Source organism: Coptis chinensis, chromosome 9 (genome assembly GCF_015680905.1).
Source record: "Coptis chinensis isolate HL-2020 chromosome 9, ASM1568090v1, whole genome shotgun sequence".
Lineage (NCBI taxonomy): Eukaryota > Viridiplantae > Streptophyta > Magnoliopsida > Ranunculales > Ranunculaceae > Coptis > Coptis chinensis.
In genome coordinates, this window is record NC_141464.1 from 17,042,922 (window position 1) to 17,115,010 (window position 72,089).

Consider the following 72,089-nt stretch of genomic DNA (forward strand, 5'->3'; position numbering starts at 1 on the left):
CTGAAGAATGTTGTACTATTTTTCCTTAGCTATGGTTTTGTCCTATGTTGCATGGACACGGATGCGGACACTGACGCGGACATGGATGTAGACATGGCGACTTGGGTCAGAACTCAAAAAATAGGACGCTGACACAAATCGGGCGCTGAATTAAATAATATATGTAATTTTATTTTATTTTAATAATTAAACATTACAATTTATAAATTAATTCATATGTATCATAAAATTTATGATTACTCAAAATAAACATCCACAAAATTAAACAAACATATTAATATAGTATTTAATCAAATTTCTCGTAAGTCTTAACGCTTAAGTCTTAACAAAACAAGAACCAAAATAAAACCCAGAAGGCCACAAGAAACATAGTAATTAGTAAAGAAAGAGCCCTAGAATTCCACAAGACAACATGATCAATTTTCTTCTCCCTCTTTCGCTTCTTCTCCAATTTGATTGAGCTCATCCTCAATACTAGTTGTCTCGTTTGTAAAAAGCATTGCCTCCATTTCCGGTTCATCAAGTGAAAGGTCGGCTATTTCAAGTATGCCAACACCCTCCAAGCTATCAAATGTATCTCCCCCATTGTCCCACATGGTAGTCACCCCTTCTTTGTATTCCTTGGATTTTCTTGATAAGAGGCGAAGATTAGAATGAACAAATACCAAGTATTCACCTCTTTGTGGTGTTATCTTGTTCCTCTTCAAAGAGTTTATGAAAGAGTAAGTACTCCAATTCCTCTCACAACATGAAGAGGAACATGGTTGTCCAACTAGCTTTAAGGCTAAACTTTGGAGCAAGGGCGTAGTAGAGCCATAACTAACCCACCACACATTCGGTTCCATACATCCTCTATTCTCAATAGATTCACCATTTCCAAACTCCTTCAAAGCCGCAGAAAAATAAGCAAACTCCATATTCACTGTTCTTCGCTCGTCTTCATTAGGGAAGTATCTTGCAAAACACTTTAATCTCTCGGCAGAAATCTCGTCGTCTTTGTGTGGTGCAACATGAGTAGGACACTCATTGAGCCATTTTGCACTATAGTACCTATATGAGTATAGTGTTTTTTATTAGTAAAAAGAACATATATTAAATAACAAAGATTGAAATGAGAAGAAGCTATTATACAGTACTTGGGATTCAATGAGTGAGCCAAACAGTGAAGCGGTATGTTGCTTTTAGTCTATTGAGCCACTAGTATCCAGTGGACAACTACATAAAAATTTGAGCTCTCGTAATCAAGTTTTTTCTCATGGCTATAGATAGCAATCTTCACCTTCTGTATCATTGAATCCCACATATCATACACCAAATGAAGACAAGGCTGATCTGTGTTGGCTTTCCTTAGCATCTCATACATCGGCTCAATGAAGGCAAGTATGTAATCAATATCATTCCACCACAAATCATCTAATATCTTCTTTTTGACAAAAGCAGCTTTACTAACATCATCCTCCCTATAGTTTGCCCAGTTAGGACTAATCACCATATTCAACAAGCCTTGCTTTATGACTTTAAATCTTCTGAGCATAATAATGCTAGAAGCAAAGCGTGTCTCTGCAACTGAAAGCAACCTCAAATGTGAGTACTCATTAAACATAGACAACCGCATCGAGTGGTTCATAATGAAGTTCTTAACTACCATCATATCTCCAACAACTTTGGTAATCCACTTACACTCTGAATAGTTCACTTTGGTATTCTTTGTTGCACATATGTTCTTTAGTGCAAGGTTCAAGGTGTGCACTACCCAAGGAGTCCAAAAAATATATGGATATACTTCCTCTACAAACAAGTCAGCACCCCTACACACGGGGGCATTGTCTGTAATCACTTGGACCACATTTAGAGGTCCAATAGATTAAATCATCTCTTTGATCAAGTTAGTTATGAAATGCTTGTCTTTAAACACACCTTGGCAATTGACTACTTTCAAGAACATCGAACCAATTTCAGAAGCCGCCATGAAGTTGATAATTGGTCTCCTTTGAGCATCCGTCCACCCATCACTAACAACACTGACACCCTTATCATTCCAAGTAGATTTAATAGGCTCTAGCAACCTCTCAATATTTGCTCTCTCCCTTTGCAGAAATGTAGTTCTCAATGCATTGTACTCGGGAGGAATATAACTCGAAAGATTTTTACTTTGAGCAGTCGCCATAAAGAACGCAAGATAATAGTAAGGTTTTTTTGCAAGATTAAATGGTAAACCACCTGAGTAGAACATCCTTGCAATAACACTAGTTAATTTACCTCGAGCTTTCATAGTATAGGCTTTCTCAATAGGTGATTCACATGTTCCCCTCTTTTGTTTTGATAGAGAAGCCTCAAATACACCCATAGTACTTGAAGTCGAGGCTGAGGAGGAAGAACTTTGAGTTCTACTGGCAGATAGTGGTAACGAAACTTGCTTGGGTAATGAATTCCTTAGCTTTAGCTCATACTCTTTGTAGGGGAGTTTCCAAGTATCCTCTGATCTTCCTATATGCCTTGTGATCTAGAAGCTTTTACTGGGTAGAGAATGGATGAGATGATTGTGAATTAAGGGTTGAACCGCCTGGCAACTTCCTTCGTATCTCCTTGTTTATTTAGGAGAATCAATTCCTATTTTGGCGTATTTCCTAAGAGAGAATTCATATGGTTTATATAGGAAGAGCTTTGAGAGTCCTAGGTGTAGGGGATTTTCTGAGTATCCCCTGATCTTCCTCTGTGCTTTGTGATCAGGAAGTTTTTACTGAGTAGAGAAGGGATGAGATGATTGTGAGTTCAGGGTTGAACCATCTGACTGCTGCCTACGAATCTCCTTTGTTATTTAGGAGAATCAAACCCTATTTTGCGTAGTTCCTAAGAGCGAATCCCTATAGTTTATATAGGAAGGGCTACAAGAGTCCTAGGGTTAGGACTGTCCTCACCGCTTGTGAGTTCCCTTCCATCTTTGGACTCTGCCTTCCTATTAGGATTCCTCTCCTTATGGAAGTCTGAATCTATACCATATCTTGTGGGAGATAAGTTTCCTTGTTGATCATAATGTCCCATCGTGTATGAGAAGATTATATCTAAAAGGTAACTCCCAAGATATGTCATCACGATTCCTTCCTTATCATTAAAGATCGCCATCTTCAGTTTCCTTCTGTTCAGGAACTGTCTATATCAGTTCCTAATGACTGGAATAACTGTTATGTTTGAAGGCGGTCAATCACGTGCCTAGCACATGTCCACTAAACACTCATGCTAAGCACGAGATCACTTATTCATAGAACTGATCCGATGATCCTCGTCTTATTTTGGACATCTATAGTTTTAGGTTATTTTCCATACACGTGTCATCTGTTCAATGACGGGAAATCCCCCTTACAGATGCCCCCTCTCGTGCCATCTAACACGTGGGCGCTTGAAGCGACACTGCTTTTGGCACGAGAATTTTTTCCTTAAATAGTTACTGTAACTACTTACGTAATCAACTAATTAAGGCTTTGAAAAGACGGCTCGAACAGACACGCCGTTTCCTAAAAAAGGTAATGATGGCAGTTCCATCCCGAAAAGATGCACCACTTGGGCTCATCCTAACCATCCATCTTATCTGTATATAAAGGATCTGGTGAGAGAACTCTCATTATCTCTTCTACTACCTTTTTCTGCATACTGAACCTTTTGATCTCCCATTAGGGTTTAACAAAAACTTGAAACTTTTCTTTTTTTCCGATCATGAATCCCAACTGGTCACTTGTAAACTTTGGAGATTTTTCCTCCCTGGAACTGATCCACGAGAAATTTCACATCCTTAAAGATATCGGTGTAGGAACCGTTATTTCAGAATGAATATTTCTACAAACCGTGAAAACCACCACGCCAAGCAAATGAATTAATAGTTCTCACGATTTTGGATTGGACATACCTGTAAATCCGGCTAAGATATCTCTGAGAATCCAAGCTTTATGAAATCAACAATCAACCCCTTGATCTTCTATTGTATTCCTTTAAATAGATTGTACGTTGTGTGGGCAACGATCTACCAACCCCTTTCTTTCTCACAAAGCTAGAACCGATTTGGATCTATCTTTTTGCCTCTCTTTTCAATCAATATGAATAGTAAAAACGGCCAGGAGAGAAGGGTTTCTATTTATAGGCTACAACATGGACCATGAGGAGAAATTAGGGTTGGGCCTCCTGACGGGCTTAAGCTTCCCATGTTCGCCTAGAACACACGGCCCAAGTCCGTCAACAAATGGCTTATTCCACTAAAGCCCATTGTTGCACTACCATCCTAATCCCAAATTACGTGTCAACGTTTATGGGCTCCATATTATATGCTCGTTGATCTCCCTGTGTTTAAGATATCGAATGTCCATTGATTAAGTTAAGTTACTGACAACTATATTAATCAACTTCTTATATCCTTGAGTAGTACCACTCAACCTCATTGTCAGGTCGGATCAAATCCACATGCAGGGTTTACATGACAATCTTTATGAGCTCCTCAAGGGGACATCATCAGCCCGACTTCTTGCGGGACACGGATTTTTTCTATAATCAACAGCACACCTTATATACAATGTCATTACCCAATCCATCGAGTTTGTTGATTCACAAATGAATCTCACTCATTGATGATTTAAAGTAATGTACAATGCACGTAAGTGCCTGTTATTATATCCGGATTAGGAGGACAAGCATCCATAATAACAGAGCTATTTGTTCTCTTATATAGTCAGTATAAAGATAAACAACCTCACTTGGTCCTGTTTAATACACACAAAGTGTACTAGTGTAATCCTCTAGTCAAGATAGACTAATACCAGATTATACTACTACCATACCAATGGTTTGTCCAAATCTATTTAGGTTGTGAACGTTTACTTATACTTTATAAGGTACTGATGATATGATCTTCTGTGTGTCCACACCATATCATCTACAACATATAGTATTAGACACATGCATATAACTAATAACATATATAATATGCATAACATTTGCCCATATGATTCTCATTCAAAATATAAAGAATTAGAGTTATTATAAAAGTAATGCTTTTAGTATATAACCCTATCAATCGGCCTGGAGTGGGGGAGGTTATCTGATGAGTTGGCCTACAAAGAGGTGGCACTCATCACTATTGGTTAGCTTATGGCCTGACTCACTCTTCCCCTCCACCCTTTGCTGAAGGAGTGTCTGATTCACTTCAATCTCACTCTTGGCCAGGCAGCACCCCTGTTCTACAGAATTGTCATGTATTCTGCCCTTCTTGCCAAGAGACATGGATTCGCTCTGAACCGTTGGGTGTTTGGTTATTTTTATGAGGTCCGGCGTATTTGAGACCAATCATATTATTATCTCATGACCAGAGACAAGAACTCTCCGATTGCCTTTTTTTAGGGGAAACAGAGTGACGAGGGCTGGGCTGATCACCACCTTCGTGTGTTGGGTGATGCTTGGGACGTTCGCCCCTCTAATTCTGATGGTGAGCCTGTGGGAATTCCTATTCCCAGAAAACACACTCATGATCCAACCAGTAAGTCTCTTTTCTTATGTTTTTTTACAACCATTATAAGAGCCTTTCGTCAGAGTTTCTTTGTTGTTTTTCCTCAGATGACTCTTCCCCCTGGAATCAATTCTCTGCAACTGATGCTGCTACGGTGGACTTCATCAAGAAGATCCCTAAGGAACAAAGGATGCCTTAGGTGATAGTTCTTGATCACACCCATCTTTTTGAATATTTCAACATGTCTGCTGAATAATTGCTACAACTTGCTCCCGGCCTTTCCCCTTTTGGGATAAATACATTGAATTTTGGGCGCACAACACTCCCTCCTCCTGTAGATCAGGATGCTGAACTTCTTCCTCCTCTAGTTCAGGATGACTCCTCTTTGATTACCATAAGAAGAGGAAACTGCAAGGAGAAGAGTTTTGTTGTCGTCTCTAGTGATGCTGCAACATCGGGTTCAGTTGAGGAACCTGCTGTCAGTGATGTTTGTGTAATCACTCGCGGGAGGGGCCCTGAATTGCCTCATGAACTTCTGGCGGCCAGCAATTTTAAAAGGGAAATGCATGCGTCCACCCGATCCAAATTGAAAAGAACTGATTCTGCTTCTGATGTTGCCCCATCAGGTAAGAAAATTAAATTTCGTCCTCTCACCGTGACTAAAGAAACACCTTTTAAGGTTCCTGCTAGTATTCCCCACCTGTTAGGTCTTGTAAGAATGTAGCTATTCCCCTACCAGTTCCAGATCATTCTACAGGTTCTAAACAAAGTGATGATAATGTCCCTCTGACCGTTGACCATTCCCTCCCTGATAATCGTAAGGGGTAGGGTCTTGCTAAAACAACTATTGTAACTGTCGCTCACCCTCCTCCTTAATTTAGTAATAGGAGGAGGGAGAGTGATAACATCCCCTTCTCGCCTTGATCTCTAGATTCCCCGAAAGGAGATGATTGTGGAGATGAGGCATTAGGGATGAACTGATGAACTCCTTGTTACCAACAAGCATTCTGTTAATGATGTTGATATCGTGCTTGAGTTTTGGAAGTCGCATCGACTTCCTATTGACTTAGCCTTTCAGTTGATGATTTAGAAAACAATTATTTTTAAACAATTATTCTATGGGTCTGTAATATTGAGCTATGTAGCTCACATACAATTTACTTACTAAGCTCTGCAGCTCTTTTATTTTATCCATACATACTATTTACTTACTAAGCTCTGCAGCTCTTCTAGTTTATGTATACATTAGAAGCATTTTATGTTATCTGACATGTACTACTATGTATACTCTAACCCTGATGCCCCTAAAGTTCATTTGGAACAACAATAGGTGACCCTAGTAAGCTAAACAGATTAAAATGAGGCATAACCAGAATCTGGTCAGGATATCATGGAAGCTATTCAAGTTAACTGTAACTGAAAGTTTCACAATAGAGACATATGTCTTTGCAAAAGTAACTTGGTCCCATGAGCACAACACTGTGTTTAATAACAACAGGTCCTATTTATTTAAAAAATAAATAGGGTATCACTAGAACAACAGTGGGGGAGTCTTCCTCAGCACCATCATGCTGATATAGTTCCAAGCCAATGATTGCGTGCTAGGATCTGGATCCAACCCAGATTTTCCTAGAAACCCCTATGTTTGATGTTTTGAGAGCTCCAGGAACTGGCATACAGTTCAGGCTCTCAAGAACACTATCTCTTGTTCCAATTCAAACTGGCATACAGTTTACTGAACAGTTAGTGTGGTCAGATTCCCTAAAGGTTTAACCCATCGAGGATAATCGTAGTTTGAAAGAACTGGCGTACAGTTCCAGCTGCATGGGGATGAGAAAGGAACTGGCATATAGTTCAAATTCCTCATACTCAGTATCACTATTTCTAAAGCAAATTGGCATTGAATATTTTTGAACAGATAGTGAGAAAATAATTCCTTAAAGGCTTAGTCCATTGTGGATAATAAATAAAGAACGTGCAAAGAATAAATTCGATTACAAGGTGAAGAACTTTATTGATAACTGGAGAGAATAAACAATGCATAACAAAATATGAAATAACAATTTACTGATAGTACTTGTGAAGGTGTTGTGCGTTTCATGGTTTGACAAGAACGTCACCTTCAACAGTGCGTAGGTAGTAAATACCAGTTCGACCAACCTTGTCGATGATGTATGGTCCTTCCCAGTTGGGTCCAAGTTTGTCGTTGGGCTTTGGGATCTCGCACAGAACCAGATCACCAGATTTGAAAGATCGAATTCGGACTCTCTTGTCGTATGATCTTTTCAGAATCTACTGGTTGGCTGCCAAGTGCAGTATGGCACCTTCTCGCTTTTCACCTAGGAGATCCATTTCTCTGCATAATAATTCCTCACTGTCCAGGGTGTGCACAACGTTGGACTTCTGAGTGGGAGCTACCAGTTCGGGAGGTATGACAGCTTCAGTTCCGTAGGTCAGTGAAAATGGGGACTCACTAGTTGATCGTCTGGGTGTAGTTCGGTATGCCTATAGGACCTTAGGTAGTACCTCGACCCATAAACCTTTTGCGTCATCTAATTTATGCTTAATGTTATCCAAAATAACCCTATTAGAGACTTCAGTCTGGCCATTGGCTTGTGGATACCTTGGAGTTGAGAATAGATAGGTAATGTGAAACTCCTCACAGAGTTCAGCGACCAATCCTTCAGTGAAATGTTGCCCATTATCTGAGATGATAACTTTGGAAATGCCAAACCTGCAAACAATCCAAATGAACTTTCTGACGTCCTGTTCTCGAATAAAGGCAAGGGGAACTGCTTATATCCACTTGGTGAAGTAATCCGTTGCGACTAGTAAGAATATGACATTGTCGGGAGTGGGTGGTAGAGGTCCTATAATTTCAGTTCCCCATTGTGCAAATGGCCATGGGCTTGCCAATGGGTGCAGTTCTGTTGCTGGGGCATGGATAAGCGAAGCATATCATTGACACTTTTCACATTTGCAGGCAAAAACCTATGCATCTTTTTGCATATAAGGCCAAAAGTATCCTTGCCTTAGGATCTTGAGAGCTAGTGTTTTGCCCCCAGCGTGGTTGCCACAAATTCCTTCATGAACCTCTCACATAACCTGTTCAGCGAGGTCTGGGGAGAGACATCTGAGATGAGGTCCCAGAAAGGACTTCTTGTAAAGATCATCTTCAAATTGGGTAAATCTTGGTATCTTTACAAGTAGGCGCCTTTGCTACATTCTTATCCTCAAGGAGTGTCTCTTTCTTTGAGGTAGGATTCTGTATAGATCCATCCAATTTGGAGTGATGGATGGAATAACACAAACTATTATAACTGTAAGTGCTTGGATGCTGGATTTCTCTTGGAACTCTATAAGGATGGAACGAGACTCGATGTTGCCCAACATCGAGGCAACATATGCCAAAGTATCTGCGTGTCGATTTTTTGATCGAGTAGCTGATAGAACTGAATATTCTCAAACTTGCCCTGACCCCTCACCAGTTCTAGGTATTTGGCCATTTGTTCATCCCTAGCCTCATATCCTCCATCAACTTGAAACACAACCAGCTGTGAGTCACTAAAAACTATGAGGTGTGTTAGGCCCAGGTTGAGAGCCATTGTGAGGCCAGCAAGTATTGCCTCATACTCTACCTCATTATTAGAGGCATTCCAACCTAACTGGATGGATTTCTCCAGTCGCATGTTGTCAGGAGTAACTAACACAGCTCCCACTCCTGTGCCTCTGTCATTTGAAAACCCATCCACAAACAGCCGCCATCCGGACCTCGACTCCCATGGGTCTAGATGGGTATTTGGAGATTTAGGCAGGATGCCATCATCTGAACTGGGGGTTGTTGAGTCGTACCCAGTGTAGGTCATTGGGAAATCTCCCAAGAATTTTGCTAGCGCATGACCCTTCTCTGAGATTCGTGGGACGTAAATAATATCATACTCTGACAGTTGCACGGACCATTTAGCTAACTTCCTTGACCTGTTCGGCCTTTCCAGAACTGATCATAACTGGTATTCTATGATTATAATTTCTCTGCTTCAAAAACAAGGGCTAAAGCGACTCTTTCGAGTTTAGGATATCTTGTTTCTGCTGGTAGGAGCGTTCGGCTCAAGAAATAGACAGGTTTTTCAACCTTCTTTTCATCCACACGTATCAATACAAAACTGATACCGTAATAAGATGAACAGAGATAAAGACCCAAAACTTCTCCCTCACCTGGCTTGGAAAGGATTGGTGGTGCCCCCAGGTACATTTTGAGCTGATCGAATGCTTTTTGGCATTTTTCCGTCCATGCAAATGAGGTATTCTTTCGCAGTAACTGAAATAGAGGTTTGCACTTATCTGAACTCTTAAAGATGAACCTGCTCAAAGATGTTAACCTGCCTGTAACTTTTTGAACCTCTTTCCTATTTTTAGGTGAAGGCATTTCTATGAATGCCCGGATCTGATCTGGGTTTGCCTCGATTCCTCGCTTAGAAACTAGATACCCTAAAAACTTCCCTGACGAGACAGTGAAAGCACATTTCGCAGGGTTGAGTTTCATGTGATACTCTCAGAGAATGTCAAATGCACGTTTTAAGTGGGAGAGATGATCTCCTCATCTCAGACTCTTGATCAAGAGATCGTCTACATACACCTCCACAATATCGCCTATCAATCCTTCAAACATTTTGTTTACTAATCGTTGGTACATGGCTCTAACATTTTTCAGTCCGAACGGCATGACCTGATAACAGTACAGGCCATCCTCGATTGTGAAACTTCCATGCTTGTGGTCTTCCTCATGCAATAGGATCTGGTTGTAGCCAGATGACCCATCTGTGAAAGATAATAGTTCATGTCCAGCCATCGCATCTACCAATTTGTCAATCCGTGGTAGAGGGTAACTGTCTTTTGGACACGCACGGTTTAGATCTGTGAAGTCGATACAGATTCTCCATGACCCATTCTTCTTACGTACTGGGACAATATTAAAGATCCAGGTGGGGAAATTGATTTCTCTAACAAAATTAGATACCTTTAGCTTTTCAACTTCGGTTTTTACCGCTTTGGATCTGTCAGTACCTACCTTTCTGGGTTTCTGCTTTACTACTATTGCATCACTGCGGACATCGAGCTGGTGGCATACCACATGGGGGTCAATTCTTGGCATTTCTTCGAATGACCAAACAAACACGTCTTTGTGTTCTCGAAGGAAGTGTATTAGAGCCTGACGCTCTTCAGAACTTAATAAGGTGCCCAAGAAAGTGGTTTTTGGTGAGCTGCCTCCCACAATTTCCTCTTCCTCTAACGCCTCCAATAAGGGGGGGATCCTCCCTCTCTCTTGGGACCAGGTTCGGAAGAGGAGGATCCAACTATAATTACTATTTGGCAGGTTGCCCCATCTCCATTGGTTCAAAAGGGAGTGGGCACTACTTTATCGCCAAAGCGTAGCATACTTTGGAAGCCACCTAATCTCCTCTGATTGTCTCAATTTTCTTGTTATGTGGGAACTTTAGACATTGGTGATAGGTGATAGGTGCTAGGAACAGCGCGGAGTCTGTGCAGCCAGGTCCTGCCCAGGATCATGTGATAGGGTGTGTTAGCTTTTACCACAACAAAATTTATTATAAGAGTTACTGGACCAATGGCTACAGATAGTTGGATCTCCCCAACTGTTAGAGCTTTGTCCCCACTAAATCCATATAGGTTGGAGCTAGTGGCGACCATCTCAGAATCAGGAATCTGCAATTTTTTGAATGCGTCATAGTATAACACATCTGCTGAGCTACCTAGATCAACCAATATGCGATGCAAATCATAATCTCCAAAAGGAAGTGTCAGGACAAGTGCATCCTCATATGGGCTCTGGATGCTAAAATAGTCAGCCTCGGTGAAGAGGATAAGCGGATCTTTGTGGGGTACTACGTTGACCTGAGCACCTGTAGTCAATTCGCTGTTCATGATCCTCATTTGCTTGGCGATGCACATTTGATATCGCGCACCCTTTTCAGTGACCTGCCCACTTCATTTGCTTGCCTTTCCAGAAATCATATTTATCTGGAGCCAACCATTGAGTGGTCCAGTACCTAGGGGATCCTTAACTGACGTGCTGGTCTCCTCAGGCTGTACTGGGTTCGCCTGTTCGTGTGCTACAAATTGCTTCAAATACCCCCTTTCAATCAGATCATGTAGTTCATTTTTCGAGGTCCTGCGGGCTCGCGAATGCGTGACCCTTACTCTTATGGAACTTGCGATGTAGTCATTTGGTCTCGATACCCAGGGAGCCTAGCTTAAGCGGGGCTGACCATTTGAGGTAACTCTGATTCTTGATTGAGTCTAGAACCTCATCTGGCATTTTGTTCGAGGAGGGGTGAAATTTCGTCCATCGAGGGAAGAGCTTTTTCAGCTCCTTCCACACGTGGCTTCTTTTGTGGTTTTCCGTTTGCACTACTGGCTACATTTTGGTACTGTCCTCAGGGCATTCGTCCCTTTGATAGGGATTCAGCTCTTTGGCGACCATGATGATGGTATCTCTTCGGTTTTTGAGGGGAAGAGTTCCTATTCCCTTCTCAAGGGGCCACAGGAGCTGTCCGATTAGCCTTATTTGCTTCCTGGTGTCTGTTCAAGACATCCTCCTCCCACCCCGCATGAGACTCAACCCTGTCTAGGAATTCCTCCAAATCGCGGGGTGATTTCTTGGAGAGGGATCCGAATAAGGCGTTGTTTTCATCCAACCCTTGTTTGAAAGTTATTATAGTAGCTGTTCGTCACAAGACTCTATCTGGATTGAAATTTCCATGAATCGTTGCATGTAGGACCTCAATGCTTCTTCGTCTTTTTTCTTGATGTTGAACAATGCATCGATCCGCTTTAGTTGGTTCTTGTTGCATGAGTACCTATCTATAAAGGTCTTAAACATTTCTTCTGAGGACCTAATCTGCCGCTCAGGTAACCTGTGGTACCACTGGAGCATAGATCTAGACAGGGAAGCTTTGAACTCTTGACACATGACGTGGTCATACCTTTCATATTGTCCCATAGTTGCTCGATATTTGAATACGTGATCCACCGGATCTGACTTACCATTGAATACGCTAAACTTCGGTTGCTGGTAACCGCGGGAGTAAGGCTTTCTCATTATTCGAGATGCGAAAAGAGATCTGCCTGCCCCTATTATGGCAGATTGAACAAGGGAGTCTTGGATTTTTCTCCCCTTGCCTCTCATCCGATGCATCTGACGGATCAGGTCATTCTTCTCAGTTTCCCATGCAATTTCTTTGGTAGAATGCTTCTTGATCTGAGCTCTTTTTCGGTGTCGGTGGTCGACATCACGATCTTGGTCGATTGACTCGGTTCGGATGTTGTATCCCGAAGTCCTCATCTGAAAGTCTATGTATTCCAACTCGGATGTTTCGCATCGAACCGACCCCCCCCCACCCTTGGTTCCTTGCATGACCACCTTCGAAGGTCGTCATCATCGAGGTCGATGAGTGGCTCCTTCCCTGTGTCAGATTGATACAAATGCCTCAGCAGCTGTAATTTTCGCTCAAGATTGCTTCTTCACTGTTCTAGTGCTGTCTTTGCTGGCTTGCCTTGAACGGACTCGGGTGGTGAGGATAACATTCTCACCATCTTGACGCTCCTCTTGAGTAGCTAGCCCGTCGGTGCTAGTCATAGGTCTTTGGAGGGGATTATTCACATCCTGGTGACCAACATTCTCCCCACATTCAGGTATCTCGTGCTCTTCTTCTCTACTCTGACGCGCGTGTGGTAGCACCTCCCTTTGTTTTCTTTGCTCCTGCCATCACAATGGTAAGAGTTTTTAGACTAAATCGATCGTTTGGAGCGAATGTTTACCTGCTTCGTCCCCACGGATGGTGCCACAAGATGTAAGGGAGTTTTTCGAGTATCCCCCGATTCCTCGCGCCTTGTGATCTAGAAGCTTTTCTTGAGTAGAGAAGATATGAGATGGTTGTGAGTTTAGGGTTGAACTGCCACCGCGGCTGCCCTCCTCATTATCTCCTTGTTTATTTAGGAGAATCAAACCCTATTTTTCGCGTAGTTCCTAAGAGCGAATTCCTATGGTTTATATAGGAAGAGCTTTGAGAGTCCTAGGGTTAGAGCCCGACCCTCACCGCTTGTGAGTTCCCTTCCATCTTTGGACTCTGTCTTCCTATTAGGAATCCTCTTCTTATGGAAGTCTGAATCTAGACCATATCTTGTTAGAGGCTGGTTTCCTTGTTGATCATAATGTCCCATTGTATATGGGAAGATTATATCTAAAAGGTAACTCTTAAGATATGTCATTACGACTCCTTCCTTATCATCAAAGATCACCCTCTTCAATTTCTTTCAGTTCAGGAACTGTCCATATCAGTTCCTAACGAATTGGAGAACTTTTATGCTTAGAGACACATACCTACTAAACACGAGATCACTTATTCACAGAACTGATCCGATGGTCCTCATCTCATTCTAGATATCTATAGTCCTGGGTTATTTCCCATACACGTGTCATCTATCCAATTACGGGAAATCCCCCCTACACTCTTTAATGCTCTTTTTCATCTCAGCCAAGTGCTCAGCAGTGACTTTGGCATATGATTTACTCCCACTACCAACAACTTTCAGTAGATGACCCCTCACTCTTGGATACGACCTGACAATTACTACCGAACAAAAATTGCATTGAAAATGGACATTGCCTCCTCCTGGAATTTTTTCCAAAACAGTAACATACTTCCAAAGAGGAGGTTTTTCTTGTGAACTCATTTCAGTGGAATTGAAACAACTGCCCTTGCTTGAAAATTTCAGTGGAATGGAAACAACTGCCCTTTTGCTAGAAGTCGTAGTGCTAACAGTGCCTACAAGTTAAATAAATTCAAAATTAACAATATTCCACGTAATAGGTAGAAACAAATATGCAAAACACCAAAGACAAAGAAAAGCAATCAAATACATCACTATGTTTAACGTGAGTTAGTGGAGATATACATGTTAAATCCTAGCCAGAAGTACTGACAGGAGCGACAGCGACAAACTAAACAACTGTTAAAATGCAATGTAAGTCCTTGATTCTTCTTTTGGCTGTTCCAACAAAAGACAAAATGCTCAGATCAGCCTCAATGGCAGCAAAAAGAGCCTCTACTACAAAAAGAATACTAAAGACTAACCATCCTTTGATGAATCGCTAGTCATTATTCTAGCTAATAAAAATTAATCCTTGTTTGATTAGAAGTTTAGAACAAAAGGAGTAAAGGACAATAACGTTTTCTAACCTCACCTTTTCTGAGCAGTGAGCAGCAACCTATGTCTTCATTCTTCAACAAACAATCAAACACAAACATCAAAATCTCAAAACAAAGCGAGGTGAGAATGAGAATTAGTCAATTAGGTCATGGGTTTAATTGGCGACTTCGATCAGGACTTCAAGACTTCGCGACTTCAAAACTCACAGCAGAAGCAAGGTGAGAATGAGAATTAGGTCGTGGGCTTTTTTGCTTACTTTGTCTTTATTGTTTATTTGTTTTTAAAATGTTTATATGTTAACCTGCGTCTTGACCTTGGTTTGACCGCATCCCAACGCGTCCGGACTTGTGTCTAATGTGATTGACTGCGTCTTGACCATGTTGATCGTGTCGGACACGCGTTCGTCCCCGCGTCCGCGTCCGACGCAGACACAGACACAGCTCTTTACCATGTGCGTCTGTGCTTTAGAGGTTTTGTCCCACTGAGTTTTCCTAGTAAGGTTTTAATGAGGCAACTGTAAATGAATAGTAATAGAACATTGGGATCCAAAAAAATGCTACGGTAGAAAAATTGCACATTGCACTCTTTTTCTTTTGATTTGTTTTTTATTTCAAAAGATTTTCCAATCAAGACTTCAACGAGGTAGTCTTTCTAATATATGCGGTGAACACTCAAGGGGGAGTGTTATGAAAGTGACTTATGAATTATGTGAACTATACAAAATGTGATATCTTGTATTCAATAGTCCTCTCATGTATACTATAAATTGAAGCATAAGTTAATGAGAAATCCTATCCCAAGTTCGATATCAATTCTTCTATCTAGTTTCATCTTTCTATAACACTTTCTTGATTGTATTTAATTATTGAATGCATTTTTTATGTACAAGTCCAAAGAAAATACAACAAGTCCAATTGTTCATGTGTCCATCAAGCTTACTCTCAACATTGGAGTATAGTTAGAGTCAAGGTATCGATCACACCTCAAAACAAGGGAATTCATGTTTAAAGATATTGGAATTAGATCATTGAGGGTGGAGGAGAGAAATGATTTTTATCTTGTTTTAGGATTTTTGATTATCTATTTGATTTAAAGACAATGAATTATAAAGAACTTAAATTAAGATGGAGAATATGGTAGAGAGAAAAGTGTGGAGAATTTATTTACCATGTGAATCAAACTACTATTAATGAACATATTTCAATTCATTCTCTCATCTTTACTTCAATCGTAGACAAATCAAGGTAAATATTCAGACTTTGATCCCTAGTAGAATTTCCAAATCTCTAAAGAGATTCTACTAGCATGAGAGACTAAATTAGCACCCTATCTCTAGGAGCACTTTGATCTTAAATCTTTAGTTTGTTCTCCACTTCAAAGCATTTTGTAGTACGGAAGATAAGATCAAATAAACTTGTTAAAATTGAAGCAATTGATCAACATTTTCATTAATTGAGTCATCCTTGCATTGATTTACCAACCCTCCATAATAGATGGGTTAGCTCATGGTAAAATAACTACAATTAATGAAGATAAAATAAAAAAAAGAGAATTGAAATTAAAGAAGAAATGTTTAGAATTTAATTGAGGGAAAAGATTTCTAATTCTATAAATAACTAAAATGGGTTCTACTACTGCAAGTAATTTATGCCTAATTTTATGACTATAACTAATACCTTCATTGATGATCTCTACCCTCTTTATAGTTGAAGGAGGGTAGAATGAAGGGTTGAGATTATATCTCATCTAACTAATCTAAAGGTTACAAAACATTTTTACCTAACAAAATCTTAAGGTTATAAAACAAATTAAACTTGCCTAACAAGATCTAATAGTTACAATTTTGATCTTATCCACTTCACAACTAAAGTTGGGCCTTGGCAAATATTGAATTGGGCTTCTTTGAACTTCTAAAGGGCTTCTCTTAATCTTTATCATAGGGGCTTTGTCTCCAAATAATGCCTTAGCCATTATTCAATGTTAAAATGCTGGTTTTACTGGATTTTCGCTGTTTAAGTATCAAGACCTGCAAAAGCATGAAAACCATTATTATTTTAAATAAAATGTTCTTAAGGGGTTATTTACACAGCTTTGGGTCCTTATCACCTGCAAGTTTTTGAAATGATCTAAACGGAAGTGCCATGGTGTGATATACCACAATGCTCTAGTGAAAGAGCATTTCAACAAAATATGATGAACAGTATCAATGGGCGAGCCACATAATAGGCAACATTTATCTGGAACATGGAACAAAAGATTTATATGATCTCTAGTTGGTAACAACACATTATAATAACATTTCCAGGCAACACATGGTAGCGCAGCTCTAGGATGATTTTCTATATGCCAGAAAGCCAAGTTTGTGGGATTATTTTTTGTTACAGAGTGAGTACTTAGACTATGATACATTAATTTGACTGTGTGTTCTCCATTTTTTGTGTGTCTCCATTTAAGGTTATCTTCAGTGTTGCGTTTTAAGAGAAAAATGTTTTGAATCTTAAAACTAGTCTGGGTGTCAAAAAGATTATTGAGAGTATCAACCTTCTAGGATCTAGTGCTTGTGTCAATGGGGTCAGAGACTTTGTTGTAGTCAGGATGACCTATTGTGTCTTGTAGTCAGGATGACCTCTTGTGTCTTGGGGTACTTTCCCATATGGTGTATTAGGCGGTATCCATGAGTCTTGCCAAATGTTGATGTTATCACCAAGACCTACTTTCCAAATAGAGTTGTTTACTAAGGATTGTAGATTTTTTTTTTTTTGAAACCTCTTTGGAACTGATAAGAGCCCAAAACTGTAGTTTTAACCCCTTAACTATCATACTTTTAGACCAATTATGTGAGTAATAATTAAGAGTTAACACCGATTACGTGTTTTATGCATTTCGGGCTTCAAAGTCCATGATGTGCGAAATGTACCACTTTAGCGAGATAAAGGAGCAAAGGTCGGTTACTAAGGAGTTCCGTGATTAAAGGTCAAGATTCAAGAAGATAAAGCCTTTCTAAAGCCGGTCAAAAGCTGAAAAGTCGACGCGTAAAAACATCATACAAGTCGTGAGAACTTCCGAAGGCCATATCTTTGGACTCGGACCTCGAATGGGGTCTACCTTATGTCAAAACGACCGCTCGGGAAAGAGCTTTCCAATGGTCCAAGCCTTGACCCAATCAGAGGAGTAAAAGTGGACAAAAGTCTGTTGAAGCCAACTGCAGCTGAAGAGGCCTTTTGGATTTGAAAGAATTGGGTTTTGGGCACGATTCTCGGCCCAAAACATGGCTCCAAGCCCATGCACGATTTTTGGATCTAAAAGTATAAAAACAAAAGCTTAGCTCTTTGTTAATGGTAGATAGTTAGACCTAGATTAGAAATTAGATTAGTAGCCTCCATTAATTAGTTTTAGATCTCGGTTTTTAGAATTTCATTCCCTGTTTTTAGATTAAAACTTTAAATCATTGTTCTTTATTGATTAGATAAATAAAATAGTTATTCTTGTCAATTTTCGATTTTTTGTCATTTACAATTTATTAGATCTAATTTCAATTCTTGTTATCATTCAATTCTTAGTTATTAATTAGATTTCGATTATTGTTTAGTTAAATTTCATAAAGTTAGAATCTTTGTAATATGTTGTATTCAATTTCAATGGGAAATAATGGTTTGATGAATCAAGGCTAAAACCTCAATTAGAGGGGTTGATGAAGCCTTGATGAAAACTTAGTTGTATAGTGTAAAAGTAAAAGCGTAGAGTTTATTCCATTCTAGAAGGTCGTGTTTCGCCATGAGAATGGGTGGACGACCTCACATGCTAGTTATAATTGGTAGAAATGCCATGTTAATTAGGGATTAGAACTAGCAATTCTGACTGTAAGAACGTAAGAATTGGATTACAACAGTCTATTCTAGGTGATTAAGTTGGATTCGAGGTGGATTCAATTCCCCTCTAATTCTTTATCTAGATTCAAGAACATTAGTATTTCCATATATTTCGTAGTGACATTCAACATATTGCTTTCCATATTGCATTGTAGTATAATTCCCCTTCGTAAAGCTCTCATTAGACTTAAGACCGACAAATTAGACTAGAAAACATTCCATGCTAGAGAACTAGGAGTGGAACGAACTTCCTACTCCACTATATCTCATAGTATTGAGAGTAGAAACTTTGATAAAAATAGACACGTAGATAGTTTTAGTTTACTTGCGTTTTGAGTTCATCGTTCATTTCGTAGGTAAACTATTCATTTTTATGTTTTATCAAATGGCGCCGCTGCCATCTTAGTTGCACTTTAGCATTGTTTTCATAGTAGAATTAGTCATTTTTAAGTCCCATTAAACCCACCCACCCTTGTTTGATTCATACTGTGGTTATCCGTTTCAAGCGTGAAAAATTCCGCCAAAAATTACATCGAAGCGACGACCCTATAAAGAGCACACCTGCGCCTATAGCTGGAACAACCAGCCCTCATACCGATCCGCCCTGATTTTACTGGACCACGAGCGCGACCCGCCCTCATACCGAGCGCGACCCGCGCTAACTTACTGGAACACGGAGCGCGACCGCGCCCTATGCGAGCGCACCTGCGCCCTAAGCAAAATTTTCCGGATTTCTACAGGTTTGTTTCGAACTTCGATTTTTTAAGTTTTTCAGTGTTCTAACTTGTTAATTACACTGAACACGCGTAAACAAGACGCTATTCATAAGCGAAGCAAGGACGCTATCAGGTATTCCTTTCTTCCATACCTCGCATCTCCAGTTAGAGGTTCATACTAATATATCAAGATTGTTTGGATTGTTGTCGTGTTTAGACTTAGACTTGCATGAGATTAAGATCTGGTCGGAGAAAAACACCGAACGTAATTAACCGTCAACATCAACAAACAAATCTATCGAGTATACCAATCACTACCCCTCTAACTACTATCCCACCAACCACACCGACCTGAATGGTGAAGAAAGAGAGACTCCTCTCTCGACTTTTTTAAAAGCCTTGGCGATAGCCCTAAATCTTGCATCGTTCTAGCGACCCGATGGGGATTTTTGAATTCCCCAAACATATTTAATTTGTTACCCGTTTTCATGGTTTAGACCATGAAAAACCTTATCGGCATCGCGTAGGATTGAACAAGTCCTTACAACATTCCACCATCCTACGGTTGGTGCGGAACAAATTAAATTGAGGGTATTCCCTTTCACCTTAGGCGATAAAGGGCGTCTTGGTTAACGCCCAAAGCGCCTAATTTCAAGGACTTCGTGGGCCAAACTTGTTCACCGTTTATGGAACATTTTTACCCACCCCAAAGACGGATGAAATGCTTTCCAAGATTCACTTCTTTTACGGAGAATCCTCATGCATCATTTTCAGGAGGCTTGGAATCGTTTCACCGATCTTCTTATAGAGTGTCCACACCATCACCTAGCAAAAGACCGTTAGTTAGTGCCTTTTTTCAAAGGACTTCTACACCACCATAAAGAAGTCCTAGACATAATGAATGGGGTAGTTTCCTAAGTAAAGGAGCCTCGAGGGCATATAAATTTGTGGAAGATCGGACTAAAGCGTAATAATAATTGGGGGGGTAGTGACGATTACTCCCCGCTCCCACTAGTTCTTCTTCAACAGCGATTAAAATTACCAAGATGTTTGAGGTTAAATCAGATCCCGAGCTTAAAACTCTAATTGAATCCCTCACAAAAAGGTAGAGGCCATTTACGTACAACAAAAACCTATCCCCGTAATGAATGTAAATTCAAATCCATGTAGTTTCACGTTGGAGTCCCGAGCATCCCGACTCCCATCGTCCTATAGCCTATGAACATTCTTGTTCCATTAATAGTGAACCTAACACCCTTGGAGACAAAATCCCAACTTCGGTTGGAGAAATAACCAACAAGTCACACCTACGGGTACAATAATCAATATGTTAGGCCAACGCTTACGGTTATAACCAAGCTCCACCACAACAAGGACGGGATCGGGGTAATTATAATAATTATAACAACCAAAGCGCAACCTCGACAAAGTCAAGCACAAGGTCAATGTAGTTATAATAATTATAATGCTAATAGAGGTATCGTTCGATAAATAATAACTATCACAATCCGCCCATAAATAATCAACGCGAGTTAGTTCGTTCCACACCACCCGTGACTACTACACCCACACAACCGGATCGTCTTGACACCTTCATACAAGTGAGCCAACAACTTTTCCAAACCATGGCTCAATCTAACCAACACATTCTACAATCCGTTAATAATTTAAACCAACGGTTAGCCCAAGAGAAAGCCCAACCAAAGGCGTTTTCTAGGCCAAAGCGATACCCAACCCTAGAACAAAGCAAACCACGACCTTTGAGGTAAATGGTAATACTAGTACGGAAACTACATCCGTAGGTCATTTTAAATGCCATCACCACTTTCCGTTCTTGAAGAGTGGTTGATAACAAAATAACTATGCCTATAGTTACCCCATCAATTCTCCACACGGATATCGAACTAGATGCGAAATAGAAACTGAAGAACCTACCACCGTAGAGGTACCGGTTAAACCATAACCTAAGAAACAGAAAGCCAATGTTACACATCAAGTCGAGCCATACACTAAATATAGAAGCGAAACCACCGTTCCTCGAAATTAGCCATGCTAACCGGGGATACTAACTTTGAGGAGATTAGGAATGTTTTCAAAAATCTAACGATAAACCTTCCTTTTCTCGAAGCTATAAAAAGCTACCTAACCACGCTAAGTTTCTTAAGGAGTTGTGCACTACTAGGCGTAAGACCAACATACCTAAAGGCGCTTTCTAACCTGAGCAGTTCCCAACTTTATCCGAAAATAATGGAATTGTTAAGTACAAGGACCCCGGTCGATCCCTTTGTCTAAATGCACCTTAGGAGATTCTCACCGACGACGACCCGGCTACTAGACCTAGGGGCTAGTGTTAACTTACTCCCATTTTATTTGTATAAATAAATAGGTCTAGAGGAGATGCAACCTACTAAAAATGACATTGCAATTAGGCGATCGGTCTATTAAATTATCCTAAGGGTGTGGTTGAAAACGTCTTTGGTTAAAGTGCAAAATTTTTACTACCCAAATTAACTTTGTTATCCTCGACCACGAAGTCACTAACGACTCTGTACCTATTATTTTTTAGGGCGTCCCTTCTTGGCTACTACCAACGCTTTATAAACTGCCGCGATGGTTCGATGTCCTTGTCCTTTGGCTATCTTTACGTTGAGGTAAATGTTTTCAAAGCGAGGACCGCGATATCTCGATTCATCTACAAATGGCGAGGTTAGCATGATCGAGATCTTAGCTCAAGATTACTTCAAAAACATGTTTCGGAGAAACAGATTAACAAATTCATTTCCTTCAAAAATTCCGACTTTAACAATGACTCCACGGTAGTAGGCGAAAATCGAAGAAGAATTCACGCAACTCTTTTTGCACCACTTCTTTACCACTTCGAGTCCCACCTTGCCAACAACCATTCATCCCTTGATGCTATGACAGAAGATGAATTTTTCAATCTCTATCCCAGTGATCCTTTTGACCCACCTATTGAGGAATGTCTTGCATATATCAAGATTTATGATGATATGGACTTGAGAGCTCTAGGTGAGAATCATTCACCTTCCATCACCAATATTCCCCACCCTCCACCTTTTCAAAGGAACCTTGAGTTTGCACTCGATCCTTTAGTTTCTCCTGTGCTTCATGATTTTTTAAATCCACCTAGTAAACAAATACTTCCCAAGGATAAACCACTTGAAACCTTCATTTTCGGACTTGAGACAGGTCCCTAACTACACCCATGAATGAGTTTTGTGCTAAACCCACATCCTCATTTTTTCCATGCTTTCCCTCTAAAACTTATCCCAATCCACCATATTTTCCACAACCATTCACTTTTCCACACTTATTCACTAGGACACCCTCTCGTTCAAAGATGAAACATAAGGTGCATGCTCGGTTATGTTATAGGTCTATCCGACTTCGCTTTCATTCCACTAGGCTGCGTCGTAGGAAATCTTGGTGCTTGATTGTGTTTGGATATGTTTTCTATGATATTTATTTATGGAACGATCCACAACTATTTCGGTTGTTGATATATGATAAACTGCATATTCATACATATATTTAGATAAAGTCTCGAGTATCTGACTATAAACGACTCAATTTTTGTGTTTGGTGCATTTCCTTTCATTTCCATATATTGGTGAATGCACCATTCAGGTAACCGGCCCTCCCCTATGGAGTGTGTGGTTGTAAGTACGGATCCTAAGTCCACGGTTCACATAATTCACGTTTTCCACTCTTGCATGTTTTCTTGGTTTTGAGTCATGTTTCTCTATGGTGTGAATTATGTCTTTATCTTTGCTTATTATTGTTTTCCTTTATATTAAACCTAATTCATAAAAAGTAAAAAAGTTTAAAGCTATAAAAATAGTAATCTAGCAAGTCTCGAATCGACCTTAAAAGACCCAAGTTTTAGGTATAATACCAACTTTCTAGAGTATAGGCCAAACAAAAATTCAAAACTTAAAAAGAGTTTTCCAATTTTGTTTGGGGGTGGCGTATTTTGGTATTCATTTCAAATCTTGTTGCCACCCTAAGCCTGTCATGTTTTACTCCATAGAGGTTGTGTTAGTTAGTGCGTAATGGTTTAATTATGCTTCATATTATCATATCATCTTTACAATATTTACATTCACAGTCTTTGCCAATTTTGCCACGTTTCTATGGTAAATTCTTTCCTTATCTCTTTACACTTTGAGGACAAAGCGTTCGATTGTTTGGGGGTGGGATAGAAACATTTGCAAAAATTAGACACTTTTAGGATGTAAATTATGCACTTTTATTTATAAAATGTTAAAAATTATAAAAATTAGTTAGTTACATAATTTAATTGTGCTATTGAATTGTTTCATGAACCCCCTTCTCCCAAATTGTTTGGGGGTGGTATAGAAACACGATGTAAATGTTAAGCACATATTAGGTTGTATATTACGTATTATTTGTCTTAAAAAAATAAAAATAAAAATAAAAAGTTTATGCTATACACTTAGGAATATTGGTATTGTTTCTTTCTCTATGCTCTTAATAATCTAGAAGTCTCAATGTAGCTTTTGCATTAGAATAGTTTTTAGAAACTTAGGTTAATATGTAGATAATAATCTTTGCATCTATCTATAAATATATTACATGAGTATCTATGATTGTTTGGCAATAAGTTTTAAAATCTAGGCTAGAGTACTTATTCTACAAATCTGTGAGAATATAGCCTAAAGCCTTATATGATGTGAAAACATTTGAGAAATGACACAAGGGAGAAGTATATTCGAATAGAGAAATCACACGTCCACTTGCTTGACCACTATACCATGTCCTAAAAGAGAATTTAGGCCATTTTTGGATCGATATAGCTAGAAATTCGACCTAAGTATATTTTCCGCTAAGTTAAGCCCCCATCGAGCCTTTCTTTAGCCTTTTATAAACCACAAATCCTTTACCCCTGTTACAAAAAACAAAAAAAAAAAAAAAAAAAATCAACCTACCCAATTTAGAATAAGTCTGAGAATAGAATGAGGAAGAAAGAAGAAGAGAAAAACCTGTGTAAACAAAAATTAGTTAGTTGCTTCAGAAAATAAAGAAAAGAAGTTTCCATCCAAAGAAAAGAAAAATAAAAATAAAAATAAAATAAAAACTCCAAAAAATAGAATAAAAGGAGTCAAAAGCCAAAGAAAAAGAGAAAAAATATGGCTAAGGATGGAAACAAAGTGTAAAAGCAAAAATAAATAACAAGGTTTTCTCTAGTTACATAATATGAAGACTCTATTATCTCAGATTTGTCCTTTTTGAATATCCATTTCCTTCCTTCTTAAACCATCTCCTAATCCCCGAAACACCTAATAAAGACCTCTAGCTCAATTAGGAGTAGGTTAGTGTGATAGTAAGTGGCAGATGTGTTTGATCGACTCCGGCTTCCTTGTGTGTCATTGAGATTGTAAGGTAAAGTGTGCCCACTTTCTTGTAGCTTAGAGTAGCGAAACTTGAGTGGAAAAATCAGAGTGTTGTATCTTGACTATTATTGTGAGAACCTACTTAAGGACGCTTATTCCGAAGTTTGAAAACGGACCTGCTATTGCATTTCATAATATTACTCATTGTATATATGTTTATTGTAGATGATTGATTATTATGCATATATTAGCTTAGGTTTTTGACTTGGTTATTCTTGGTCATAGCTAGTGAGATGTATAGATAATTTGGAGCATGAATAAGGAAACAATAGTTTTCTTTCTTAGTCGTTGTAGTATAGATGAAGTTTGTGAGTACCTTCACTTGGAAAACTCTCACGAGGCTATAACTCGTCCACTAGGGAATTCCTAGTGGTTTAAGGCCTTGTTGCATATGGTCAATGCAATCGCACTCAGCGAAACGAGAGTAGATAGAACTCCATTTTTGGTCACTTATTCTAATTTCTCATCTTTGCTTGAGGACAAGCAAAATGCTGTTTGGGGGTGGTTTGATTAGAGCCCAAAACTGTAGTTTTAACCCCTTAACCATCATACTTTTAGACCAATTATGTGAGTAATAATTAAGAGTTAACACTGATTACGTGTTTTTATGCATTTCAGGCTTCAAAGTCCATGATGTGTAGAAATGTACCACTTTAGCGAGATAAAGGAACAAAGGTCGGTTACTAAGGAGTTCCGTGATTAAAGGCCAAGATTCAAGAAGATAAAGCCTTTCTAAAGCCCGGTCAAAAGCTGAAAAGTCGACGCGGCGTAAATGCTTGACACAAGTCGTGAGAGAACTTCCGCGTATCTTTGGACTCAGATCTCGGAATGGGGCCTACCTTATGTCAAAACGACCGGCTCGGAAAGAGCTTTCCAATGGTCCAAGACTTGATAAAATTAGAGGAGCAAAAGTGGACGAAAAGTCTGTTGAAGCCAACTGCAGCTGAAGAGGCCTTTTTGGACTGAAAGAATTGGGTTTTGGGCCTGATTCTTTGGCCCAAAACATGGCTCCAAGCCCATGCACGATTTTTGGATCTGAAAGTATAAAAACAAAAGCTTAGCTCTTTGTTAATGGTAGATAGTTAGACCTAGATTAGAAATTAGATTAGTAGCCTCCATTAATTAGTTTTAGATCTCAGTTTTAGAATTTCATTCCCTGTTTTAGATTAAAACTTTAAATCATTGTTCTTTATTGATTAGATAAATAAAATAGTTATTCTTGTCAATTTCGATTTTTGTCATTTACAATTTATTAGATCTAATTTCAATTCTTGTTATCATTCAATTCTTAGTTATTAATTAGATTTTGATTATTGTTTAGTTAAATTTCATAAAGTTAGAATCTTTGTAATATGTTGTATTCAATTTCAATGGGAAATGATGGTTTGATGAATCAAGGCTAAAACCTCCATTAGAGGGGTTAATGAAGCCTTGATGAAAACTTAGTTGTATAGTGTAGAAGCGTTGTAGAGTCTATTCCATTCTAGAAGGTCGTGTTTCGCCATGAGAATGGGTGGACGACCTCACATGCTAATTATAATTGGTAGAAATGCCATGTTAATTAGGGATTAGAACGAGCAATTCTGACCGTAAGAACGTAAGAATTGGATTACAACAGTCTATTCTAGGTGATTAAGTTGGATTCGAGGTGGATTCAATTCCCCTCTAATTCTTTATCTAGATTCAAGAACATTAGTATTTCCATATATTTCGTAGTGACATTCAACATATTGCTTTCCATATTGCATTGTAGTATAATTCCCCTTCATAAAGCTCTCATTAGACTTAAGACCGACAAATTAGACTAGAAAACATTCCATGCTAGAGAACTAGGAGTGGAACGAACTTCCTACTCCACTATATCTCATAGTATTGAGAGTAGAAACTTTGATAAAAATAGACACGTAGATAGTTTTAGTTTACTTACGTTTTGAGTTCATCGTTCATTTCGTAGGTAGACTATTCAATTTTATCTTTTATCAGGAACCATGAAACATCATGCTTATTTGGTGAATTGAAAGTAAGACATTTGAGTTGTGAAAATACTTACCTTTGAGCTATTGAAAAAGAAAAGAGAGTAGATTAGTAATAATATGCCAAATAGTTTTGCTCAAGTGATCGAGCTTGATTATTAATAGCCATATCTATACACTACCAAAAATTTGATTTTCCCCAACAGTCGAGTAAGAGCTTCCTCGATACTCATCAATTGTCGTTACCTAGCAACGGTTTAAGACTGCAAGTACTAGTAAATGACCGTCACAAATTTTTCGAGTTTGTCATATTTTATAATTGCAACTCTTTGACACTCATTTTTTGTTGGGAAATGTGTCACATCATAGATGTCGGTAAGAAAAACCGTCGCATTGTTATCCTCGATAGTTTTTTTAAATTTGCTCGATGTAATTTAGCCGTTGGAAATAGTAATTGTTCCAAATTGTTGCAGAAACTATCACAAAATCTTCTATTATCATTGTTGACTTCTCTTAATTTCTTTTAACTGAAATTAAAACCTTTTACATTAATATTATTATTTTTTATTGTTTTTCGAATAGAAGAAGCATAATTGTAATAATTTTGAATATGGAATGAGGTTTAAGATGATATATATATATATATATATATATATATATATATATATATATATATATATATATATATATATATATATTTTTATATTTATTATTTTTTTTTTTTTTTTTTTTTTTTTTACATACAAATACAACTTTAGACTCTTTTAAATATATTCAGCCAAGTTTTTGTTCAAATTCCAATAGAACACCAATATTAATTTGTTCCATTCAAAAAACATGCATGATTCACTTATATACTTATCGAATTAAACTTTAAAATTAGTGATAATCATCTAGCTAGTTACAAACTTGAGATAATTAAAATCAAGAAGTGATGATATTATTATTATTGTTAATTAATTATATGCAGTTAGGTACAGTTTAAAATTAAGTTTAATATTATAATCTAATTAATCAATAGGACGAAGTAATGTGAAGAGTTCAAACATCAACTATACAAAGTTTAAACTATATATGCGCGCAATATATATTAACCTACAAGTTGTTAAAAGGCATGAGCATCACATCCCTCTTTAGTTCTTAAGTGTCGATTTGTAATTAATTAAGGTTGTCGCTCCAAGTGACGTCGAAGTTTAAAATCCTGTTTTTTTAGCGTCTCTCAATCCATTGGCGGGGAACTATAGGGTGTAGATAGTTATAATTTATACATTAGTGTGAAATTGGAGTATAATTTGAACCCCGGCACACCCAGTTTGCTAGACATGTTTACACCCCCACCCACGGCCCCTACTAGGGCAAGGAACGGGTTGGGTTCAGGTTGGATATGGCTATATCCAAATCCAAATAAAATTGAAATCTTGTATCTGAACCCGACCAACCCGATCGGATAACACTAAAAATGCAAAAAAAGCCCAAAAAATATATCCAAACCCGAATCCGAACCCGACGCAAATAAATAAACGGATATGAAAATCGACCCAAACCCGAACTATTCGGATTCGGGTCAAACCCGACTCAATTCGCTGCCCTAGCCCCCCCCCACACACACACACACACACACACACACACAAAGTTTAGCGGGGTTTCACCCCACTGAACCGCACACATGCACACATGCACAATTACATAGACTATTGACTATAGTAAAAAGAAAAGAACACAAGTGGGCCTCTAAAAATGGGTTAACATGGTTTTTGCCCATGGACTTGGTTAAAATAAGTGACCCGAATCAGACCCCAAAAAGCATGATCAAATGTGACTGACCTAAGTCGTGGATGATAACAAATGAGAATGGGAATTGCCACGCATATCGAAGCGCCAAACCATCGAATTTCTTCTAAAACACCCGCGAAATAACTAACTCCCTCTAGAAAGATTGCACGAAACCCACACTCCATGGTCGTGCAAGTTAGTTTTCCTCCATCTTCTCCATAATCCAGGTGCTTATATATATGTGGTTCAGCCCATGTCATTTTTCACAAATCCAGAGCTTTCTTCCAAAGAGTTTGGTATGGAAACTTTTACTCTGTGAAATAGTTCTTCTGCTTTATTAGAATCTTTACTTGTTACTTCTTTAATTGTTAGTTTTAGTTTGGGACTTTGGTGTTTGTCACTCTAACTGGTGTCTTGGATTTTTCATCCAGATAGACTTATGGATCCTTTGGACGAACAAGATGGTAGCAATTAAGCAAGGTGCTAGACAAGAAGACGATAGCAATTAAAGGTGATGGACATGACCGTAGCAATTTGCAAGGTGCTGATTTGGGTGACAATGAGATAGGTGGTAATATACTGTGTACCCTAAACATTCTTGTTTTATAACATTTTATTTTATGGTGTTACCATATTTATTATTCTGACACATGTAGGAGGGACACCTGCAGTGACTTCTTCTACCAAGAGAGGACCCTCAAAAGGCCCTAAAGCATTACCTGATGGGAAGAAAAGGAAAGTTAGTACTAATGAGCTAGGACAGCCCAATGGGTTAGATCTGGGTACTAGGGCATTTATTACCGGGTTAGGAGTGAACACTAGGAAATATGTTCCAATAACATACCGTAACTTTTAGTGTAGTGCCAATTGACTATAAAAAAGAGTTTTGAGTGTTACGGAGGTATATTATCTTTTAACTATGTTTATTAAATTTAAGTATGAGTTTATTGCTTTAAGACATACTACAATGTGTACCAATCAATGTTACTTTTACATGCATATTAGGACAATTTTGATTTTGATGACGTTTCACTAGAGTACCTCAGAGAGAGTATGGATCAAGCTTGGAGAAATCACAGGCATAACTTGTATAAGTGCCATATCAAAGGTAAAAGTTGGGCATCGGTGAGAGCAGCTCCACCCCTCCTTTTTGAACAGAGGAGCAAGGGGTATTGGTTTTACGAATACACAAAAGAGTGAGAAGTTTCAGTCTCAATTACATAATCCTATTTTTTTTTCTTTGACTCCTCTTTGATTAAGTATTTGACAACTTTAATTAGTAATGAGTTAATGATTTTTTTTTTGTTGGATTAACTTAGGCTGCAAGCAAAAGAAACAAGGCTAACCGTTCGAAACTCAGAGCACCAAATACACTTGGCAGGAGGAGCATGGCTGCCACACGGCATGTCATTGTGAGTATGGTTCAATTCTTTTGTGGAGTGTGATAATTAGGCATGTTTTATTTTTTTTAAAAGATGCAATAAAGGAATTAGAAGATTAAATTAACATAGTTGTTTTTTATACTCACATACACCTATATTTTAAGGCTGTGGAAAACAAGTTCAAATCTGACTTGGAGGTTGGGAGGGCAGAGGTATACATTCGAGCCCATACTAAGAAAGACAAAACCATTTAGTGTCCTGAGATCGCTGTAAGTGCTAAAAAATTGACTACATTTTATTCTTCAGTCACTCATAGTTTTACAAAGCTTATTAGTTTATATTGCTAACTAATTAAAAATGTTTTAGGAAAAAATTCAAGGAATTGTGAATTCTGATCCTTCATCCAACATTTTGAGTGTTGTTGATGCACTTGCACAGTGCAAGTAATACTTAATGCATTGGTATATATCTTTATATATTTATTCCATCTGTTTTTATGTGTAAATCGGATTAGTCTACGACACTTGGAAAAGACAAAAGTGGACATATGAGAGGTATAGGTCTTTGGTGTTAGTAGTACCATGGTGAAAAAACTGCTCGGGTTCAAGAAAAATGAAGAGTTGAGATGTGAAAACACTACTACAAATTCAAAGTTGGACGGGTTAGAAACGAGCTTCAAATGGTGAAGGACATGATAGTGGCATCACATGTACATGTGGTAGGATTGTTGAACTTTAGAGTGGTGTTGTTTCGGTTTTCCTTAGTTGCTAACATGTGGTTTGTCTACATTTAGCCCCGCATCCCAAACTCAAAGAAATCCTGTTTCGAAAACACCTATTGTAGAAGTTCCATTAAAGGCAGCCTAGTCGGTATATTTTTTTTTGGGATAGTTTTATATATTGGTGCATTTTTTTATGGTCTATTACTTTAAAAGGTATTTATGTTAGTTCAAAATTAATGCAGATGCATTATTCATTTATGAACAAGATGAGAGATTTGTATTTTGTCGGGGGTTTAAAGGTTGCTAATGGAGAGAGATTGTTGCAGTAAACCCACAATCTATTGTCCATGGTAGGCCCATGGGAGAGGGGGTTTTCAAAATTCTCTTTAACGAGGTGGTTGACAAATGAGGCCAGTGTTCTTTCCAAATGATTTTGCTAGTACACTTGGAGAAGTGGGTGTGCATGGATATGTCACTTGGCCAACAGCTTTTCTACAAGTTCCAAAGGACGACGCTTAATGTTTATTTTGTCCGGGCGTGGGTGCCAAGCCTCCAAGCCTAGGATCGGTTACAAAGATCCAAAAAAAAAAAAGTTGTTTATTTTACTAGTTTTGTTTGGGCGTGGCTGTAAGTATGTTATTTGACTACATTCGTTTAGACTTCTCCATTTGTACATACGTTATCTTTGTTGTTTGGCAATGACTACTTGTGGATATAATTCACAAGGTTTGTCTAAGGTTCCCTTGTACATTCATTTCTTTTGCTGCAAAAGCTTGGTTCTATTCTTCCCCACAAGCTTTTAGTAATAATGTAATTGAGTAGTCCCAAACAAATATATATCTTACATCATATTCCCCTTCTAGTTAACTTTGTGAGGCCCATCCGTGCTAGCTTTTAGATTCATTTTGTCTGCAGCATTTTTGTTTTCCTTTGGCAATGAGCACGATCCGATCTATATCCCAATTGTCTCTTTTCCTTCACTTTTATTAACTACAGCCATGGGTAAGGAAAAGATTCATATAAGCATTGTTGTTATTGGTCATGTCGACTCACAGGAAGTCCACAACCACCGGGCCCCGATCTACAAGCTCGGTGGAATTGACAAGCGTGTCATTGAAATAACTTTGAGAAAGAAGTGGCTGAGATGAACAAAAGGTCTTTCAAAATGCACGCATGGGTTCTTGACAAGCTTAAAGCTCGAGTGTGAATGTGGTATCACCATCGACATTGCCTTATGGAAGTTCGAGACAACCAAGTACTCTTTGACCGCTCATTGATGCTCCTCGACATCGTTGACTTTATCAAGAACATGATCACCGGAACTTCCCAGGCTGATTGTGCGGTCTTGATCATTGACTCAACCACCGGTGGTTTTGAAGTGGAATCTCCAAGGATGGACAAACTTCGTGAGCATGCTTTGCTTGCATTCACTCGGGAGTGAAGCGGATGATCTGCTCTTTGTAACAAGGTATTGGCTTCACCTTTTTGTATTTTCTTTTGTTCATATCACTTTTGCTAGTGTGAAGTTTTGTTACTTATCTTGTAAATTTGTGTTTATTCCTTTTGGTTTTGTTTGTAGATGGATGCCACCGCACCTAAGTACTCCAAGGCGGGTATGATGAAATTGTGTAGGAGGTGTCCATAACTTGAGGATCAGTCAGGAAGCTACTCTCTCACCGCAATCTTGCAACATGGATTCATCAAAAGACAATCATTCCTATGATGGCTCAACATTTCTTTGTACCTTTTGCGGGATCGATTATCGGTGCCACCCCACCAAGGTGCTTGGAATTAAGAGCAAGCGACTCTTTCAATCTCCTCGATGATACCCTTTTACTTGAATGTGCTTCGATGGTCCTCCGTGGGGAAACTATGATGAAATAGGGAGTATGTTGACTGACATGGATTGACTCCCCAAGTACACAAGCCCAGATAATGGATTTCGTTCAGTAAGGGGTTCAAAATATGCAGCTTCTGATGCCGAGGGATCATTTTATCTGATTTTCATCTCTGCATAGCACTGAGCTTTGAGGTAGCCAATTCATATGACTTTTCGTCACTCTTCAGTGAAGTGTCCACCATCTGTGCAGTTAAGATTGTAATGGTATATGTTTAGCCCACATAGGCCCCTACCATAAACACTAGCTTAATGCATTTCTAAGTTTGTGTATACCTGAACTTGTACTACACCATTGCGGTACACATCCAATTGTTGCATTTGTCAGGTAAAGAGATTTTAGCAACATATATACAATTCTTCCCCCCAATCATCACAGAGGTCCTTTGGACCTTCCCTAGAACAACCCTGGGTGAACTCATGTTGCTGAGGAAGAGTGCATCTTGGTTCTCCATGACGCTAGGACTACTCTGTTGGAGCTTGACAACATTGTTCCCCTAGTTGTTCGGTATACCACGTCATCCATGTTGTGATTATTCATATATGGAGAATTAAGCAGAGTTTTCAACTTTCCTGCAAACGCAACAAATGGTTCATATGGGTTGAGGAAATATTACAAGGACCTTCTTTACCATTATGAGCATGTGTATTTCCATAGGCGAGATAGTCCACCTCTAAGTAAAACTCCAACAGTATCTGATTACAAACTCTCTGTTTGATTTGTATCTTTCCATATCTTTTAGGCTTGTAGTTGTATATATAATTATATATATTGGTATTTTTTTATTTCTTTTGAGTTTTAATCTAGTGTCTCTTATTTGCAGTAGTACTTCCTTATTTGAACATATCTCTTTATGACCAGGAATTTGATCCTGATGGTAATTTTTTATGTTCACATTTACCTGTACTTTGCTCGATCATTATTTTCAGTTGATTCATTAGTCATAACTTCGTTTCATATTATGGTCTCTCCATGTAAGAGTGATTGAGTACGATTTATAGTGATGACCTCACACTTAGACTTCGAGAAAAGAGAGAAAGAAACAAATGCGATGAATTATATCCATCGGGTATCATTAAACATTGATATCAATAAGCAACGGATGAATTTAGCCATTAATTATTATATTTGTAAATGCATGCTATGTAATGCATCTCAATACTCAATCCAGAGGTATGCATAAGGTCATCACCTTAAGATTCGGATTAACTACGCACTATGATCTTATACTTTGCTAATACAATTTTGTCCCGTTTGCTTAACCCTATTTCCTCAATATTGTCATGTCTCAATTATCATATTGTCCTTCGAATCGGAAATTATGAACGTGATAGGGAAAGTTGATGGCATATTGTATGATGGAGACTATTTAGGGAATCTAACGCGTTTTTGGTCATTAAGTTACATTGACTTGAGCAAATCAGCACAAATTCCTCCCCACGGCTTCCTGAATTTTCAAATATGTGTAGAGTGCTTTCGGTGACCCGTGTGCTTGGAACACCACCAACCTAATGATTTTTCTCATCTTCTAAAACACCGATATTTCAGATTGCAATCAGATTCAATTTGTGTGCATGACTCAATTACATAGTCATGTCGTTCCTTGTTGAGTTGGGTGCGACCCTATATTACAAGAGAAAACTAACAAATCCCAGGCTGTTTGGTACGCAGGGAATTTTCAAAATGGGACAATCTCGGGATGATAGATCAAAAAGAGTAACACTAAAAGTTGATGAATCATACATCATGTTTGCCTTGCAGGTATGCATCAAAGTATTTCCAAGGCATCTTATGCTCCAATTATCAATCCCTTCATAGAAGTGAAACATTTTTCTTATATTTTTTGGAAATTCCTTTGTCTTCACAGGCAATTAGATTTTTTCGGAACTGTCTCCAGTAACCAGGAAATTTCTTCTTGAGCTGGATACGGTGGCTATTTGTTGCAATGTAGGCCATTACTTTCGACAATTCTTTTGGACTCACTAAGCGAGATGAGTTGCTGATAATCCATTGATTTCGGGAGCTAAACATTCTGTAATGTAGTATAAAAAATTGTAAATGTTTTGTACTTCTATGTCATGTATATTGATTTTTAATAAAAAAGGGTATTGGTTATGAAATTTTGTTTGAGGTGGTTTTGTGGTGTACGAATTGTTTTTATATTATAATCTTTAGCGGCTATGCTTTAGTATTGGTTTATGCCGTTTTCAACAGTAAAAGCTCGTCATTGTTGAGAATTAATGACACATTCTACAACAATTTATAAGTGTAGGCCATTCTGAGAATTTAAAGCCGTTGGGAAAAAATTGGCTATATTGACCATTTTGAGTCGTCGAGATAGTTGTCGATGATTTTTAAAAAGAAAATAGCTGTTGGCAACTCTGATGATTTTAAACCATTGAAATATCTTGTTTAAGCCGACAATTTTGGGTCATCACGCTAATTGTTGGAATTTTTGACAAGCCTTAGTTGTCGTTCTAGGTCATGGTTGCAAACAGTCGCATAGGTGTCGCGGATGTGGAAACATTGACAACGGTTGTAGTGACAATTTTAACCCATTAATGATGCATTTGTGACACCACCTTCGCCAACGACTTTTCTGACAGCCATAACTATCACGAAAGCCTTTTAGTGATAACTTTTAGCCATCGAATTATATCGAATTTTTGTGGTGATAATCCCCAAACTTTAAGTTTTTTATTTACTGGCAAATAGACTTCTAATTTTTCAGATAGAGAGGATTTGACTTTCTTTTGTTGGTACCCCACCAGAAATTTGTACCATTAATGGTTTAGGTGACTACGTTTGGTAGCATGAAAGTGGACATATTGAAAATAGACATTGTTGAAGACACTAATTTGTGAGGATAGTTCTAGGAACTTGGGATATAATTTTACCTTTCTAACTTGCAATTTTCTTATTCACCTTGGTTATGATCTCATTGAAGATAACATACTTTGGTTGGCGCAAAGAACACAAGGGGGCAACCATTTCTTTCCAATGGTTTTCAAGATTGAAGCAGTGAGTTCTAGATCCATATTATTACTAAAGTTGACGAGTGTTATGAGTATTATTCCCTTGCAACGGTCTCAACACAGGATGCATTATAAGGAAATATTCGTACCCCCAATATTGAATTAATAGATCAAATATAATGTCAACATAAATATTAACATACTAATATCAATAACTAGATAAATATATGAGATGGAACAATAACTTAATAAATGAGACTTAATTAACGGTATAGTCCAAACAAAGTCGCACAAATTTCCTTTAACGACTTTAGTCTCAACAACAAGGTCTAACCAACGGTAAATGTACACCAAGATTGATGCTCCCAGTCATAATCCCACATCATCTCTACGTCTAAGACAGCTGCCACCCACACGATGCGTAAGAAGCTATCAGAGTTTCCATATAGTACCGCAACAACAAAATAAAAAAGAGGAAGGCACATACGTACTCTTCGATTGACTCAACTTCAATGTGATAGTCTTGGGGCTTCCCTTTTAGCCTCTTCAAATATAAAGTAAACTAGCCCATGCTTATATCTCATCCCTTAAATTGCTTAACCGATAATCTCAAAAACATATCTTCTACAAGATCAAAACCTTTGAAGCAACTCATTGCAGTGGTAAAACCCTCCAAACTTTCATCAAAGGGAACAATATCTCCATAACCATTAGGGATACCCATGAGCATGGTGAAATCAAGAGGGATAATCCCAACCTCACCCCATGAGAAATGGAACGTATAGGTAGATCTCCACCACCGTGCGCTCAATTAACCCAAACATCAACGCTTGGTCATTTTGCTCCCAATGTGAATTTAACAACTTCCCAAATGGTGTGGCAGCTATAATGTTAGTAACCATAATAAAGTTAAGGTCCGTCTTCGAAGTCAAGCAATGCCACCATGACATGACATTTGAAAATGTACAACGCATTTTCCATTGGTGTATTTCCTACGTAAATTTCACACGCAATAAAACAAACTATTTAACACAATATTATTTTAAAAAAAGCGACTCAATCGCAATGTAACAAAACAACTTCAAACAATTTTTTTTTTTCAATTCCACAACTAACAAAAATACTAATACATAAAATTATAAAATTTACTTGAGAATCCACTACTTTATTTGCTACGTGTTGGACGAATTTTGATGCTAATGGTGGGTGTTCATGGACTTCACATCATGGTAGAAATAAAGTTGAATCCAAGCTCAATTTCGTCACATTTTGAATTGTTGAAGTCAATCATCTTTGCCCACTTTTTAAGTGATTTTACATTTTTCAAACCATCTACTTCACTTGATGTGGTGAAACAATGCAGAATCATTTGTGGGTTGAGAATTTATTAAATGTGGGTTTAATTGAAAAAAATTGGGTTGAGGAGGGGAGAAAATCGTAATGGAGGAGAGAAATTTGATAGGGAAGATGAAGTTGGGTCGTATGCTTTGAGTCTTTAAAAGTATACTGAGGGGACGGGATGTTTCATTCCATCTCGTTACCAAACGGGATGTTTTATTCCATCTTGTTCGTTTTTTTTTACAAGTGAAATTTTTATTAATAACAAGTTTTACAAATAATTAATACAAGCATGCAACAAGCTGCGCTGCAAGTCCTTTCTGAATGGCAAATCCTATCCTCCTAAATAGAAACTCGTTAGAACCAATTGTCATTACGTTACTGTCTATAACTTTCTGTAATATCTTAAAGAGCAACAGACTATTGTGCCAATAAACCAAAAATATTGAAACCGAACGGGATAAAACAATGTTGGTTAGCCCTACAAGCTTCTTCGTGCTTCTCAATCTTCCCTACAACTTCTATATTGGGTGCTTCTCCCAACACGAAGACCCCATTCCCAAACCCTACTAACAGAGAGGCTTTAGTTACATCAACACAAGCATGGTTTCTCTCAGACCAACTGTAGATCAAGACATTCGCAGGCCGAAATGTCGATCTACCCTTATTCCAGAAAGACGGAAGTCTGAATTTTAAAGTCATCCTTGCATTGGACAACACCTGGTAGCTTCTGGCCAACTATGTAACTTTGAGGGTAAATAGTCCTGTGGGGAGGTAACAACTTTGCTACTTGCATTAGTAGCATGGTGGGTTTGGGCTTTAAAATATAAAACAAGCCCAAAGTCACTAACGTCCGGCCCAATTACACCTAACTTGCAACTCCAGCAAAGTATAAATACACTAGATGTAAACAATTAAAGTATATATGTTGCTTTCTCCTCAAGAATAATCCTGAAACAAAGTTTTTAGAGAAATGAAGCTCACTGTAATGACGGCCGACGAACAATTCATCACTCTAGACGTTGATCCCGAAGAATCCGTACTTGTTCTTCTCTCTCCACTTCCCAATTTCTTATTACTTTAATTTCTTATTTCTTATTATTTTTGTGGACCACGCAGGTTGAAAACTTAAAAGCCTTGCTGGAAGTTGAAGTAAGAAAAGAAACAAACCTCTATTTTTTTTTTTTTTTTTTTTGGTTTTTAAATTAAGAATCAATTAATTTTTTTTTTTTTATAATTGCAGACGAGAGTGCCACTTGAGCAGCAACAATTGGTTTTCAATGGGAATGAGATGACAAATGAGAAACGATTAAGTGGTATTGGAATTAAAGACGGTGATTTAGTCATGATGATGATTTCTAATGCCTCATCTAATAGGTAATAATAACATTTAATAATACTATTTTCATATTATCTGTTAACATGACTAAAGTCGAGCTAGTCTGACTGCTATAGGATTACAGGAATAGTTAATGTTTAGTCATTAGTGGTTAAAAACTTAAGATTATATGTTGGAAGGGTTTCTCTTGTTATGCTTCAATCTCCAAGGTCGTGTTTCCAGAAAAGCTGTATTGTCTTTGCACTGTGCTTATACTGATAAGTTTCTGTATAGACTCAAGCTGCCATAACAACTCGACCTAAATATTTTCTCAGGGCACCTGCTAGTGATCTGAGGTTTGACCCAGATGGTTCTGCTGTGAACCCTGGAGCTTTCCAGCAACATGTTCGGAATAATTCGAATATGATATCACAACTGCTTCAGGTAATCTTGCTCATTATCTTGAATAACTATATGTTTTTGACTTTTTTTTTTTTTTTTTTTTTTTTTATTATAGTACTCCACTCTTAATGTGATTACTGCTGCACTTTCAGATTTAGAAATTTTATGTTCAGTAACTTAGTTAACTTCACAACTTGTATAACTCGATGTTTGTATAACTGTTTTCGGACCTTGTCATTATTTTTCGTATAATGAGGGAATCTGTGAAATCTTACTGGAACTATACTAACATTTAAGTGGTTCATAGTGGCATGGAAATGACCTAGATTGTTGAGTTTCAAATAAATCTTCTTCATGTTTTAACTGATTTATGAGCTTCCATCAGTAATAACTTCTCCAAAGGTCTTCATTGACGGCTGAGAAACTGGATGCATTTGTTGGAATGGAGGCATCAGAAACTAACCAGATTCTTTGGAAGAGAGAGAGATGCATAGTCAACGATTATTTGATAGCACATGTGGGTTCAGTCTTTGGAAAGGAATCATGAAATATAATCAGTTGGTGGAGAATGAATTAAGTTTCAAGCTGGAAAAGGAAGATAGAATTCTTTTTTGGGATGATAGGTGGTGTTCTTCGATCCCCCTAAAAATCTGCTACAAAAAATTGTATATCATCTCAGATAACAAGCGTGTGACTGTTAAAGCAACATGTTGCATGGGAGAATGGGGTTCGGTCATGGGTTTTAAATTGCAGTAACATTTTATTTGAAAGAGAGTTGCAACTGATTCATGAATATCTGAATGTGCTGGCTAATCAAAGAGTAAACGAGGATAATGATACATGGAAGTGGTTGGGAAAGGTACAGCCATTCAGTATGGAGACTATGTATGATCTGATTGAGGAGTCAAGGATACAAGCATTGCAGTTTGGTGGTCTGAACTTCCCATTAAAAAAAGTGTGGAATAAAAGAGTCCCTACTAAGGTTTCATTATTTGTTTGTGCGTTATGTTGGGGGTAGGACTTTGACTGGTGATTATCTCAGAAAGAGGGGTAAGATCCTTGTTAACAGGTGTGTGATGTGCATCAAGGAGGAGGAAACAATTCAACATTTATTCTTGGATTGTGAAGTCGCGCAAGTGGTCTGGGGGTTATTTCACGCAGTCTCGCGAGTGTCACAGAGATGCATCACAAGGGCTTATGGAAATATTTAATTGCAAGCGACAGGGTCAGATTTCAAGGACGGGTCGTTTACTCTCAAAGATTGTAGCTCACGCGGTCACTCGGTCATTATTGCTTGAGCAAAATAGAAGACTTTTGATGACGAATCTAGGGATGTCCAACAGCCTATCGTTAAATGCAAGTCACTTATGTGGGATTGGGTGTCGTATTTAGGGGTTTAAAATTGGAAGATCTTGTATTTAGGTGGGATGCTGTGATTGAGGCTGAGCCTATGTAAGCTTTCACCGTTTGTAGTGTGTACCTCTCACACTGCATTACTATTATTAATATAATATATGATACCATTTACCGATAAAAAAAAATAAAAATAAAAATTTGATAGGTAGAAATCAGCAATCAATGTGATTTGCTAAAGCTCTAATAATGCACTGTGAAGAAGCACCGAGTGGTCTTAACTGCATGAGAGAAGACAAAGATGGAGCTGGATGGAAGAAGATGGCAGAGGGGGTGAGGAACTTTGTCAAAGAAGTGACTGCAGTAAATAATGGTGGCCATTGCAGTGGTTCACCAGAAATCTCACCTGTTTTGGTGAGGAGGGAAGTACTATTGGCAGAGGCTTCATTTGATGGAATATCAGCTGTGAAAGTGAAGGTAAGTGGAGTGAAAACTCTGCCCAAATCAGTAGAGGTGGCTTATTAAGAAAACAGAAAAACCAGTAGAGTTGTTGGTCCCAAGTACAGCATCAATGTGGAGCAAACTTATTCTTCATGAGATCCCTACAAGCTCATGAGGATCTGGGTTGCCGTGATCATGGGGAAGTTCTTTCCGTTCAGCGAAAGGCCGAAGATTTTAGTGGTTCAATGCAAGAAGCAGTCCAGACGGTTTGAGGGTACTGGAATAGATCACTATGATTTGGAAAGTGACTCAACACATGGCAGTGACCAGTTGGTTAAAGGTGGTTGGGCTAGTGCAATTAGTACAATGGTTGTATGAAGGTGGTAGGAAGGTTCTGGATAGGCACGGGGAACGCCTACATAGTGAATTTGAGAAATGGCGATCTTCTATCACCTTTTCTCTATGGTATGATTTTCTAAGTGCTTAGCAAAATGATGGGGTTGTTTCGGAGTGTTGGTCTTATTGATGGGTTTAAAGCATCCACTAGGATGGAAGCAATATCTGTCTCACACCTACAATTGATGGATGACATAATGTGTTTTTTTTTGGGTGCTACTATGGAGAAAGCTCGAAGTCTCAAAAAAAACTTTAGTTTGAGATGGCTTCCGTCTTGCGTATTAACATGACAGAATCGACACTTTTTGCACTTAGAGGTTAGTAATTGTACTTTGGAGTTTGTTGTAACATTTCTTTTGAAAACATAATTTAGTATTCCTTTGGGAGCACATAATTTAGTAAGTCCAAGATCGTTTGGAATAAGGTGATTGAGAAGGTGTCGATTAGATTGGCTGGTTGGACAGCAAAATGTTTATCCAATATTCCAATGGGAGTAGGAGTACACTACTCAAGTCCACTCAGTAACATATCTAAGTACCTAACTACTTCCTATTATCATTTATATTCTTAATTGGGTGGTTAGGCAAATTGGGAATGCATTTCAAATGTTTTTTTTTGTTGTGGCGATGGAGAAACTATATAGGTTCACCGGGTACTCCTAAGAAAAAAAGGTTGCATTGGGAGAAAATACACCCCAACAGTAATGTAGCCCTCTTGGCCAAATGGATGTAGCAGTATAAGGAGGAGAAATATCATATTTGGCTTAGTTGACTTGGGCATGTATTATTCAGCTGAAGAAATTCCTCAATCTTTTCGTCTCATTGAGATTGAAGAGTTACAACCTCCTCTTGTCTTGGTCAATTCCAACCTCAGTGCACCTCATGATTGTCAGGCACGATACATGATCGGCATTAATGGCTCTATTGCTACTCTATTGATATCAGTCGTTGTTAATGCCAGGAACTCGACAAAGGAACCAACACACGGTGTTGCAAGACACAGACGCTATAGTCTAACATAGTCCTCAAGTCCCCACATATTATAGACACTCGTGATGGGGCAGATTTAGTTGAGTTTCATGACAGTGGTTAGTTGGTTCGATTTCTAAATGTTATATATGTTTCTTTTGTGACTGAAGTATGTCAATCGTTTGCTTGAATATGCGAAAGTATGTTTTGTCAGAAGAAGCACCCACAAAGTAATTCCATGGATCCTCTCGCTTTCTATTCCCATGGAACTTTTTCTTCACAAAGTTCATATGGGTTGTGTCTCAGTGTCCTACATATAGGTTGCCGTGTCAGAAACTCTGTATCTGGGTCAGGACACCAACACACGTTCCCGTGTCAGTATTACTTGGGTTTACAAGGGAATTACGTATCTCTAAATGATTTTGTATTCATGTATGATGAACTCCTTGCCATATTTATATTGTAAGAAAACATTACATATCAGATCTTATCATTGATTGCAATTTGACATACAGAATGACCCTGAGTTTGCACAAGCAATTCTTGGAAATGATCTTAACAGGCTGCAGCAAATCTTGCGTGAACGCCATCAGCAACGATCCGAATTACAACGTAAACAGGAAGAGGAGATGGTAAGGGACTTAATTTGGCCTTTCACTTTCATGCTATTCTATTCTATTTTATTTTGATTTTATTTTTGCTACATATCATGGTGGTTTCTCTACCTTCCTTCATCATAGTTAGGTTCCAATGTTTAGTCTTGTGATTATTTTCGTAGATGTACGTCAAGATCTATCTGCATAAAACACGACTAGTGCTGCCACTGATTAACAGTAACTTGATGCAATATAAGGCTTGTGGAGTAAGAAATGAGAGGGACTGAGTTTTCATTTTAAACTTTTTGGCTGTTGGTCGAGTAGTTCTTGAAAATTCTATTAATTAGTAAAACCTTAGGTTTTGCTTTGAATTCTGTGAATGATATTTATCAATTCTGTGAATGATATTTATCTAAAATTGATCTAAAAAAGTGCTAAAGGCTGTGCTCGAATGGTACAGTCCCTCAGTCGCCCCTTTCATTCTGGATTGATCTTGTAGTTCTTCATTACTTGGCATGTCATAAAGTTAAGTTGTCAAGCGTTAATTTATGTTATATCAATGATAACAATTATTTTTGGATCGATAAAAGATATTTCATTGATATAATCATATAATAGAGAAAATAGTACATTAACACCATGAGTACTAGAATAGGAATATAAGCTACTATTCAAGGACCAGAACCCAAAGACACGTAGGCAAGTACCCCACCTGGAAAAGAGAAAAATTACAACAGACACCCAAAAAGCCAAAAGACTTTCAATACTTGGAGGTTATACCCCCCTTCTCACCGAATTCTAAAAATTTCACCTCCAGCCAAACATGTCCCAGCAGCATTAATCATACGACTGCCATCTGTCTCCTTAGTCACCACCTCCACTCCCCTCGCAGAGAACTCAATACTTAGAGCTAGAACTTACGCCATATACAGTTGGAAAAATCTTCGAGTCTAGTTTCCAATGCAAGCAACTAAATTGATAGTGCATAATTTGTTAGTTACGGAAATTTGGTTCAAGTTCTTTTACTGTCTGATGTGATGTCTGACCTTTGAATATTAGTGGGCTAAATTATGTTTTAACTTTTAAGTAGTTGTTCACTGATAAATTGTTATTATTATCTGTAGGCACTGCTGGATGCGGATCCTTTCGATGTAGAAGCACAAAGGAAAATTGAAGCTGCAATCCGCCAGGTCCGTGTAAATTAGTAAATATGTGTGACGCTGCTTTTGTATACTTGTGAGTTTATTATTAAAAGAATCTGAGCATTGACAGAGATGAGTGTTGTTGTATTATGGCTAGGGTATTTGTTTCTCTATTGCTTGACTATATTTCATGGCAATGATAGGTTCGGCCCAGAATTTACAGTTTTAGATTAATTTCCATCTCCCACTGGTGACATAATTCACTTGGTCTAGAGTCGAGGACTGGACTGTGCATCAACAATTAACTTCTTGTTCAGAGATGACAACAGTACTAGAAGTCAATACCTTCTCAGTTTCTCAGTTGGCGTTTTTGTCCTTCCAAAAAGTAAGGGGTTGTTTGATTTTTATTGTTTCAGCATTCAGAGCCTCTGAAACTTCAGTTTTTTTGAGTTCCGAGTCTCAAACAATCTTTGTTTTTTTTTCAGTAGTTTCAGTGTTCAGAGGCAAAATATGGTTTCAGCATTCCGCACCAAAGTTGTTACTGAATTCTGAATTGAAATGATGATGCCAAAGAATTCCATTCTTACCCTTTCTTCAGTCATTCACAATCATGTTCAAACTTGTGATTTCAGCCATGACAATCTTCCCTCTCACCTCTCACCTTCTTTGAAGAACCATTTTCCTTCTTTACTCTTTAATACCTTGAGATTGTTCTATGGGTTGGAAATGGTTTGGATATAGTTTTTATTGTTTGTATTTGAAGTTTTTCTGGTCGGAGAGAGAGAGAGAGAGAGAGAGAGAGAGAGAGAGAGAGAGAGAGAGAGAGCATGGCCTCCACCAGTCATTTGCATGATTGAACCTTTAGAATTTGACGTCAATCCTTTTTTTTTTGTGATTATATCGATTCCCTAATGTCAGTTTGTCTGTGTACCAAAAACTTTTGAGTCCACACTTGATACTTAATGTGCTCTTATTAAATGCAGAAAGGAATAAATGAAAATTGGGAAGCTGCACTAGAGTACAATCCGGAAGCTTTTGCCAGGGTGGTACGTGCAGCTTCTTTCTTTTTAGGTGCTCTGTAATTTCTCTTTACTCTTTGTATTGTTATTTATTGTTTTTTTTTAATCTTCAGGTTATGTTGTATGTAGACATGGAAGTCAATGGAGTTCCTCTGAAGGTAGTGATTTCAAGAACTTACTTTCTTTGCAGTTAAACCCGTCTTCCACCTATACTTTCTTTGTCTTAGTTCTTTTAAAAAAATGGTGTTCCACCTACAGTGATCCGCAGGTATTTTGTTTTTCCAAGATTTCCCCTGTCCAAATTCATAAATTACAACAAATATATATCCATCAAGATGTAATTTATGTCATGGTGGCCAGGGCAGTTCGGTATACAGCTCAGCAACACACAACTACCACTAATATTTTTCCGCCTATATACCTCAAATTTTTGTATATGTCGTCTCATTATAGGGAAAAGACTGAGTGAATAATCCAATGTGTCTTCCACTTTGAAATATGAGATGGGGAATGAAGGAAAATTGTTAGTTTCTCTTCATTTTGAACTTTACCATTAGTCCATGACCATAGTCCAATTTGAAAGACAAAATGATCCCATGGGCCAAAATCATTTTGGATATTATGCTTCCACTTCATTGGGTAATAAAGACTCAGCAACAGTTAACAATTTTTTGAGTTTAACATCCATCTAATCCAACGTCGCACATCAGTAGACTTGAGTATACTTGAGCACTCAGAGAACAAAGTAAAAAAATTGAAATAATAAAAAGGAAAAGAATAAAGAATAAAGAAAATATTAAACAAGAAAAATATAATCAACAAACTTTCATCAGTTATGCCCTCATTTAGCGTGTGCACGTGACTAGTTATGGTAAATATTCATTCATTTCTTTTGGATATAAAGATACTTTGTTGAAGTGAATGTAACTATTGTTGCATTGATTTTGTTGAATTCTTCAACTATAAGAAAAGTACTATGGATTTATTTGGTATAGTCACATTATTTCATTCTCTATTTTGTGATTTACTTTTCACGCAGCTGAGCGTTTCAAGTAGAAAAGAGAAACCCATACCTCTTTTGCCTTCATCTTGCATTATGTCCATCATCTTATCACGTTCCACTCATCTCGGGGCAGTGATGAGAAAGAATAAGGCAATATTATTCCTCGTCTCATTCAAGGGGATGGTTGTATGAACTCCATCTTGTTAAGTACACTCCAAAAGGAGTTCCACTGCAAAAAGTGGACTAACAAGATGAATTGAGTGCTGATTTTTGGTGAAGATAGTCCGGCTCCCATGATGTAGATCAAGTGCACAAAAAAATCGGTTCAATTGAATATGTTTAACCATATCAAAATATGTTTGAAGTTGTAGATTTAGGCCGTTGGATTTATCCATAACATTCTAAAATACTTTTGACAAAGTTATACATTTTTGTGAGGATGATCTCTATTTTAGGGTGAACATCTCCACCAACATTCAGCCTCTAATTCATTGTTTTCAGTGGTTGAGCTTTTTCCTAGTTTTTTTAAGTGTAGTTCTGATGTAGTGGAATGGAGTTCTCGAGGGTGATTTAGAAGAAAGGAAAGAAGAATTAGACGAAAAGAATTATAAAGGAATTTAGTTTGGGAAGAATTTTGATTAGATAGATAAGTAGTTGAGATATATTTTTATTGATAAGAGCTTCATCAAATTCATTCATGTAGCTATTTTTATAGATACCTCTCAGTCTCTCATGAAACAATTTAGAAACCTACGAAACCAAGGAAAACTTGATTCCTAAGCTTTCTATAACATAAAAGTAACTGCCTAAACCTATTAGAACTTAAATTAAAATCTTATCTTCTAGACACTTCTAAAACTAGTTTAAATAATATGGACGAAAATTATATAAAATCAATATCTATAAGTTGTCCTTCATTCATTTAAGGATCCTTGGTGTAAACAAATACAAGGTTTTACCTTTTGTCAAAGCATGCAAGCACTTTTAATGTATAAATATGGTGTTAGATAAAGTGACAATTGTGCACATCAAACAGTCTTGGTGTGATTGAGGGTGTTAGGATAAGTCAAGAGAGGGGCTTAGTCTACCGTTTACTGTATGCAAATGATGTGGTGGCTTTTCTTGGTCGCGACCTTTCCAACTTAGATTTCTCTGTGGACTTTCCCTGTGCTCAAAGTCAACATGCAAGATTAAATCGCTGCGATATTAGCAATCTCACCATTGGGTGTGGTGATGAGACCTTAGTTCGTGTTGTGGCAAGGCATCATACTGGTCATTTGAAAGATATTTTTGGTAGATTTCAGGTGTAATGGGTCCGCAAAATGAGGTTAGGAATCACTGAAATATTGGCAAATTGACATAATATCGGGAGACTTAGAAAACTTTGGCAGTTAGGTGATGTTTGACAATATCTTATGGAAATTGGCATTATTCTGGTGTTTGAGTGGTATGTTGCAGAACGCCCAATAACACTGGTGGTAAGAAGTGATTTCTACTTTTTACAATCATACTCAAAAGTCAAATTCATCTTACCCAAAGCTTTTAAACTCTAAATCACAAAAATGTCCCACTTGTAAACGTTTGCCAAGACTTAAAGTTAAGATAAATTTCAACAACAAAAAATGTCCAGTGCTTTCAATTTTTTGAGGATATCATGTTTTTTGAGATTAAAAATCGTTAAACACTAAGCAATTAGTCTCACTCTCTCCTTCTTTCATTGTTTCTTAGTCCGAATTTTTTTCGGATGACTTTTGTAGTTTGCTAGAAAAAAATCTGTTGAAATAAGTTGGGTTTCTCTTTGAAGTTAATCTGCTAGAGGAATCGGTGCTTTCTGTGAAGGCATTTTTCCAGAGAAATCACGATCTGTTCAAGAAACTTTGGTGATATTATCTTGATACCTTTTGTTGGTAAGTCGAGTTCCTCATTACATGGTAAGATTCTCAATATTTTAATGCTGGGTTGTTGAATAACTGAGATATATTTGACAATAGATTGCGAAATACCTTGGCATTTTGTACTATGGCTTTCCCTCTTCCTACCTTGGTGTCAGTCGTGGTTATTTGGGAACCTGTTAATGAGAACTTTTGCTGGAATTGGAGGGTTGGCAACGTACCTACCCTCTTCTTACCTTGGTGCCCCTATTGGGGAGGTGAATAAGTCGGTAGTTATTTGAAAACCGGTTATTGAGAACTTCTGTTGGGAATTGGAGGAATGGCAAGGGTGATACACATCTGAAGGGGCTTGTGTTATTCAAGTTGTCGAGTCTACTTGTGTAACTATTTATGTTCACCATACCACGAGCTGTGCCTAAAATGACAGAATTATTAGGAATGTTTTTGTGGGACTACTCGGAAGAAGCTCATAGGTTTCACTTGGTGAACTGGAAGAGAGTAATTATTTCTGAGATAGATGGGGGTTTTGGAGTTAAGATTAATGCACAAGTCTAATTTGGCGCTAAGGTAGGGGATTTGGATAGGAGCTGGATAGTGGTCGGCCTGTGGGCCATACGGTTGTAGGTGTGGAGAGTATCCTAAAATGTCTTGAAGCTTTGAAAAGATTGGATTTAGTTTGGGGAACTGGACTGTGATTAATTTTTTTTGGTATAGGTGGTCAAGGAGACTCTGCTTTTGTTATTCACGAGATGTTATGCCATCTTTGTGTTTAAGAATCAATCATTTGTAATTTCATGCATATATTGTTAATGGGCATCTTTGGTGGGAATGGATATTCATAATTTCATATTCCCATGGTTCACAGGGACATTATGAGTGTTGTTTCTGTATTGGATTCTACCCCTTGTATGAGATGGTGTAAAGTTTTTCGTATTTGGACTTCTGACAAGAGTTGGAGATTTTAGTGCAAGTATTTCTACTTTGCCCGTTGCTCTGATCTTCCAACTGCAGAGCAAAGACCTCCCACGTTGGGTTTCCTTATACTTACATTTGGTGAGCAGTCTAGGATTCAATAGTTTCCATTGATTGTCAATTTAAGAGAAGAAATTGAAACATTAAATTCTTCCTCCTTTGCTTGCCATATGGGGAGTTGGTTAGTCACACTCTCATCCATTGTCAGTATTCCTTGGAGGTATTATCTCATTTTGTCCATCAGTAGGGTGCTTTGGCTAGCTCCTTGGTCAGTGAAGTAGCTTTTAGTTTCCTTGATTCAGAGCATTCATTCCTCTAAGAGGAGCATATTGCGGAGCATCATACCCTTTTCCCATCACGTCAAACTTTTGGTTGGACTGGAACGTGAGACACACTCAAGATAGGTTCGAGGATATCATTGTCCCAATCAAGGGGATGATGTTTCTTTAGTTGGAGGTTTGGGACGAGTGGAGTGGCACGCTGTTTGGTTGCTTTATGTTATTTGATGGGCACTAGCTAAGGAACTCTCCAGAGATTGTACCGTTTCGGTTATTTTTCTTTTTGTGTAATATCCTACACAACTTTCATTTTTGTTCTTTTGCTTGATCATATGTACTATAAGTCTACCTCTATCAATCAGCAAAATATATATGAAGTGATTATAGTGGATTATAGTCCTTACTGAAACTCTGTCTGCATATACCTCTTATAATATCTCCTACACCTTTTTTCCGGTAATTGCTACTGCATTAACTAGATTTCCTATGATTTTATTATTATTTTTTTCTTTGTTTTTCGATAGGTAGAACATTTATTCCCTAATCCCTTTTATTATTTTGTTGGTACCATCTTTATATATCTTTGCAGTATGCACAATTTAGTAGAATGATTTTGCTTCTCAACCTTAACTGGGTTGATGAAAGTCTTATTGGAATCACTAGTATCATGATCTCCTTTGGAATTTTCTTTCTTTCTTTCCTCTTTGTTTGTGTAAATATTTCTTTCATTTTAATTGTGCAAGAGTAACCTTTACTGGTCTATCTTGTTCTAGGCATTTGTCGATAGTGGGGCACAGTCCACAATAATTTCTAAGAGCTGCGCTGAGCGTTGTGGGTAAGTTATTTTGTTTGTGTAACTAAGCTGTCTCACTTTAGTTATTCTTTAATGCTGAAAAACCAAATTCTTTCTTTCAATAAATTAGTGCAACATCTAGTCCTTCAATGGACTATGGGAAACAATGATAGAACGAATTCTAAGATAGAGATCTTTGGTATCCCTTATGCCAAGAAAGTCGCTAATGGAAGCCATCTATGTGATAAGACAGGTAAAGGAATTTAGGAGAGCAATATAATCTGCACATGTATTTCATAGATTTAGGAAAACCTTAAGACAAGTCTCAAGAAACATAATTTACTGGTCGTTACAAAGAACTTATATATACTTTTTATCGGTATAATTCATTCTTTCATTGTAGTTTTGAAATTTAGTAGAGTTTACAAGGATTTGTTCATGTAACATGATTCTACAAGACACTGAGAATTCGTCCATATACAACCCCATTTTACAGAACAGGAGTGTCTCAATTACAAATAAAATCTTGATCTGTCACCCCATTAAAGCAAGAATTCATGCATGCCTAATCGTGTAGCTCCTCTTTGATCCTTTCCACAACCTTGTTAGCATCCCATTCCACTTGCTCAAAAATCCTTGTATTTCTCTCTTTCCACAAGTTTGTTATAATAGAATACAATAGCACTTGGGAGATGCTCCACTATCCATGTGGGTTTGGTGAAAGCGGTAGAGAGATGACCTTTTTGATGGTTGTCGGTAATCTCCAAGGTTAGTTAAAAGATGAAAAAAAATCACCCATACACCCTTAAGAAAGACACAGCAAGATGAATATGATTCACTCTCCTCTTCCTCTTTTCATATTGAATAAATATTCTGTAGTTCCATACCTCTTCGAGTCAACACACATATGGTTTTAAATCTCTCCAAGTTTGCACCTATGGTTTTAATTCTCCCAAATTGTTAGTGGGTGGAATGATTTTGTCAAAAGCGTAAACTTCAAACACGGTACCGGCCAATCTATTTACTTTTACTTGGATATGTGGATGGGAGACATGCCATTATAGGTGAAATTTAGTGATACGTGTATGCTGGCCTCTAACAAAAATGTGAAGATAGTGGATTATAACAAAAGAGAGGGGAGCAAGGAGTAGTATGGGATGTGGCATTAAGTAAGGGGGTTAAATGATTGGGAAATTAAAAGCGATGAGTCTCCTATGATGATTTATAATTCAGTGTGCAATAAAAATTCTAAAGTTGCTAGTCTTATTGAAGATGGGAAATGGCACCTACCACATCAGTTTAGGGTGCATTGCCCTGAACTAGTGCAAGGAATAGAGGAAGAGGTTCTCTTGCATACAGGAGATGATGAAGTCATATAGTCTGTATCAATGACAGGGGAGTACACAATGAAGGACACCCTGAGAACTTGAGGGAGGAGAAACAGCAAGTCAACTGGCATAGTTTAGTATGGTTTACTAACAGAGTACCAAGATATTCATTCATCAGCTGGTTGGCATTAAGCCATTAAGTAATGGACTGAAGACATTGTACAAATTAAAGCAATGGAAGAAAGTGGAGTCTGATTCTTGTGTACTATGCAATTCAGGAGTAGAAACTGAAGAGCATTTATTCTTTTCTTGTAGATTTTCTCAAGTTGTCTGGGAAGGTCTATTTAGGAGAGCTGGTTACAATAAGTTCAGAGAGCAAACATGGCAAGAACAGCTTAATTGGGTCTTGAATAAGAGCCGAGGCAAGGGTGGGTACCAGGATGCAGTTAGGCTTCTTTTCACAGGCTTCATTTATTGGATATGGAGGGAGAGAAATTTCAGAATTTTTTAGCACAAAGTCAGCATAGAAGCACAAGTAATGGAAGTGATTATGAGAGAGGTAAAGGTGAAAATTCATGCTCTTATTATCAGAATGGAGGAGGGACCAGATAGAGAAAGATTTAAGCAGATATGGAATAGAAACACCGAGTTAGTAGAGCACAGAATGATCAAATGCAAGTGGAAGAGAGCTGAACCAGAAAACTACACTTTAAACACACAGATGGAAGTGTACAAGGCACAAGAGGTCAATGGACAGCAGTCATAAGAGATGGAGAGGATACAATCATAGCAGCAGCACATGGAGTGTCTGATCATCACACAATAGCTTTGGTAGAACTACAAGGACTGGAGCAAGGAATCAGATTAGCATTGAGGCATAACATGAGAAGGATAGAAGCTCAAACAGATTCAGAAAATGTTATGGCATTTATCAAGAAGAATAGGTATCCATGGCAAGCAAAGAAGCTGATCAAGAGTATACAAGAGATGCAAGCAGATCTTATTTATTTTCTATAGTTCATATTTATAGAGAAACAAACATGTTAGCAGATGCTTTAGCTGCAAATTGTACAAATATTAGGTGTCTTGATATTGTACCTACTTCCTTTGCAAAGGATGTAAAGAAAATAGCATATGATGATGATGCAATAGGTAGAGAGTATGTGAGGATGTGAGCTTGTAACAAGAAAAGTTTTTTCATTATTAATGATAGGGGTAGGGGTCCTTGTTAACAACCTCACTTGCCAATCAAAAGAAAATTAAAAATATGATGATTATCTATAAGGAGAGTCTGTTGGGGAGATTGTCAGAAGGCGATGGGTTTGGGAAGCCAAGGAGGAGTTCCTTGTACGATGTTATATTAAATTTTGGTCAATGAACATTTTTTTGTAGCTTTACAAGGTGTAGGAGGTCATTCACGATTTTCCTTACTTGAAGATTTGGATGGCTTCGGTTCCCGTTTGTAGTTGCTTTCTTTTGGCTCTCCTACTTGGGGATGATCAAGACCATTGGCATCTTGAATGGAAGGGTCATGGAACTTCATAATGTTTGTTGTTTACGTAAAGAGTGGAATGAAATGTGGATCACCTACTTCTCACTTGTTCTTTCTCGTATGCAATTTGGGATTTATTTTTTCATCATTTGGCGAACCATGGATCTGACCACTAAGTTGTCTTGACTTTAAGATGTACCTCGATGCCCAATCTTCAGTCCGCCACCTAGTTTTGGAGGCTGAATAACTTTTTGCTATGTTAAATTCATTTTGTAACTTTTCTATATATTTACTTTCTTGACAAAATTATCACCTTGATTAATTTAATATTTGTTAGTTTTTTTTTTTTTAGTTAAATAATTATGATAAAAGAATGGTACATAAGAGTAAAATGATATTATTGCTAATGGAGAAAAACTTTAGAGAGAAAAGAGAGTACAGCTTAATTAGTTTCATCTCTCACGCTTCTTATATAGGAAAATAGTCTGTCTACAATACGGAAAACCTCTAATGACTCACCTATCTAATAACTCGCGCAGAACTCTAACATCAACATTGTTACTTTTGAAATAGAAATCAGTCTGTAAAATTTATTTTCCGAAAAACTAGATGAATGTTCTAATTATTTATTACTTATAAATCTCTTTTTGTGGAATTTACATCAGATTGCTAAGACTCCTAGACGAGCGATTCAAGGGCATTGCTCATGGAGTTGGTCAAACAGAAATTCTGGGAAGAATTCATGTAGCACCAATAAAGGTAGTAAATCCATGCTTTGTTGAATGGAAACATGGTACATACTACTTATGAAACTTGTTGGCATGTGTAAACAAGATATGAAACATGATTTGAATATCTCCATCTTTACCTTCAGATATTTTCACTTTGTCAAATAGAACCGTCATATGTTTTATAAACTTCGATATAATATATTATCCTTTTTCCACTCCTTAGTTCTGCCTCAACTATTATTAGCAACCTTCCTGACAAGTAAGCGCATGCTTATGCTTCTGCTCATATATATAAGCAACCATGAAATTCAGTAATTTGACCTCATTTATTTCGACTTCTATATTTCTCAGCTTGTGGTTGTTATCTTTGACTATCCCACCGTTTGCACCTACACGTCCTACAGTTTTAACATATATCGCAACAAATATTATGACAAGCTCCATATTGCAGTAGTTCAATACAGACATAAAGTGACCCGAATGTGAATGTAGTAGTCCCAACTGCACCACTTTATCCAAGAAGCGTGCTCACTCTTTGGGACACCCTTTTCAAGGCAGAGTAACTGTAAATTTTGGAGAACTGGATAATTACATTCTTCTTCTTCTTTTATGATGTATATATAGAAAATTACAAACCAAATGTGGCAATGTATTTGTTATGGAGCGCATCATGGAAGGCTTGTAGTGACAAGGAACCAGGAGAGGGGTGAATGAGCTAAAGGTAACGTAAAATACGTTTGACGACATTGATATGATTAGTTTGTAGTGCACTCATGACCTGGGCAACATGCACAGTATATGCTATGTCTGGTCGGGTGAGCATTAGGTACTGTATACAACTAACTGAGGGCGACAATGTAATGCATCAGAAAGGGGATTGATGATCATCATCTTGATTGGGGCTTTCGTCGATCAAGTTTGCATCAATAGATCCTGGATCCTCTCTTTTGAACAACGAATAATATATTCTGTGCATGACACTTGCTTGTCAATTCATTTAGTACCTCAACAGAGTAACTACTTTCTTCAGGTTAACTGTTTTATCTACTGGCTTTTCTTTGTTGCAGATAGGGAATGTCTTTTACCACTGCTCCTTCCAGGTATTAGATTCACCGAATATGGAATTCCTTTTTGGGCTCGATATGCTTCGTAAGCATCAGGTGATCTGCTAAATAAGTTGAATCTGTTGCTTTGTCATATACTACAATTTCTAACTAAATTGTTTGCAGTGTCTGATAGATCTAAAGGATAACGTACTAAGAGTTGGCGGAGGAGAGGTATCCGTACCATTTTTGCAAGGTTAATCTTTTGGTCTCAATTTCCCGTTCATTAACGTATTTTCCTTGATCATTCATATCACTTTGAACTATCCACATAGTAAAAGAATGCTACTGTGAGATCATTGATTGGTACTTCACTTTGTGCTTAATATATTGGGCTGTATCCAAATTTCTAGATATTTTGATTTGACTCCTATTGAGAAGTGCACTAAAACTCTTGTTATATTCAGAAAAGGACCTCCCGTCACATTTTCGAGATGAAGAGAAATACTCAAAGAATGATTCAGGATCAGCTTCAGTAAGTAAAAATCGAAACCTAGAATGCTGCTTCATATGCAATGGCTCTTTGCAAGACTTGTACATGCTATTAACTGTTGTTTATTATGTTAGTTGTCTTTGTACTCTATATAACCCATTCTGATCCTTAACCTATCTAATTTGACCATCAATTCTTTCATGCAATATCTTTATTCATGTGTTCAGGAAACCTCTGGAACAAAAGAAAAGAATATTAGTAGTATTGTGTCTACAGGAGGTCAACCATCAGGTTAGTTTTCAAGTTGCGCTAACAGATGTCATGCTCTGCTTTTTCTTAAATTTTATTGTGGTTCTTCTTGCTAGTCTTTCCCGTTTGCTCTAATTTCTGAAGATCAACATATCAAAAACATCGAAACACCTGCTCTTATGTAGCACTTTTTTGAACTGTCAGACACTGGCTCCCTTAAGTTTAGGGACACAATCTCTATAAAGTATACCTGGTTTGTGGCTCATGGGACAACAAGGAGTTTGGTTATTGCGTATCTGTAGATTCATAGAGTTTGTTTCCCCCCTTTGAGTAAAAAAGTCCATGTGAAGGATTAGTAAACAGAGAAAGAAAGCAGGAACAACTTTTTATTACTCAAAAACAAACTAACTGAAAAGGAGGCTCTATTGACCATATGTAGGTTTCTTGAGCTCCTTGCTTCTACCAAAAATAGAACCCTTCTAAGCCTTCCAAATAAAACAGATTCCTAATAGAGTAAAATAAAATAAAAATACAAAGTATACATATGAGGCCATCATGGATGGATGCCTAGTGTGGACAAAATCTGGTCAAGCTAATCAGATCATTATTCATCCCTGCTCCTGAGTACATCCCTGGGAAAGTGAGCCTTGTATTCTTAAGTTCACCCTTTCTAGTGAACAATGAGTTTGAAGAGCTTATGAATCAAATTCTCTTTCCCGTTCACCACAATGTTATATTCTGCACTACCTCTTGAGATTTTTGTGGGGCTGATTTGAGCCCTCAACATATTCTTTTGATTCTTCATCCCCCATATCTTTCAGTGCTCTTTGATCTGTAATCTGAGTCGTTTTTGTTACTTCTCCCTCTTCAAGTTCAATCTGTTTGAACATGTGGCAAAATGCTGTAAAAAAGGGGAACTTTACCTAGAGTATCTATAATCCATCTCCGCTTTACACTATAAAATACTGAATCCAGAAAATTTCCTAGCAAAATGTATGTTATATGTAAATTTCTTCCTTGTTAAGTATTAAACATCGTTGTAAGAACAGGGCCAGCTAAAGATAAATATAATTAGATGGTGTCAGGTTTCTTTCTATTTTGTTGTAAAATTTACCACAATAATGTATTTACTTTTTTAATCGGTAAATACAATAATTGCTTTTACAACTGTTGTATTGATAGGTTTTTTATTTTTTGTCCATGTATGTCTTTTATTGAAGTATTGTTTTTCTCTGTAGGAGTTGCAGGCAGTGGTTTGACACAGGTAAAATGCACTTTCTTTCAACTATTGCAATATCAATTCCCTGTTGAGCTGTTTATTGTGTATTAGTGTATAAAACCAGGGAAAATAATCTTACCCCTTGCCTCAAACACTTTAATGCCCATTAACCAGAATTTGCATGGAAATACATGGGATAGGGTGAAAGTATAAAACCACCTATTGCTCATAAAACTTTGTAAGCAACCCGGAAATGGTGACAGCAAGGTGAGAAGATGGGTGCCCGTTTTGTTAATATGGGTGGGGTATAACGCTACTCGTTAGTATGTAATTGATTTCCACATACTGCCCAAGTTGAAGCTAATATTGAATGTTATTGCTGGTTTAATAACTCACCTGCAGGGACATGATTTTGAAGCCAAAGTTTCCAAGCTCGTTGAGTTAGGATTTGGGCGGGATGCAGTATTACAAGCTCTAAGGCTTTTCAACGGTAATGAGGAGCAGGCTGCTGGATTTCTGTTTGGGGGATAGATAACTTCATGTAATACTAGCAAACAAAAAGAAAGAGAGAAGCAAGACTATTTTTCATAGGAACCGGCTATTTGCCAAGGGCCAAAATACCCTCAAATGCTCCTATTATTTTGAACTTTCAGGTTTTTTTTTAAGAGTAAATTTGATTGATAACGAATAATACAAACAACGACGACATGTGAGCTACAAATTGCACCGTGAGTCCTTTCTGAATACAAATTCATTAGACCCAGTGATCATTACGTTAATGTTATGTTAACTCAAAAGCACTATTTTCAAGCCCTGCCATCTGGGATACTCTAGTTATGTCAACTCATGCATATTTGCTCTCTAACTAGTTGTAGATTAGGACATCTACATGTCTGCACTTATATATATTTTTTCCCAGTGAGCATATATAGTGGTTAATTAAACTAAAATTAAAGAGTGATATGCCCATTATTGCAGTAGATTGTTTCTTAAGGTATTATATAGAATTTGTTTTTCATAATTTTTTTATATATATAATATTGTTACCATTTAATTGTGTACAATTTACTAAGCAATGAAAGCATTTGCTATTAAATCCATTCAAATAAAATGCTAAAACATTCCTAAAATACATTTATAAATTTCTGCTACAAAATTTTGAAATTCATCCTCCTACTATCATATGGTCCAAAAACAGCACAAATTTCAAAGGCAATTGCTAAAAAATAGATACTAACAACAAAAAGAAATTATATTATACAAAAGACCAAGAAAATTTAATGTCGTTAAAATATAAAAGGAAGCATCTTCATAAGTTCTTTGGTTGTTGCTACGCACTCGTTCCTCAAATTTTATTTTGTGTATTTTGGTTTACTATTTTGTAAAATTATGCATAACATTTTAAAAAAGGGTCCTACTATTGACACCCTCTAAATTGTGTTGGCAGACCCTGGCCCAACTCGGTCCAATTTGGGGTTTGTACTTATGTTGGCCACTACACAAAGTCGCGTACCCCATTCACTAAGAAACCAGTACTAACTAGTTTCAACCTTCGTGTATTTCTTCTTTTTTTGTATATTTCTTTTCTCTTCGACTACCCTCTAACCGCATTCACCATATTATCACCAAATTTTGTATCGATATTTGTGAAAAATTTAAAACATTTGTAGAAATTTTGAGTAAAATTTATACGAGACTTTGGCACAAAATTTGTTAACCCTAAATCCTAAACTAGTTGATTCACAATTGCACAAAAGAAAATGGAAAATAACAAGTTTAGATTTAAAACTAAATATTATTTGGAATTTGCAAATGTTTGATTATAATCATTCTTATTCAATTTGTTTATGTAAACCCTAACTTTGAGTTTTAAATGGAGTCCTGTTACTGCCAGACCCCAATTTGTATTGGGCAGACCCCGAGTTGGGCCGGGGTCTGCCCATTGTGTTGGGCGCAACTTCTAAACCATACACCCCCCAACCAAAACACTCAACGAACTAAGAAACCGCAATAGCCAATACCACCCTTCGTCAAATTCACAAACCCTCGATTTCGAAACTCTCTATCAAACCCTCGATCAAAAACTCTCCATCAAACTCTCAATTTGATAACTCTCCATCAAACTCTTTCGAAACTCAACCCTCGATTTCGAAATTCTCCATCAAACACTCGATAAAAAACCCTTGATCTGTGCGGTCTGCTTAGCTTGGTCGATCTCGAACTAGTGCTTAGCTTAACATCACTCGATCAATTATATTATATATAAGGTCAGTTTATTACAAATTTTCTTCTTCCTTGTTAGTTGCTATTATACACTTGATTACTTGTTTTTTAAATGGGTCATTCATTGTTAAAGGTTAACAACATAACCATATTTTGCAAACTTAAACTCTTGTATTAGTATGAGTATTGAGATTGAGATTGAGATTGAGAACACAATATGTTGATTTTTAAGTTTTCATTCTATTGTTATTGATTTTTAATGTTGTTTACATTTGTTAAAGGTTTGTTTTTCTTTAGTTCAATTGATGAAAAATGGAGAAATGTTGCTTGTATGTTCTGACAGGCGGAACAGTTATCTAGCTTATTATAATACTAAAACAAAAATGTTTAGGTATAGTGATACTGGTTCTCTTTGGAGAATATTGCCTCATCTGGGGAGCCTCATATCGCCAAGGAAGACGGGTTAACAAAGATAGAGGTAACTAATATTATAGTCTGACTTAAATATTATGCTTGTATTTTGCTTATATGCTTTCACATTTTCAATCTTTGTCCAATGATCATCTAATTCCGTGAATATTGTTGCTCTGTTTTTCATGAACGTTGTTGACTAAGAGTTCCTTGCGGATACTTGACATATTGTTTTTTGGTATTATCAGATGTAGTTTGCTTAGGATGTATTATCATCTCAAGTGAACCTCATGTTTGATCCCTAAATTTTGTAAAAAAAAAATAGTTTTGACAAAGTAACAAGTGGTGGGTAATGATCTTAATGGTATATTGTGTAGACAAATTGTCATTGTTTTCATTTTACATAGCAAAGGGGCGCAGTTACGCCCACATTCCCATGTTTATTTACAAAGGGAAAATACAAGAATATAAAGGGATATGATGATAAGTGTATTCTGCTACAGTGTTACTGTGATTAGTAGCACTATATTAAGAAGACTTTAGAGGAGGAAGGGTGAAAATGACTTGTAAGATGAAATAGCGGAGAATATAGAGATGTGACTAAAAATGGAAGTAGCGGAGTTCACAGTGGTGGAGGAGCAGAGAAGAAAAATAACATTCATATTGTTATTGGCAACTTTAGAGACGGGAAAGACGGACAAAATGTTAGAAACTCTTTGTGGAGGCATAGTCGACTTATTTTCTTGTTTCCCTCATTTACTAAGACTGAAGAGTTCTGGCCTAGTCTGAAATTGTCGGGGTTACATCTCTAAGCTGTTTGATGCTTGGAGATAAGAGATTTTAATTAGAATAACAACTGTTTCTTTTGTCACAGTTGTTTGTGGGAAAATTTGGTCAACTATAGGAATATTGTTTTGTTACTGAATCTCTGATTGTGATTCGTCCAAAGCTGATTAATAATGCAAGGGCCTCTAGGATGGAGTTCATAAAAATAATTGTAGGTTTGTACTTTACAAGAAAACTTAAGACAGAAAAAATTTCTATATTGTCTTTGAGGAAAGTCCCACCATAATTAACGTGCGTCCCCATCAAATGTCTTGTTTATCTCTGGGACACAAAAAAAATATCTATAAGAGGGATGGCTTGGTGCTTCTCTCCTTAGAACTCCTCCATATACAAAAGTGCATGTATAAAATTTTCACTTGTCTAGATGTATAAATTGCGAACTTGATCATATCTCCTTACCGACTAAAATTTTTTGATGGCTAAATTTGATCATATTAATTATGTTTGCCTGAGATAAAATAAAATTTTGTAGTTTTACATACAATTGATACATTATTCACCCCTTTGTGTTTCTCGGCAAACTTATTCTTCTGTGTTTGTGTTAGTTATATTTTGTAGCAATGCTTCGAACAAAGAATGTGAATGTGAAGAATGTAGCAAAAAGTGTTTTCACGGGTGCTAAGAAGTTGTTAGGTGGGGGGAGTAGTAGTTCAGGTCGCGAGGAGCCTGAGAAAAAGAGAGAAATGGCAACAACCACCTCGGCATCAGTGCGTAGAGGGGATCGGAAAGCGGATGATCCCAGTAATTTAGTAAGTGGTGTAGAGTTAGGAAATCAAAAGAAAAGAAAGCGGACAGTTCTGAGTGATGTAGATGTAGATGTAGATTAAGATTTAGATGAAGATGTAGATGACGTAAATATGGATCGTGGGAAGAGTGTAGTTGTAGGTGATGGTGAAGAAGATGATAGTGAAGAAGATGACGAAGAGGGTGTTGATGATGCAGAAGAGGAGGACGCAGAGGATGAGGATGATGATGAGGAGGAGGAGGAGGAGGATGACGAGGAAGTCCCTGTACCTGTACCTCCAGTGAATATTGTGAGAAAGTCCAACAATGACTTGGAGTTCTAGAGAAGTGTTTATGGAGGTGGCCCTCGTGTGTCACATCTGTTGAATGACTATACGGTGCACGTGGCTCGTGATGTTTGGGAGGGGCAGGTAATATTATCATATATTGTCTATTAGTATTTAAATTTTGTATTACGAAACCTTGTGCATACATTAATACTGAGTTTTTATTGTTTTAGGCAGAGCGAGGGGTGTTGAAATGTCATGGGCACCTAAACAAGTTGGTACAATGGGATATCGTCGGAGAGTGTTCAGATTGTTCTAATTTTCATGTGGAGCTTCAAAGGATCGGTTTATGTGCTCTGGTCTTAGGTGTATATAGGCATCAGGATCCTGTGTTGGTCTCTGTGTTTGTGGAGAGGTGGCATCCAAAGACCAACACGTTTCATATGCCATAGGGCGAGATGACAATCACGTTGGACGATGTTTCCCAACTCTTAGGAGTTCCGATCAGAGGCAAAGCAGTGACTGGGGACACTGATTTGACCCTAGAACAGACAAAAAGACTCCTCCACCAAGGTCTTGGCATACCCATGGACAAGATAGATGTGGAGATGAAATCCAATAAGTTCACTTCCAAGTTAGGATGGATTTCTTGATGAAGTAGTTTGCTGGGAAGGTAACATATGAAGATTTACGGGATGAAAATGGGGTTGTTGTGAAGAAGGCATCAACCCAAAAAGAGTTGCGGTTTGCTGTGAGAGCTTATTTGTTGTTTTTCTTTGGATGTACCGCCTTCACCGACATGTCTGGAACTGCAGTTCTCGTTTGTTATCTGAGACTGCTTATGAAATTTGCCAAGATCAGAGACTACACGTGGGATGCAGCCTTACTGGCTTACTTGTACAGGGGTCTTGGGACTGCCACAAGTGCCAAGGTGAAGGGTGTTTCAGGCTATTTCACTCTCCTACAGGTATTAGTTTTTTTGTTTTTCTTTTCAATGTCAATTTTATCTATCTATTACAATATTAACTGGGTGTCTATATTAATCTAGGCATGGATTTATGAGTACTTCCTGGTGTTCAGGCCATTCCCAAATGATGACTATCAGTTGAGCATGTCGATAATGCGAAAGTACTCGATTACTCGATCTTTTATGCTAGCACAACAGCTGCATTGAAGCATACCCGAGCGATGATTGATAATATGACTTGTACCGATGTAAGCATTTTTGTATGTAAATAGTTTTATTTATTAATTGATATTATTAGTATGTGGTTAATGATTAATTTCCTCGATCATATGCTATTTGACAGGTTGAATGGTATCCCTATACTAAAGTCCGAGCTACACGGCCGGTGGATGAAATAGCATTTTTCGAGGGATTTATATGCTTTCTTGATAATATCGAGTAGTACAATGTTTTGAGGGTTGTGCGTCAGTTGGGTCATATGCAATTTGTACCTTCAGATCCCCCAAGACCAAAGACCTCGACGCGAACTATTTCCGGACGCGGGTATGATGTGAAATTTAATATTGTGTCGTCCTATTGGAGTAAATGGCAGAATCACTTGATACAACTTGAACATCGAGGACCCATTCCGTCTTATCCATGAGAGTGTGTTAGTAGATATATGAGTTGGTACGAAAACAATAGTCATATTCGAATGATAAATCCTGATCATCTTAATCACTACTCCCTACAGAGTCTTCCATATCATAATCTGGTGAGTTAATACCTTACAACGTTAGGTTTTTTTATTTTTTTTTTTTTTTTTTTTTTATTTTTTGGTTTTGTTTTGGTATTTTATAAATGTAAATGTATATACTAATGTAGTTTTTCGTTTTAATTTTGACAGCACCCCGTCGTCGATGAAATTTCTCGCTTGCTCAATCAAGGCCTGCAATTGGGTGGGGCTGCGATTCCAGACAATGCACAGAACGAGTTCATGGAGGCATACAATTTGACCCGGTGCAAGTTCATTGGCGGACGATATCGTTAAGGAGCATTGGATTTAGCAATGTTGAGTTTGGTTAGTTTAGGGTTTAGTGTGTTGAGCATTGGCAGTCTTGTTGGAAGTGTGTTATAGAGGCAGTCTTTTGATGATGTTTATTTAGATCCTTGGTCTGTCTTGTACTAGTGTTTATGTGGAGAAGTTGAAGAGAGATTGATAACTGAGTTGTTTAGTTTTTTGATGTAAGTGGTTATTTTGTGTTGGAAGAGAATGATGTAAGTTACTCTTGCTGGTTATGTGAATGGTTTGTTTGTCAGTTCTCAATCTTATGTGTGCATGCTAGTGTTTAGTTTCCTCATAGAGTTCTGAAAGAGTTCAAATTGTCCTGCTGCTGATCTATTAAGCAAAGATAACTCTATTAATAATCTAATGCAGAACATAATGTTTAGTGCCATTTTTTTTGGTTACATGTTAATATTTGAAGTTAGATGATATTGTATAACAAGTGCTCATTGTTGTTTATGTGAGGGTTAACTGAGAATGGAACTTACATGAATTAAATTTTCACACAAGTTCTTGTATTTTGTTTCGTTTTATATAATCTTGTTGCCAATATGCCAAAACACCGTTTTTTTGCCAAAACATTGATAAATTGTCAAAACATGAAACATCTGTTTTTTTGCCTCTTGAACGGTGTGGCCACACCGTTCAAGAGGCAAAAAAAACAGACATTTCTTTTTTTCCAAGTTTTAGTCTCAAACGACATGGCCACACCGTTTGGGACTAGACTAAGTCCAAACGGTGTGGCCACACCATTCAAGAGGCAAAAAAACAGACAAGTCTTTTTTTCTAAGTTCAAATCCCAAATGACATGGCCACACCATTTGGGATTTGAACCAAACGGTGTGGCCATGTCGTTTGGGACTAATTCCAAACGGTGTGGCCACACCGTTCAAGAGGCAAAAAAACAGAGAAGTCATTTTTTCCAAGTTCAAATCCTAAAAGTCATTTTTTCCAAAATCAAACAAACATACATACATCCATACAATTAATTCGACAAAAAAATACCATCAAATTTAAGAAAATTGTATCAAAAACCAAATTACAATTCCAACCACATGAACAGTAATTACATAGACTTATTCCTACTCAACATCTATTATTGGTATTTCGGACCCATCATTAGTGTGCTCGTCTTCCAATACTAAATTGGGAATGTTCAATGCCATAAATTGCGCTTGTCTTGCTTGTAATGCAGTATCCCAACTATCTGCAATTAAGTGTCGAGCTCTACGCTATCTTCGCATCGGTTTTGGAACCGGACAATCATCAATAAGTTCAACATGGACAAAATGACATCCCTGTACGTAAGCGGTACCCAACACTTTCTTTACTCTCTCAGGATTTGCTTGGGTTCTCAGTGGCAAAATAAGATGGCAGTACATACTTCCTAAATATACGAGGACGACATTAAATCTCGAAGCAAATAGATATCCAGCAAAGGGCATACTCATCCACTTACCAGGGGGTTCCCAACCGCATTCATGGGAAATTGTAGGTTTCACGTACCTAATCTCACTGTGAGTGTACAATGTACAATATAGGGGGAGGTTGTCATTAAGTTCTTGTAACAACTCATTTCTCATCCACGACCACTCTTCCTGACTTCTTCCCAGTGCAATGCACATTGCTCTATACCCGCAATTGCCATCACCTACAGGGTAATCCACTTTAACAATATATTTGTGTAGTTCTTATGGAATATCCAAACCGTAATGTTTCGGCCCCCTCAGGATGTCAATGTCTAACTTTTGAGGTGATTTTTGAGAAGAGTTATTCTGTGGTGTGGTTGTTTTAGGTGGTAAAGGTGATTTTTGAGAAGAGTTATTTCGTGGTGTGGTTTTTTTTGGTGGCAAAGGTGGTTTTGGAGAAGACTTCTCTGTAGGTGGGTTTGGAGTAGCGTATTTCGATGGTGTGGGTGTTTTATGAGAAGGCTTGGAATTTGGCGTACATTCCGATTGTTGCGACGAGACCCACTCTTCATGCTCACGTTGGGAATGTTCAAAACCAAATGAATCTCGCTTTGAAGAGTTCTCATCCTCAGTTGGAAGCTTTCTCTTGCAGCTACCCTTAGGCCGACCTTTGGTTTTTGCCTCCTCATGAGGTGGTTCTAGCCATGTACTTTATGGCACAACAATCTCCATAAGTTTCCTAACCATAACCCTCTGCTCTTCTTCAGAAGCCATTTTATACCTTTTCATAAACATATCCATCGAAGGTCTACAATCGGGACCAACACCCACCGACACACTTTTGAAAAAGCGGTGAGTTTTCCAAAAGGGATTGATAGCACTCAAAGATATGGAACGTTCTTGCTTTTGAAGTTCAATGATTTCGTGAGCACATGGCAATCCATGACTGGTGCGCAAATAACACCCACAAATGAACTCAGAGTCCTTAGCAGCACGGCTTACACGGGTATCTAGTTCTTCATAAAGCAAGTCCAAACATTTTCTTGAGACTAGGTTTCTGAGTTCACGAAATAAAGGAATCCGGTGGTGGTGCTGGGTTACAATCAGACTCTTCTCAAACGTACCTCTAATCTCAGACAGCTGGATCTCTAAAATCGGGTGGATCAAGTAAAACATACTTAGAAAATCATGTCTGTTTGTGTTTCCTAGAACACGTTTCACCTGAGCATGAGACCCTTCGACTCTATTGGTCGTTGTACTCCCAAAGTGAATGTGTTGATCTGTCCAACAACATACGAATCGATCCTTATAAGGCAACCAAGTCTCTTGCAGATAACTAACAAAATTGGAGTACTCAACCCTATACTATTTTTCCAAAGCAACAATTCTACGGTTGAAGATATCCTCAGTCCTCGATTTCACTACAGTGTTCCACGAGAACTGGCCTTTTTCTACAAGTTCTGTGGTGGGAAAAAAATCATTGCATTTCTGAAGGACGCACATAGAGATATGCCATCTACAGAGATGCTTGTGCACGTCAGGAAACACAATATCAGCGGCACTCATCAAGGCTAAGTCCCTGTCAGACACGATCACAGATGGCCTTTCTTCACCCAGTAAGCCGTTAAACTGACGCAAAGCCCACTCATAGTCTATCGTTGTTTCGGACTGGAGCAACACTTGACAGACCGTGAAAGACTTCCAGGTTGAAGTTACCCCCACAAATTGTACAAAAGGCCACTGATACTTATTGGTTTTGTAGGTTGCGTCTATGATGAAAACTTTTGGAAAAGTCCGAGCCATTTTAACACCGTCCGGATGGGCCCATAACAATCCCGTTATCTCATCCGTATTCACATCCTCCCTCACCTCCCCGAAATAATGGTTTTCTGCTAACAACTCATGCAATCTCTGCATTTGCGAGTGATCGTTCATATCCAATGTCCTCACCTTGTGCCTGACATTGTAAACTTGATATATGCTAGATAGGTTATCAGGAAACGTATGTCTGATGGACTTCAAAACTTCTTTAGGCTTAACTCCATTTTGAGTCATCTCTGACAAGAACTCGAATTGTGGAACAGTCAGTCGAGTAGCAAATGCATGTCCTTCAAGGGTCTTCGCCAATGGATGGTTGTGAACACCATTAAGAACGACAATTTTCCAACTATCAACAGTGCCGCGTTGGAAAATACATCTGAACTTAAATGGACATCCACGTTTCTTGGTTCCCGTATTTCTCTTATTAGCTTTCTCTGCTTTTTTGCGTGAACGATACACGCTCGAACTCTCGCAATCTAAATCCAGCCTTGGTACTCGGTTCCCGTTAGCATTCTGCGACTTCCCAATTACCACAATCACATTACATTGTTTTCCCCGAGCAGTTGCCCAACCAATTACGTCATTACGTGTATGAAATACCGAAAGATATGAAAGAAAACAACAATCAATAAACTAATATAATTTCATTTAGAAAATAAAAACAAGTGAAAACAATGCCTACTATGTACCTCTTCCGTAGTAAATATTTATGTTGTATCCATTGAAAGCGGTTGAACATCATCCATGTCATTCGAGTTTCCAGAGTTCTCGAAACACACCGAAGGATCCTAAATAAAGAACAGTTGTTAATTGATGTTTGCCTTAAGTACCAAATGCCACAAACACACCGTTTTACCACTATTTGTGTTTTTCTATGTTCAAATCCTAAAACAACATGGCCACACCATTAGAGATTCCAAAAAACAGAACTTCATATTTTTTCCAAGTTCAAATCTCAAATGACTTGGCCACACCGTTTGGACTGGCCAAGTCGTTTGGGACTAAGTCCAAACGGTGTGGCCACATCGTTCAAGTGGCAAAAAAACAGACAAGTCTTTTTTTCCAAGTTCAAATCTCAAATGACATGGCCACACCGTTTGGACTAGAGTCCAAATGGTGTGGCCATGTCATTTGCGACTAAGTACAAACGGTGTGGCCACACCGTTTAAGTGGCAAAAAAATAGACAAGTCTTTTTTTCCAAGTTTAGATCCCAAACGACATGGCCACACCGTTTGGGACCTAGTCTAAACGGTGTGGCCAGGTCCCAAACGGTGTGGCCATGCCGTTTGGGACTAAGTCCAAACAGTGTGGCCACACCGGCAAGTTTTTTTTAGTCCATATGCCAAACGACATGGCCACATCATTTTGGACTCAGTCCAGACGGTGTGACCAGACCGTTTGGTGTGAAATACAAACGACCTAGCCGGGTCGTTTAATTACTACATGCATAATTATTACATGTATAATTACTACATGCATAATTATTACGAGTATAATCACTGTACACATCAATAATTATTACACGTATAATTATTACATGTATAATTACTACATGCATAATTACATTTAGTTTAGATTTACCTTATTCTTATTAAATGCATCATCATCCATTCCTCTATTTTCTTCACTTTGAACTTGTTCTACATTTTCTTCTTGAATGGGGTCATGATGCATTACATTTTCTTCGTCATCTTCATGTTCTAAAATGGGTTTGGGCTCTTCCATTAGTGTTTAGTGTTAGTGTTAGGGTTTAAGGGTTTAAGAGTTTATGGTTTTTTACGTGGAAGAGAAGAGAATAGAAGAGAAGGGCTGAAAAGGTTGCAACAAGTCAAATTCACTTTGGTTTGGGAGGTGCCCAACACAAAACAACTTTTGGGACCAATGACACATTTGTAATAAGTGTTTTAGTTTTTGGGGTATGCCCAACACAATATGGGGTCCGGCAGTAACGAATACCTTTAAATGTGGGGGGAGAAGGGCTATAAGAGGTTGCCAACAGGTTAACTTGATGTATTTGGGACACAAAATATGTTTTTTAGGTCAATGACAAACTTATAATAATTTTTTTTTGTCTGCCCAACACGAAATGGAAGGTGCCCATAGCAGAAGCCTTTAAAAAATATTAAATGTAGAATTGTTGTTCTTAGTAAATTGTATGGGATAATTTATTCAGAAAAATATTTTTCCTTCTAAATTATTTCTTGATAGAAAATTCTATTATAAAATACAAAGAGAGAAGATAACCAACATATATTAATTTCTTTACAATGTGGATGCTACACAGCTGCAACACTTTGGCCATAGAAGCAGTAGTTGCCATCATGACTAAAGAAAAATTTGCACTCTCGATACAAACAATTAGTTGATTGCGATAAATCAGGTTATGAAAATCATATTGCGCTCTCATTGTTAGAGAAAGCATGCACTTGAAAGTCACTTATCCCAACATTGGAATGGAAGCCATATGCAAAGCTGGTCAAAATAGCATAAAGGTACACATTTTGTCTCTTAAATAAATAGGCTTTTTAGGCTTTAATTTGGTCCTAATTAACATTTGTTTGTTTATTAGGCTTTGGTCTAGAAAAGCTTGAGTATTAGGGTTTAGTTCTAGTTCAAGTAGTTGACTGTCAGTCCTAAGGCCTGGTCAACTACCGAAACTAGGACGTCAATAGCTATTTACGTTTGTGTTGAAAGAATATGAATGATTCAACATGATTCAAAATACAAATTAAACAAGACAAGAAATAGTCGGGTTTGGGTAGAGACCATTAGGCACCAACCTGTGATTGATTGCTAACCGCTAAAACCTTTCAGGGGCCAACCAAATTCAGGTGAGCCACGAGCATATATTAGAGCAAGTCCAATAGGGGAGCTATATGGGCTGCTAAAATACATATACCAAACACCAAATGACCATTCCAATGGGGCTGCTAGGAGGGTCTCAAATTTGGCTCGTGTGATAAATCAGCTAAATTTGTAGCCTTCTGTAGTAGCTGCCATGATTAAGTTGCAGGTGACAGACGACATAAATTCTGCCATCTATGTGTTAAATTGTAATGGACGGCAGAAATTATATCGTCTGTCTGTTTTTTATTTAGTTATCGGGTGGCAGACTTTCTACCATTTGTACCTGGCAGAAACACAAACTCTTCTCATAGACTCCACAATTCATTCATTAACACAATCCACAATCCATTCAAACAACACCACAATCCATTCATTAAAACAAACATAATCCATGCAAATATCAATCCATAAAAGAGTATAAACATAATCAATCAACAAGCAATCCATACTACCTTCGGCTCGAGCCCTCGCCATGTTGCCTCTTCCTTGATTTCCTCTTTCGTCGTTCTTCTTGCAAGCTCATTTCTAACACCCTAGCTTCAAGAGCTTTGAGTTGATCCTCTTGCTCTCTCTTTGCTACTTGCTCAGCCTCCAAATAATGATAATACTCATTGTTGCTAGCTAGTCATAAACGAGTCACGCATTAGCTGTGACTCGTCATATCTCCCTAAGCATAGCCTACAAAAAATCAATTAGGGTTATTTTTTTTATAGAAAAGTCATAACTATAAACCAAATATAATTCTATCACTATAACTAAACTAAATATTAGCCACATTTAGAGTATCAAAATACGGGACAAGGTTCGGAAGATAACTACGATCAACTTGAGTAGGTACATCGACTGACAACCCTTGAGATATCAAATAATATCCGATCCGAAAATTAATATTAATTAAAATTTATTTACTTTGTTTAATTTACTTTATCATTATAAAATATTATATTATATATTTATACATAATTTGTCATTTTAATATGGGAGGGATAGAACCACATTGTAAACAAATCCAAGCAAACTTGTGGACTTAAAAGTTGATTTAAGGATTGAACTTTTGAAGATATGATCTCCCTACCATGGAGAACATGCTCACAAATATTTTGAACTGTTAGATGAAAAGTTAAAAAATGAGCACTAATTTTTACATGGTTAGACATTTTTACATGTGATTTAAACAATGATTTCTAAATGGATGTTTAGCTCAAAAGGCAAAGCGCTTTGAATCAAAATGAGGCACATACATATCCCAAGAGATGGTGGTTCAAATCCACTAAGATCCTTAGACTTGAAATAGATGCCAAATTAGTATTGATTGCATGTATTCAGTTTCTTTTGTCTTGTCCTCGAAGTCGAATTAGTTCTCTTCACAATAAGATATCTCATTCGAATTTTTCCCCACTTGAATATTCGTAGTGTTCAAGCTTAGAGCTATTTGCAACTTAATACCTCCCTCATTCTCAAAATAGCCTGTGGTAGCACTAGTTAATTAGCCATAGCCACAAGTCACCTAAGCTATGTCTGGTGCTCTGAACTGAACTATGGTAGTAGCCCTAGCTTGCAACTCTATTTGATTGATTGTTCTTGATAAACACCAAAACTGTAATATTAAATCCCGTAGAGACATAGCAAATTGGTTGATTATGTTTTTAATAATCATGAAATAATTATATTTTCATACTTTTGCAGGGTTTCGCAGTTAATGTAAAAATGATGATAAAACCTGTATTAAAGCACGGGAATAGTGTATATATTTGAAGTCTTCCTACCAAGCCCATATAAAGCTCAACAAAGCTGGACTAAAGCCCAGAGACTCAAACAGGACAAAATCAAGTCAGAACGGGATTACGTGCACAGAAGCATCAAACTTCCGAAGCTCATATCTCTTGAACTAGGACTCCGATTTCGGCAAGTGAGATGCTCAGACGATCAGTGCAACGAGCTCTACTCAAAGGCAGGAAGTTGTAAATTATGCCAAAATCCTGGCCCGCCACTAGACATAGCACGTGGACCCACTTTACGGGCCCATAAAATTGGATAAGTCATCAATCATGGAGCAAGTCAAGACAAAATGTGCAAATTATTGGCACAAATTGACACCTTGCATGTCTTTAAATGCCAATTGACTAGACTTTTGTGCAATAATAATGTTTAGTTTTGGCTTGATTTGTTTGTAGATAAGATGGAATTGAATGTGGGAGGTGGTTTCACGTGGGAAAAATGAGGGAAGGCTCTAATATTTATTGAATGGAGAATGGGAGCATTCACTCTCATTCATGCATGTTTTATTTGTTAGTAAAAACTTAAGTTCTTGGAATAGTGTTAATGGAAGCCATTTTTTAGTTTTCTTAATAAAATCTTTTGCCTTCTAGCTTAAATTCAGCTCTTTACATTATTCTTATTATGTTTCTTTTCATTTTAACTTAGCAAACATCAAACATGATGCTTATGTGAGGATTAGGTTACGAATTAGGATTCCAATTTCACTGCTTAGATACTTAGATTTTCTTTGACATCTCGTCACAAAATGACGGAGACTGACCAAATTTGGAGCCTGGAGCTTTAGATTAGCTCACGCGCGCAACCCATTGACACTGGGATAACTCGGACGTGCGAGTTTCTAGCGAAACAGACCCTTGAATTTGATCGGCTGGTGGAAAATGACACTAGGAGCTGAGGGGATATTTCAAAGATGAAATATCAGTTCAACTCCTCATGCTAGCAAGATGGACTCAGAAATGAGTACATCTTGCTAGGGACTTGGGATGTAGTGATATTGTTTTCTAAAAATTATGTAACTAATTCTTGCATGAGTAGGTTAATCATTTCCCTATCTTTCTCTCTCTATCTCATTTAAGAAAACAACTTGTAATCTCTAGATAATTTGTATAGTAAGTCATCTTTAGGAAGTAGAAATCTATCTATCAAAATCTTCTCACTAGTTCCCTCTAAAAGATAAATTTCAGTTGTGATAATTGGCCTAGTCCTAAGGTTTGGACGAATACCCTTACTCTAATTATACACGCGAGCAAACGTGAGTAAGGTGACATTGAATATTAGTATCTTTTGAGGATTCGTGTAGCAAATACAATAAACTATCAAAAGAGCTAACATCAAATGGCGCCGTTGCACGCTTGAGGACTAAAGGAACATCCCTAAACACCTGGATTAACTCAACGGGGAACCCCGCATCTCTAAACCCTTCATCTCTTTCATTTTTTATTTATTTCCATTTCCGTTTGTTTGCGGCAACGTGCCTGACGTGCTCACTGGATTTTTTTTTCCACAAACAAGTATCGCGGACCCAGATTTGGAAAAGGACTTGTAGGAATTTCTAAGGACTCTGTAGAAATCTGAGGTTCTGTAGTTAGGAAAAACTCGCGGACGCGTGTGTTTTCCAAGCAGACGCGAGCCTTACTCACGTGAACTAGTTTATCAATCGCGATCGCTAGTGACATTTTATTTCACCAGTTCAAATTTCGTGGTCATAATCAACTGTTATGTAGTAGATCGCTGTAGATCCGAGTGTCTCACTCCTGACTCGGATTTCATCAGTACGATCAGATTTCACTAAGTACACGTGAG

General features: G+C 37.7%; 1 protein-coding gene, 1 long non-coding RNA gene and 1 pseudogene across 3 annotated transcripts; 2 read left to right on the plus strand and 1 right to left on the minus strand.

Annotated features, from left to right (window-relative positions):
- Window positions 1-362: 362 nt before the first annotated feature.
- Window positions 363-2,347, minus strand: LOC147475049 (uncharacterized; annotated as a pseudogene).
- Window positions 2,348-29,802: 27,455 nt separating this feature from the next.
- On the plus strand, window positions 29,803-30,305 carry LOC147475050 (uncharacterized). The gene is made up of 3 exons (XR_015208059.1): window positions 29,803-29,897; window positions 30,032-30,136; window positions 30,234-30,305. It is a non-coding gene; the product is annotated as an uncharacterized LOC147475050 (long non-coding RNA).
- A 7,396-nt stretch (window positions 30,306-37,701) lies between these two features.
- On the plus strand, window positions 37,702-56,690 carry DDI1 (ubiquitin family protein). 2 transcript variants are annotated; one of them, XM_086584705.1, is made up of 16 exons: window positions 37,702-37,838; window positions 37,919-37,951; window positions 38,043-38,176; window positions 38,453-38,561; window positions 42,193-42,309; window positions 43,398-43,463; window positions 44,399-44,461; window positions 44,548-44,592; window positions 49,353-49,414; window positions 52,858-52,951; window positions 53,991-54,083; window positions 54,153-54,222; window positions 54,434-54,501; window positions 54,687-54,750; window positions 55,947-55,972; window positions 56,330-56,690. In XM_086584705.1, the coding sequence occupies exons 1-16, from the start codon at window positions 37,773-37,775 to the stop codon at window positions 56,456-56,458; spliced, it is 1,239 nt and encodes a 412-aa protein (XP_086440831.1). In that variant the 5' UTR covers window positions 37,702-37,772; the 3' UTR covers window positions 56,459-56,690. The 2 variants fall into 2 exon arrangements, with proteins under 2 accessions (XP_086440831.1, XP_086440832.1); XM_086584706.1 differs by having other exon boundaries at window positions 55,956-55,972.
- Window positions 56,691-72,089: the final 15,399 nt, after the last annotated feature.

Coding starts and splice junctions, on each gene's coding strand:
- DDI1 (XM_086584705.1), top strand. CDS start 37,773: ATGAAGCTCACTGTAATGACGGCCGACGAACAATTCATCACTCTAGAC. Junction 43,464..44,398: donor TTGAAGCTGCAATCCGCCAG/GTCCGTGTAAAT, acceptor TATTAAATGCAG/AAAGGAATAAATGAAAATTG. Junction 55,973..56,329: donor CAGGCAGTGGTTTGACACAG/GTAAAATGCACT, acceptor ACTCACCTGCAG/GGACATGATTTTGAAGCCAA.